General features: G+C 47.0%; 1 protein-coding gene across 2 annotated transcripts; it reads right to left on the bottom strand.

Moving 5' to 3' along the window:
- Window positions 1–2,965: 2,965 nt before the first annotated feature.
- XIRP1 (xin actin binding repeat containing 1) lies at window positions 2,966–35,961 on the bottom strand. Of its 2 annotated transcripts, XM_053263621.1 has the most exons (5): window positions 35,822–35,961; window positions 14,151–14,314; window positions 13,281–13,335; window positions 6,967–11,541; window positions 6,338–6,473 (listed from the first exon to the last, which is right to left on the bottom strand). In XM_053263621.1, the coding sequence occupies exons 4-5, from the start codon at window positions 11,539–11,541 to the stop codon at window positions 6,465–6,467; spliced, it is 4,584 nt and encodes a 1,527-aa protein (XP_053119596.1). In that variant the 5' UTR covers window positions 13,281–13,335; window positions 14,151–14,314; window positions 35,822–35,961; the 3' UTR covers window positions 6,338–6,464. The 2 variants fall into 2 exon arrangements, with proteins under 2 accessions (XP_053119595.1, XP_053119596.1); XM_053263620.1 differs by having other exon boundaries at window positions 2,966–11,541.
- Between the last annotated feature and the right edge of the window lie 24,987 nt (window positions 35,962–60,948).

Raw genomic sequence — 60,948 nt, 5'->3', positions numbered from 1 at the left:
TCTACAGAAGTGGCTGCTGATTTTTATTTTGTGGTTTTAATGTGAATTTTTGTTAAAATTGGTTTATATTGATTGTAAATACTGAGCACATTTGATGGAAAGGTGAAATTCAAATGTTCTAAATGCTCAGAAAGCTTTAAAAAAGTCTTTAGGGATACATTTGTTCACCCAAGCTTTTGATCTAGAATTGTGGTTTTAAATTGTTTTAATGTGTTAATTTTTGTCTTAATTTGTTTTATGTTATTGCAAACTGCTCAAGGATGTAAGTTTGGGGTGGTATACAAATATAATAAATAAATAAAATACATGATATGAATGAATCAAATACAATTTTCTCACTGGAGCCCCCACAGATGAAGTGAATAATTGTGACGCATATAGGAAAAAGAGAGAGAGAGTCCTGTTTTGTTTTATGCAACTGTATTATTCCCTCATTTCAAATGGCTTTTGGTAGCCCAGGTGAGTAAGCAATGAGGCACTTGATTCTGCTTCAATGTGCAAAACCAGATGCGTTCCCCTCTGCCTTCATATTTGGAAGGCTTTCCACAGAGAACATGGACGGTGCCTGCAGATCTATAGTTTATGAACATCCACCTCCCGCAAACAAAAACAACCTGACAAGACCCCAACTTTGCGATGCCATTTGCAAAAGAATGGGAGCCCAACCCTTTGCCTTACTTGTGTTGTGGACCACCTCAGAGTAGAGCAGGACATTTTCTTGCTCAGCAGAGGGTCTGAATCATGCCTTTTCCATGATGACAGGAATGTGGGGTGGGGAAGGGCTCAGCATGTGCAGGGGAGGACTGAAGAGTGGGTTTGGGGGTTCTTAAACCTCCCTGCACCAGCTAATTTCCCCCCTCAAGTGCCCCTCATGTTTCATTATTTGTGGTTGCAGAGCCTGTCTGGAAGAAGAGATAATTAAAAATGACCCTGGGGGAGGGGTGTCTTGGCAGAAGTTTATCACTGTGTACGTGTGGGGTATGTGTGTAAGCACCTCCTCTTGCTCACCAGGGATCCCTCACAAGTGCCCCCATTCCCTGCAACAGAATTATGAGAGAAATACAGGGTTGATAACCCCTTCATTCCCTCATAAGCTCCAGTTTGATCTTGACATCCACCATCTGGCCATTTTAAAAAAATCCAGCTTCTCCTGGCAGCTCAGTAATTGTGAACTTCCTTTCCTTCACCCACCTGCTAAAACAGGAGTTCGTCCCAACCTTGGATTCCCAGATATGTTTGGAATACAACTTCCACCATCTGGGGCCTCCTGCCTTACAATGCCGTGTACTGACCTGGGCTTTGCCTGTGCTGTTTTCCTGCTAAAAATACCCACCACGGATGGTTGTCTGCTGGATTACAAAAGTTGGGTTTTGCTGAACCCGGTGTGGCCAAACAGTTGACTAAAACCAGATATTTTCAAGTTATGGGGGCCTTTACATGATCAGCAGAATGAGAGTAGGTGGTAACAAACACAGCTTGCTCTTACTGCTCGTGAGAACCCGAGAGAACCCCCCAGCCTAGCTCACTCAAATATGGGTATTTACTCACTCAAATGTGGGTAGCCTGACTTTTAAACCTTGGTGTTTTTTTACTGAGACAGGACAAAAAAAAGGAGTCATCCTACCTCGGAGGTTGATCATGTGTTGGCATTTCCCCTTTTCAGCAGCTCCCAGTAGCCAGCCACCATGTTTACAATAGAGAGCTGCAGCTACAGGGGTTGCTGTCTGTGAATATGCCACTCTGCACAGCACATTCTTTGGTCCATTCCTCGCAATGGTTTGACTAGGGTTGGGTCTGCATCCTCCCCGTCATGGTCAATCAGAGGGCGACTACTGACGTCATGGGGTTTCCCTCCTCCTGGCAGCACAATTCAATGCTGGGCAGCACAATTCAATGCTGGGAAGGTTTTCCGGATCCTGTGAGGACCAACTATGTTTCATTGTCACAGTTGTCATGCTTCTCTTGGGTGCTGGGTTCGCAGAGCCAAAACAGAGAGGCTCTACTTGTCTGTGGTGGACAGGGTAAGAGCTCCCTTCACCCCCGCCACAAAAACGAATCCCATGTGATCATGTGAAAGGGTTCACTGCGTTACTGAATGATAGCTTTTAGGAAAACCTTATGACGAAAACCTGACCCACAGAAGTGAGTCAAGGCTTGTTCTCTGCTGCCTCAGAGGACAGGAATTTCTCCAGTGGCCTTGTGGAGGGTAGACCGTTGCTGAACATTATGAGGAACGTCTTAATGGTAAGAGAGTGTGACAATGGAACCAGTTTCCTGGGAGTGTGAGCTCTCCCTCACTGGAACTTCAAGCAGAGCCTGTGTATCACCAGTTGGGGATGTCCTAGCTCTGAATTTCCTGCACTGAGCAGGAGATTGGACTGGATGGGCCTTGGGTCCCCTTCCTAAAGAAATCAACTCTTATGATCCACGGACCAACACATAAGGACACCAAGTCTTAAGAAACTTGTTTGAGGATTACAAAATGGCTGCTATGAACCAGGCTAGGCATGGGTTGGATTTTTATTTTTATTTTTAAAATTAGCCGTGCTCATGGGTAGCTGGCATGCTAGAATTTATGGGCTGAAGTTTTTTGCTGGCATGGAAACAGAGTGAAGGGAAAAGGTCACCTTAATTTCTGTATATCAGGCTGTGGTTAAAAGGCACAGAAATGAAGGGGGCTGCTTAGTACATGTGAGTGGGTCGGTTTTGTTGAAAAACAAGTCTCTGATTCCTCTAAAAACCCAAGCAAAAGTGTGTGTGTTTATTGCAAACATTCTCACGAGTATGCATGAAAATTTCAAATGCATACTGTCACCTGAATGTTTCATTTGACAAAAGTCATGGAAAGTTATGTTTGTTTCAACTTGGTGTGTGAAGAAATAGAGATGATTCTTCAAATAATGCTTTTTTCAAGGCATGAAATGTTCAGGCGGAATGGAACAAAAAAAACCAAATCAAGTCACGCTATTTTTCAAAGTCAAATTTACCTCCAGAATGCAAATTTTTAAAAAACAACAAACCACAAAAAATATCTAAAAATCTACACTTGAGAATGTACAAAAGTTCATAATAAAATTGCTTTACATGGTTTCATAATTGATTTAAGCACAACATGTAAGAAAGCAAGGAATCTCTAATAAAATATTTGTTAACAATGAATAATAAATTACAGTTCTAAAAGAAAGAAAAGCAATACCCATCAAGAGGTCTAAAAACTATCCCTGTCTTAACTAGAATATTTATCCACTTTTTCCTTAGGTGGAAAGGCAATGCCAGGAATCCATAAAATGTGGATGTATTTACACAGTATGTGGCCTTTACTAAATATGGGTCGCGCTAAATATCTCCTCCCTGATGGAAGCACAATAAAGTAGCAGGTGGTGGGTTGAAAGCTAAAAGAGAAACTATTTCAACCTCATTGATTGATATTTCTGTATGAGATAAGGTGTCTGTGGGTATGTGACTGGGTGAGAGAGCAGAAGAGAGAGGTGGGGAGATCTCTGCTGATGGCAAGAAGAGATGAAAAAGCAAGAGTAGATTAAATCCACAAATATTTGGTTCACTGTTTCTTCTGTTGTGTTTGATACCAATCTGTGTGGCCTCTTTTGAGCATCTGACTGTCCACAGTTGGAGACAGTACACTGGACTTGGGTCTGATACAGTAAGGCAATTTTATGAGAAGTCCTAAAAACATATAGAAAGCTCTGGAAAGGAGCTTTTTCATTTCTTTCTGCTTTTGTTCATCTGGATTTCGGACCCCACAGGTCGGCATTGCAATGGCAAAATGGTGGCCACGTCTTCAAATGTGTCTGTTATACTTGTATACAAATACGAAGACTGTATTCCAAGAGTTTTTCAGAGTTTAGAGTTCTTCATATTATGTAAGAAAAAAATTAACCATCCAGGTCAACCCACAAACGGCAAATTATTGAATATGCTGAACTGAAGTCAACTCAGTTCTGTTAAAACCAGGAACTCCCAGTACTTTGGGTTAACTAGTTTGTAGATCGCAGCCATGGTTTGCTGCCCTCTGTCAAGAAAATACAATTATTTCTTTGCTGGTTTGGAGTTGCCGAAAGTGACGAAGACCACTCCTGTTTCCTGGTGGCCACCATTTGAGTGAAAATCTTCTGCTGGGCTGTTCAGGTATCTGCGAAGGATCGGGGAGGCGGTGACCTCGTATCTGGTAGGGCAGGAAACCATGCCGCATGTGGTGGAGGTTTGTGTCTCTGACTGTTTCGTGACAGTAGTGGATGATGTGATTATTTTGTTTCCAAACTCATCTACCTCTTCATACTGCTCGGTCACTGTTCTCGTAGCTCCATAGAGCTTTGACCCATCATGGCTGGTCTGAAGTTCTAGTATGCTTTTCTGCCTCCTTGAATTTGATGGGCTGAAAGCACTCAGCGGAGTCTTGGAAGGAGACACGCCTCCTTGGATCAAGCTTTGGGGTGCGTCCTGTCCCTTATCAGCGTTGCTGCTCAGTTGATGCTGGAGATGTTCAGGAGTGCTGAGATGCTGTTGCTTAATTAAACTTGCCCCTTTCTTCATCTGAATGAGATCTTGCTCACCTTCACAGAAAGCCAAGTCGTAGCCATCAGACCTCACTGATTTACGTGGCAATGAGCTAAATATGTCCTGGGCGGATGTTTCCTTTTCCATTGCTGCAGGGGATGAAGCGGAATGCACCATTTTGGGTGATTCTGCAGGCTTCCGTGCAGCAGACTGAATGGAGATGTAGGAAGGGGAAGATGCACGTGGCTGAACGATGGAGGGAACCTCTAGCTCTGCCTTGGTCATCTCTTGCTTTTCTGCTGCCTTCTCACCTCCCCAAGATGAGTTCTGCATCCCTCTATCTTGCTTTGCTTTGCTGGAGATGATGTTGATCTTACGGACATTGTTGCTAGCTGCTGCACTTTGAGGATCCTCAAGAGACTCCTTGAGAAGTCCTGAGAGCCCAGCTATGTCTGATTCAGATTTCAGGCTAGAAATGGAAGAGAGGGCTTTCCTGATGGCATCTTCAATGTCCAGCAACCTGCTCAGTGTCTGCTCCTTTAAGTGAATAATTTCCGCACTTGCTCTCTCTAGATCTTCAAAAGCCAGCTCCACAGAGGAAACACTGTCAGCATCTTCCTTGACTTCCTTCATCTGCTCAGGCTTTTCTGTCTTGGGCTGTTTCATTTGGCAAGTCTTGTGATGCACCACCCACTCGGGGACGTTCTCAAAGAAGCTTCTCAGGACTTTCACGTCCACCTTTGACGTCTCCTCCTCAAACTCCTTCACTCGGGTTAGAATTTCCTGCAGCTCCTCTTGCCTTCTCAGGTTCTCAAATATCTCCAAGGCCTCCTTGACGTTGCCTTTCATGATCTCCTCCTTGTGGACAGACAGTCTCTTGAGACGCTCATCTTCCGTTTCTCTGCTCGCTTTCCCCCTCATGACCACGGCTGGCTTTTCCTTCTCTGGGTGAGGCTTGGTCCTCATTTCTGACTCCCCGAGCCCCCTGCTATTCACAAACTGATGCCCCTTAAAGAACTGCTGTGGTTGTAGAGATGGAGGTGCTGAAACGGCAGATCCTGAGGCCTCAGCTTGCACTGTTGGACTTGTTTGCTGGTGGCTATCCCTTGAACCTGAGGTTCCAGGTGTGCTGGTGCTTTCTCCTTTCAATGATGTGACGGTTCCCTTCCTCAGAATATTGGCATGACACTTTGCAGAGAGATATGGCTTCCTCTGACCTTCTAGGTTATCGAGACCTGCTTGGCATCCCAGAGACAAGTCTTGTCCAGTAGGCAATGCACACCTCTTTTCTTGATGGCACGACTCTAGGAATCCTTCCAGTTCTTTAGCTGGAGAGCAGTCCCCTTGGCCAACCAGCCCATTTTTCATTGTCCCTGATGAAGCTGGCTTGTGAATAGCCACTTCTCGCTTGCTCTGCTCTTCCTTCCTTGCCTTCCATGTTTCTTCTGCTACTTGCAGAGGCGTCTTGACAGCATCTTGTGTTGCCTTTCCCCCAGAATTCACGTCCTCGGCAGCTGACGACGGAGATGCCGGGCAGCTTGTTGAATCCTGTCGGTATGTGGATTGCTCCCAGGCCTTGACCCCACAAGAGGCCTTTGCTTGGTTCATGGGTAATTTATTTGGTTTATTCTGTTCACTCACGCCTGGAGGTTTGGGTGGGGAAGGTGGGGAGACGGCCTTTCCCGATCGGCTTTTGTTGATGCCAGCAGGGTGAGAAAGTGCTTCCTGTAAAAGGAACTCTGGTTTTGGAGGTGGAACAGGTTTCTTCCTTGGCGGGATAGGAATCTCTGGCTTGGGGGGAAGTTGTGGCTTCTCTACGGACCTCTGATCACTTGGTTTGGCAGAGGCAGGAGGGAGGGTCTTAGGAAAAGTTGGTTGCATGGGTGGGGGACACCCTAGAGTTTCTGCTTCTCCCAGTTTGGTTGCAGGTGAGTGGCACTCACTTCTCATCACTGAAGCTGGAGGAGGAGGAGGAAAGTCATTAGCCGCATGTGAGCCTGAAGCCACTACTGTTTCCTGGTTACTAACAGCCTGTACCTCATTTTTCTTTTTACAAAGGGCATAGGACTGTCCTGCATTCCTGTATATCATAGCTGCTTTAAAATCTCCTTTGGAGACATTAATGTTAGATTTCTCCAGGGACTCAAGTGTGGCCTTTAAGTTGCCACGGACCACATCCTCTCTTTCTATTGGCCGCTGTTCTGTGGCAGCGCTCTGCAGGGCTCTGAGAGCTGTCTTTACATCCCCTCTGATTATGACATCTGGCTCTCGTTCTTCTGGAACGGAGTGCTCTTTGAAATCGGACTCAAGGAATGGATTTACATAGGATTTCACTGGCGTGGCAGTGTAAAGGCCGTCCTTAATACTACGGTCTGCACTAGGCCCAACTTGGTCGATGTGGCAGGCTGCACAGGGCAGTGTACCGCTCTGGCCTTCCACAGAAGCACTGACCTGTCCGTGTGATGCCGTGCTCTCCGGAGACACGTTGGCATGGCACTTGGGTGTTTCCTGCACTCGGATGAGGGTGACATTGCTGGCCTGCTGCTGCTGCTGCTGCTGCTTGACTGTTACGCAGCCCTCCTTGTGGGCTGTTGCTTGCAGGCTGCCTGCCTGAGACTGCTTGGTGGTGAGACAAACGTCTCCAGAAGTCTTCTGCATCTTGCTTTGGACTTGGTGCTGGAGGCTCTTTGCCTCTGCTGTGGCAAGCCGTAAGCTTTGCATGGCTACTTGAAGATCACTCCCGGAAGTCTGTGTTGTTGGCTCTGCAGCTGTCTGGCTGGCTTCCCTTCCTGGGGAACAGCCCTTTTGTACTGATTGGATGGGTGGCTGAACCTTCCCAGCAAAGACCTTTTCGCTTGCTATCACTGGGGGTTGCACACGACAATGGGTGGGAGAGCCTAGGTCACTTGCATGCACTGCCTCCCTTTCTAAAGCACCTTCTTTGTTCTTGCACGTGAATATCTGCTTAGCCCCATTGCAGTCCCCTAACACCACATCTGCCGTCCCTTCTGTTCCCTCATGCAACTGGGCAGGCACCTGGACCTCTTCCACAGTTTTTGATGCCTCCTCTTTGGCTTGAGAGGAAACGAGGGATTCTATCTCTGACTCCCTTTGGAGGTTCTTTAGGTAGTCGAGATCTCCCTTCTCAATGCAGCTGGTATACAACTGAACATTTCCTCGCTCGTTGTCCTCTCGTCTGATGGTTGTGGCTGCCCTTTGCTCTTGTGAAGATGCCAGCAGATTCCCAATTGTAGACTTTACATCACCCTTGGCACATTCTTGATGTTGGGCAATGCAGTGTAAGAGAGAATAGATCGTCATCCTCACTGACCCGGTCTCCGTCTCTTGCATAATGATTCCTTTCTTGGCTGAGCTATCCTGACCAAGAAGTCCTTGGAGAGCTTTGGCCACATCAACCCTCAAGTCCTCTTTGCTTTTCTCAACTTTGCATGGATCTAGCAGCTGCACTGGGTTGATTTTGAGATTCCCGTTCTCTTCCTCCTCCACCAACACTCCCTGGGCCTCCACATTGGTACTCTGAAGTAGCCGCAACAAGATTCTTTGCAAATTGCCTCCTATGACATCTTCCTTCTGGATTTCTGGGGCTCCTTGACTGCCCAGCTGATATTTTGCCATCGTGACACTCTCAGTGTCATTGGCTTCAATAAGGATACCATCATGTTGGAGCACTTGAGAGGAAAAGAGAACTTCTAGGTTGTCTCTTATGGTTCTCTCCTTTCCTTCAATTTCTGCGTAGTGTTCAGAAGTGCTGAATTTATCCAGCGGAGTGCTCTCAAACAACCATGTAGTGCTCTTGACATTGGCCTGAGGAACTACCTCTGTGGGTCCAGAACTGGCAGGCCCTTCAGTGTCTTTGAGACTGTCCATGGGTTGAGTCTCAAACAGCCAGGTGCAGCGTTTCACATCTCCTTTATGGAGGTCTTCTCTCTGCACAGTGGTCAGGCTGGTGGTGCTTTCAGGCTCTCCTTTCAGAGTGTCAATTGGCTGGTTCTCAAAAAGCCAAGTGGATGTCCTTACATCTCCTTGCTGGACATCACTGACACTGACCATTCTCACATACTTTTTCTGACTGAATTGTTCTGACTCAAAGAGTTGCTTGTTAGACTGGACATCTCCCTTCTGCACATCATCGACGCTCCTCAAAACAGGCCTCTTTTCTTCAGCTATGGAATCCAGAGGCTCTGTTTCGAACTTCCACCTGGCCGCCTGGACATCACCCTTCTTAAAATCCTCTTGGGTAACAGCTCTGATCACAAACACCTCTTCACCTTTGTTGATCTGATCCAAAGGTTTGGTCTCAAACTGCCATCGGGCACCTTTGACATCACCTTTCATGATTTCTTCCTTCTTCACAGATGTGACTTCATGGTATCCTCCATCTTTGTCCTGGATGGCGTAGAGAGGCTGAGTTTCAAAGAGCATGGTGCAAGATTTGACGTTGGCTTTGCTCATCGTCTCTTCCTGGATCTTCATTATTTGCACCTCGTTCTCTTTGTCATGGATCTGGTCGAGGGAGTAGGTTTCAAAAACGAACCTCTTGCCTCCGACATCTCCACCTTGAATGTCCTTCTCTGGGGGCATCTCTTGAATACCTTCCATGCTGTTCTTCAAAGTGTCCATGGGGCAGTTCTCAAAGAGCCATGTAAACTTGTGCACGGCGCCTGGTTCAATGTTCCCATCTGCCGGGATATCTATTGCTTTTGTGGCCGTGTTTGATTTACCTGCTGAATCCAAGGGCTTGGTTTCAAAAAATTCCTTCACCCGGGACACTTCTCCAGATTGTATCTCTACACGGCTGGAGTATCTGATAATTTTCTTTGAATTAATGTCACTGGCAGCATTATTGGTTAGGGGCTCCATCTCAAACAGGTGCTTGACAGTTTTCACATCAACCCCTTGCAAGTCATCTTGGCAGTAGGCTTTGCTGACCTGCAGATATTGCTCCTCTTGGCCTTTCAGAGAGTCCAGAGGCTGTGTTTCAAACAGCCAAGTGCATGACTTAACATCACCTTGTGGCAGAGGCTCTTCTCTCTCCTGCTTCTTCTCCTCCTTGTTGTAGAGGGCATCAACTGGATGGGTCTCAAACAACCACCTGCAGGTCTTGACGTCCCCCCCTTGGGAAACCTCTCCTTTCTCTGAGGCATTCTGCTCTGTTGGGTTCATTTGGTTGTGAATGACATCAATGGGTTGTGTCTCAAAGAGCCACTTGGCTGTTGTAACATCCCCAGCCACCACCTCCTGCTTGGTGATCCCCTTGATGATATCCACTTTTTGGATACTCTCATCAAACTGATCCAAAGGCTTGGTTTCAAACATCCATTTGTAGTTCTTCACATCTCCTCCAGTCACTTCCTCTTCTCGGCTCACGGAAGTGACTTTGTGGAAATTGCCCAAAGAATCTTTGATGGCATACAACGGCGTTGTCTCGAACAGGAACTGATTGGCTTTGACGTTCCCATGGAGTATTGCCTCCCCTTCTTGGACAACTGCTTCAGTGCTTACCTGCCTAATGCTGTCTAGAGGGAGTGTCTCAAAGAGGCTTTTGAAGGCTTTGACATCGCCTTTCTCCACTTCTTGTATGCTGGTGCCTGTGAAGTCTTCAGTGGGTGACTTGGAGATGCTGCCTAGAGGACAGGTCTCAAAAACATGCTTCCTTTGCTTCACGGCTCCTTTTTCCTCTTCTAAAAGTTCTACTTTCTTTAACTGGCCAACTTCAAAATTGTCCTTCAGTGTTTCCATCGGCTGGGTTTCAAACAACCAGAGGGTTGATCTTACATCCCCTTTGACCACCTCTTCTTTGGCGGGGACGCTGTCAGAAGCATCTCCTTTGAGTGAATCCAGAGGCTGAGTCTCAAAAAGCAGGCACTGCTTGCTGACATCAGCCCCCTGGATAAGATCCGGGGAAGCCTGGAAGTCTGCTTCCTCCATCGTAAGTTCTTTGATGGCATCAAGGGGCTGAGTTTCAAACATCCATCTTGCTCCGCTGACATTCCCCTTTGCCGCCTCCTCTAGTGATATCCCCCGAATGACCTGCACTTTGGACGGGTCCTTGTTGATCATGTCCAGGGGCTGGGTCTCAAAGAGCCAGCGGGCTGTCTTCACCGCATGGCTCTGGATTTCTTCTCTGCAAACTGATTTGATCTCATGGATGTGTCCCATTTTGTCTCTGATGGCACAGAGGGGCTCGGTTTGGAAGAGCTTGATGGTTTTCCTGACGTCGCCTTTCAGCTCTTGAATTTCTGACTTGAGTTGCAGGATACTTTGCTCCTCCACTGAACTGCAGCGGCCCAAGGTATCTAAGGAGTGGGTTTCGAACAGCTGGGTGGCCCCTTTCACGTCCCCTTTTTGCACAGGCTCTTTGAGGACTGCCTCTTGCAAATCTGTCTCATTCAAATACATTTTGTTCAACGAGTCTAACGGCTGGGTTTCAAACAACCACCGAGCCGTATGTACGTCCCCTTTGGTGTGTTCTTTCTCAGACGTCTTGGCTGAGGGGATCAACCCATCTCCATTGGTCTGCTGGCTCTCAAACTTCATGGATCTATTTTTCACATCACCACTTGGAATAGCTTCCTCCTCCGCAAGCTTCTTGGCAGCTTGGCGTTCTCCAATGGAGTCCAGCGTCCAGTTCTCAAAGATCCAACGCATGGATTGAACTTCCCCTGGAAGCACAGCATCTTGGGTTGCTGAGGTCTGTGCACTAGGTTCATCGGTGCTCAGCATCTCTGCCAGATCCTCTGTCACGGCCTCTTCCAAATTCTTTCTTAGTTCAGGATGCATGTGACGGTAGAGTCGCTTCAACTCATTCACTTGACGCTGCTGGTAGAATTTGGAGAAGGATTCCTTGGGAGGAGGCAGGGGCAGTGGGCTGGGGTCCTGATTCTCAGGGGCTGGAGCTGGAGCTGAGGCAGACTCCTGGGGGGGAGGAGGAGGGGGCGGAGGCAAGTCATTGTCGGCCTTCTTGGGGTTTGCTTTAGGCGGCTTTCCAGTCTGAGCCTCCGCCATCTTTAAGGAAACAGTTTTTGAATGTCAGTATAATCTCTCCTTAATTGTGTCTGCAGTTAGTGAGACAAGCCAAACCCATGCAGCAGCTTTGGTTAATATGTAGACGCGCGTGCTTATTCCGTACCTCCGAAGTGCACTAAGCATCACACCACTGCAAACTTCCCACCACTACCACCACCAGTCTGCGATTAAGGGTGTTAAGGAATCTCTAATCACAGCAAGATGCTTCAAAACAAACTCAGCCCAGACACACGTAATTGCAATGATTTTGTCTCCTGCTTGCGGGGTTAGGGAATTGCCCCTTTCATGAGGCAAGGCGAGACAGGTGCCTCAGGCGGCAGATTATAGGGGTGCCAGCAGGACAGCAAAATGCCCCTCGCCGTTGCAGTCGGAGCAGCTCTCTGGTACTGATCTGATCCTTGCAAACTTTGCAAGGTGCACTCCTCCTTACATTCCTTGCAAAGCTCTGAAGAATCACAAGGAGTGGAGAAGAGGCTGATCACGATCCCTCCTCTCTGCCCTCCCATGCACTTTCAAAGCTTGCAAGGTTTGGTTTTGAAAGGGGGCTGGTCTCTGTCAGCGGCAGAAGGCAAGGCAGCATTGTGCACCTTGCTTCAGGCACTGCAGGACCTTGAGCCTCCCCTGCCTCTTTGTATATTTAGCTGGGGAGTAACAAAGGCATCTAATTTGGTCATTGTCAAGCTATTGGACACAAGAGACCTGGGAAAAGAATGGAAGGGGGTAAGGAGGGGCAGGAGAAATTGATTGATTAAATGCCATCAAGTCGGTGTCGATTCTTATCAACTACATAGATAGATTCTCTCCTGGATGATCTGTCTGATACCACCTCCATTATGCATCACTGCATAACTTGACCCCTGGCACTCTTGAAGACATGCCCTCCCCTCTCCAATCTCCTAGTGAGTATACGCACTGGGTGTGCGTATGCTCAGGGGATCCATGGGCATTTCTGGTCCCAGCTCTACAGCCACATTGCTGACAAGACTTGGAACACCGATCAAACAGGAAGAGCTTGGATGAAGATCGCTGTCCCTCCAGTTCTCATGACCATGTATGCTCCTAAACAATGCTCCAATAAATTCCTCCAATAAATGCACACTGAAATCCTATTCATAATGTCTGAATAGGGCTTGAGAGTCTGAAAAGATGTTAGAAAAGGGGGAAGAGGATGTGTAAGGTGGGGTGGACAGCCTGATATGTGCACAGACAGTTTGTGATGGTTCGATCCCAATTCGGACTGAACTGTCACTCCGCGAACCGGTTAGTTTGGACCGACCAGCTGGGCTCGTCGAACCGACGAACCAGCTTGAAGAGGTTCAAAGCAGTTCACGAGTGAACCTGCCTGCTTTGCGGCGGAATGGTTCAGCCGTGAACTGGTCCGTGCGCACCCCTAGCCTGATGTTCTCCAGCTGTTGCTGGACTCCAGCTCCCATCAAATATTTCCAGTAAACAAGATCTGGACTATGTATTAGTAAACAAACAAGAATAAAATAAGCAATAAATAAATAAATCTGTATATTGTAAATCAAACTGCAAAGTACTTCAGTTTCAAACCACTTTCTGTGCTTATGGGAAGTTGTGCATTAGTAGAGTTTTAAACAGGGGTTATTTTGAAGCTCAGTGTCAGGTGCTAACCCTTCTTTAATTGTCCATTTGAACCACACAACTGACTGCAGGAATTAGGTTAGGCAACCACACACATTTGCAGAATTTCCTACCTTTATTTGCTTTCTGGTTATCAAGAGAATTAAAATGGATCTTGTGAATGAAATTCTGAATGAAACAGAATAACAAAGAATGTTTATGTTTATATACATACATTCCTATGTAGACGTCTATATTTGCAGACACATCTAGGTAAATATCAGATTAAATATGTATGTGTAAATACCATTCTGTAACCACTATTTTATCCTATTTTTCTTATCTTATTGTTCTTGGTTTAACAGTAGTTTGCATCTTCCATGGAAGCATGGGGACTGTGAGTCTTTCTGAGAGTAGGGGTAGAGTGGTTGGGTTAGGGATTTCTGGACCCTGATCAAACTATAAATATCTAGATCAGGGATTCTCAACCTTGGGCCCTCAGATGTTGTTGGACTACAACTCCCATGATCCTCAGCCACAAAGGCCATGTCCGGGGATGATGAGAGTTGTAGTCCAACAACATCTGGGGGCCCAAGCTTAAGCAAACCTGATCTAGATTATTTGGGGACAGTTATGAAACTGCCATAAAACTGATGATATTGCTGTGCAGTAGACATATTCTACTACACAGCAGCAGCAGAATACATAGTAGCAGTAGAAAGAGAGAGATATTGTTTGCCATGATGCCAACATGAACACAACTCTTCTATTTCTCGGAAACAGATGATTTTCTGGATGTTTTCAATGATCCAGCCACTGAGATGAATGGAATCACAGTATTTATAACTGTGTGTACAAAAGAACCGCCCTGGAAACACCCCCCCCCCCGAAACAGCATAAAACAAAAATTCTTTCCAACAAGACCATTTGCTGGAGAAAAGCATTACTTGAATATTTGGGGTAGCTCAGCAAAATGAGAGAAATGTGAAGCATGAGAAATTTACCCGTTCGGTCAGGCCACCGGGGCGAGTACCAGCTGCTGCTGCCGCCTGTGACAAATACAGAGCACCGCGCTCCTTCACGGAGGGCAGAGAGCTTGTCCCTCGTCCTTGGTGAGGGCTGTGGCTTCTGTCCTCTGTGCCGCTTACAACACCCAGTGTCCTCTCATCTGAAAAAGAGACAGATAACGATGTTACGATATGTGCCTGTGAGCCAGCAACAGGATGCAATATTTCTCCCTACGTGAAGTGAAGGCCTAGAGGCCTCCTGGATGGCTTGCGATTTCAGGGCACTGTTCATGTATGTCCTAATGGAAGGATATTGGGAACTGGTGGCCTCATAGCCGAACCTGCCCACTGTGACCCCACAACTACCAATCTCGGAGGCAAAAATGAGGATGAGCAGCAAATCTGACCCACAGATTCGGCACCAGTGTTCCCTGTAACAGGGAATTCCCAGATTTTGTTGACTACAGCTCCCATCAGCCACAGCCAAAGGACTGATTTCAGTTGGAGATGATGGAAGCTGTAGTCAACAACATCTGGGAATTTCCCTGTTACAAGAAACAGAGCTTGGCATGATAACATTTTGGGTATATATAAAGGCTGTAAAGTGCAACTGATTAATTGTTTAGAGATCGAGGTTTTCAGCTTTGGGAGACACTGATAGGGCCAGAGAACAAGCTGAGAAGCAGGACAGAACCACTGGAAAGCAAGCAAACCCCCAGCCTGAAAGGAAATACTTTATAGCCCTTCCTGCTGAAGAGAGAGCCAATAGCTGGGGTGACTCCAGAGAGCTATTGGGCATGTGTGGCAGCCTCCAAAATGGCTTCTCTGAGGCCACAGGGGGCGGTCTCCAGAAGTTCCCCCTCCCCCTGGTAAATTGCCAGTTTGGTGTGGTCTTCAGCCTGTTCCAGATTTCCACTGGCCTGGTACTGGCCTTCCTCCAAACCCCACTCTTTCGGTCTTGGACAGGAAGAGGAAGCTAGCCTGGGAAGCAAACTGGAAGGTTTGGCCCAATCCAAAAAGGCAGGGTTTCTTAAGAATCTGGCCCATTTTCTGACCCACATAACAAATGGCTGATGATTAAGAGACTTTGCTGTCATGGGTACTGGAAAAAAACTGTCAACCTCTCTTGACTGGAATAAAGCTGTAGATAGATTTGCTTCTTGTCACAGTGGTCATATTCCTCTTCCTCTAAAGGTAAACAAGCTAAGAACATCATTCGCCTTACCTCTATAGCAAAAACCTCACTCTACTAGTAGTGTTCTTTGCCACCCCTTTGCTCCCCCAAACTAGTTGTTCTAGAATCAGCCCAGCCAATAGTCAGTCTGGGTGGCTTACTCCTGTACATGGGAAGCTGTCACTGTCTAGCAAGATTGTCTAACCATGGCTCATTGCGTAAGGCAGCCATTTGGAGAAGGTAAGGGTGGGTGTGAGGGGGTTCTTGGTTTTCACACCAGCAGCTCCTGATGCCATCTGATTCCCTATCCCAGTTCAGTCCTGCTTAATGTTGGCTCCCTGTTCCTCCCACAAACACTGGTGAGTGTGACATTCCAAGGGCTGGAGAGAGAGTTCCATTTAAAGATCATCAGGCTCTTCAGTTTACCATCAGGGTGCCAGGTCATACAAAAGCATGCTTTCGGTCCCATTCATAATAATTGAACTAGACAACCAAATTCATAACAATGCTACTGATTTCAGTCCCATTGCAGCTTTGCAAGACCAGGAGTACCCTCAAGATAATCCCTTGAAAATGAAGGTTGGTTCTTGGCCAATCTTGGATATGTCACCCTGCAAGTACCCTAAGGTAGTCTTTCTCACTGCTCAAATAGCTTCATGAGTTCCCCACTGAAAAAAGTCACGCAAGGCCTGTTCTTATGAGTTGCTGGGCTGCAATGCAGTTGAAAAGGGGAAAGGGGAATAGAAAAGGCCATAAATATAATGGAGAAGCACAAGCTCAGTCTGTAACAGATGCTCACATCCTGAGCAATGCAACATAGGCAGGAGGAGCTCTTGCCCGCGTGGCTGCGTCTGCTGTTGTGCCCCAGGTTTGCAATAACTTCTAGTGGGCGTCCTGTTGTGCAACAGCATTTGCACAACTCTGTGCCAGAGCAGAGCTGCGTTGGGGTGCAACAGCATCAGCAGTGCTTAGACGGATGCAGCAAGAGGGGCGGGAGCTCCTCCTGCTTATGTTGCATTGTGCAGTATGTGCATGTGAGCTATTGTTAAGAGAGCACCAGGCGAGCACAACTGCTGTGTGTCATACTGGTGTTTCCTGCAGCAGACACGTCAAGCGTGGATGGCATGGCTTTGAAGAACCACACAAATGTGTTTGGGAGCCCCGGCCCAATCCATGGCATCAACAGCGCAGCCACAACACTCAAAGTCGGAAACACGGAAACACTAAGGTCTTGATTCTTTGGGAATCAAGATCTTGTTTGAGGGTGGCTTCTTCGGCAAGGTTTGACTGTTAATGCTTATTATGGACCATAATAACCAACAGAAAATACACAACAAAGCAGCAAACACAGCATCATAAAGTTTGGTACCACAACTTGGAACATAGTAAGCTGCCATATACTGAGTCAGACCATAGGTCCATCTGGCTCAGTATTGTCCACACAGACTGGCAGCGGCTTCTCTACGGCTACAGGCAGGAGTCTCTCTCAGTTCTATCTTGGAGATGCTGCCAGGGAGGAAACTTGGAACCTAGATGCTCTTCCCAGAGTGGCTCCATCCCCTGAGGGGAGTATCTTACAGTGCTCACACATCAAGTCTCCCATTCATATGCAACCAGGGTGGACCCTGCTTAGCTAAGGGGAGAAGTCATGCTTGCTACCACAAGACCAGTACAGAATGTGCACTGATGTCATCCTTATATTGTTCACCCCGTGTTCCTCTTAAGATGCTTGGGAATGGGGACCAGTGATTGCCTTCTGCAGATCTGAACGGAAGAAGCTGTGCATACTACACCCATGTGCCTTTCACTATTGATGTAGTCAATGCATTGTTTTTTTTTAGACTGTGAGCCCTTTTGGCAGGGAACCCTCTTATTTATTTATTGTGGCCATTCCCACAACCAGCCATGCCTGGTTAGGGCAGTGCTAGCCTGAGTAGGACTGGCTGTGAGAACAGCCAGGTGTGGTCCTCAGCCGGGTAACTCCTCACTCCCTGGTCATGTCCAGCTCCTCCCAGACTCCTGGCAGCCATTTAAATCATAGAGCCCAGGGAAAGGAGTGACTCAGACTCAGGAATTTCCACAAGGCACCGCACTGCCCACATGGCGCATTGTGGGATTCCTGGAGGTCAGGTGTCCTCCTCCTGGTGTCTGGATTGGCACGCCACTTGCCACAGCGCCCATCATGTGGGTGAGTGAGCAGTTTTGCCCAGAACAAAATGGAAGGTGTTGGAGGAAGGGAGGTAGGTAGGCTCTTCCCTTTCCCACAACCCTTTCCAAGCCCAGCCTGCCCAAACAGTCGTGTGAATATTATTATTTGTTTTCCTGTGTAAACCACTTTGAGAACATTTTGTCGAAACGCAGTATATAAATATTTGCAGGAGCAGCAGTCATAGTCTGCAGGTATTTAGTACTTGAGTATCTGAACTTGAGCAGACAGCATTGGGAGAGGAAGCATCCCTAAGCGATGAGGGATCTTGACAATGACAAATTTCAAGCAGCTGAACATACCAAACTGACCCGTGGGAATGTCTCGCCTTTATTATTCCAAAGTGTGGTACATCTACCATGTGCAGCACTGACGCAACTCTCTAGCCAGCCATGGCCCCAATGAATCTCGGTATTTAGAGTCTGAGGTACCCTAAATTCAAAGCTGTCACCTTTGGTTTTCCACTGAGAAACATACTTCTTTGAGATGCTGTCTTATAACCTCTCTCCTCCTGCCCAGACTATGCTGCTAGGGTGTCACTGCATATTTTTGCTTAGTATATCAGTGTTTCCCTTTGATTCCAAGGGAGGAGGCTCAGACCATGACATCTACAGGTTAAAATGGACCAAGGAACCTGTTGTGGTATTTATATCACAACAGACAGCAGTAGATTGTTATCCCTTTGCTTGGATCAGATAGCAGCTAGGAAGGGGGGATATTTTTAGGCATGTAGGAATCGGAGGCCATGTTCTCAAACTTGGTTCCGCAGATGTTTTTGGACTACAATGCCCATGGTCTTTGGCCATTGTGGATGGGGATGATGGGAGTTGTAGTCCAACAATATCTGGAGACCCAAGTTTGAGGATCCCTGGATTAGCTGGAGAATGTTTCTGGAAGGAAACTATGAGTAGGAAATAACTTGTGCTGTGCTTATATAAAGCAAGTATCATTTGTGGTGCTCACAGATGTTCAGCCCAGGCTCCATCTCAGACATACTAACCTAATTGCAGATTTTCAGAATGGCTTTGACCTCAAATCTAAATTTCAGACAGAGGACTGTGTCTGTCCTGGGAGAAAAAGCAGGAAGTGTGATAAAATTGGGCTCCCTCCCAAGGAAGCAGCCTCCCTACTTTGCTGGAGAGAAGAAACCAATCAGGTAAGACAAGCTATCCGGTAATTAGATGGGGTGACAGCAGGGGGAAATGAGCAGGAATCCAGAGTTGTGACCACAGCCCACAAGGGCAAAAAATGAAAAGTGTAACCTGGCATTATTTGTTGGTAACCATAGTCTGCTGAAATCAAGGAGGAAAAGGCTGAGTGGAGGTCAGTAGGGAGCATTCAGAAGAGAGCAGGTCTTCTTCCATGAGAGACTCATGGTGCTGATTCATGACCTGCGAGTGCAATTGAGCTCAGTGGGGCTTACTTCTGAGCAAATATGCACAGGAGGATTAGGCTGCAAATTAGCAGGCCATGGAGAATGGGCTTCTGTCCAAAAACAGCTTAAATGGAGAACTGGACACGTCTATAGAGGCTACTAGATAATACTGGAATGAAGCACAACAAATGTGAACTGTAATGCCACTACATTTTTTGACGATTCTGGACGTTTTGTGTCCAAAGGCCTATTTCCAGATACTCCAGATAGTTGGCATCAAATGATCTTGCAGACTCTTGCTAGAGGTGGATTGTTGCTCTGAGGCGGCCATAAGTCTGAACTTGAAAGTTTCACGCCATGCCTCCTTTGGCAACCATTAAGTATAGTAACAATAACAGTTAATTTCTTTTATAGAGTCTCCTCCTGCATACAAGAATTGGAGCTCAGAATTCCTTACCTAAACATAACACAGTCAATCTGTTTACATGAAACTCATTTTGTAAATGGGGAAACAGAAGGAGGGAAAGGATGCCCTTAGGGGAACCGCCAGTGGACCCTCTGAAAGCAGCTTGGAGAATACTTGCTCATTCCTATCCTAATACTTCTGTAACCAGAAAGCAGATTTGCTCTACATTAAAATAGTCATTTGGGGGGTATTTACTTCTTCATCTCTTAGTTATTTAGATTACTGCTGCATCACAACTATTAGATCATGTAATCATGGATCACAGAGTTGGAAAAGACCTGACGGTCATCTCCATCAACCCCTTAAAGAAAGGCCAATCCTCTGTCTTTGAGGACTGGGGATTTTAGACTAATCATTTATTCTACTTCTAGGCCACCTTTGCCCAATAAAGATGCAAAGCAGGCAACAATTCAAAAATGACAACATCATTAATGCAAAGAAATAAAGTGTAAAATGGAACAATCGCCAATTAAAATCAATCTCAACTCTAAGGCTTTTGACAGAAGATTATCTTCAAGTTTCTCCTGAGTGTGTGCAAGAATTGACTCAAATGCACTTCCCAAGAGGGAATGAGATTCTCTGTTGTGGTGCCACATCGAGAAGGCCCTGCTTGTTGAGGTTAGGCCTGAGGTGGGGAGCTCAGCCTGAAGGGACAAAGATGCATCCGATTGGAGGTGCAAGCTATGTTGAGTAAAGTATGTCCAAATAGCCGGGCAGGGGGAGTGAGAGCGAGCGAGCGAGAGAGAGAGAACACTGTCCAGTGATTAGAGATCTAGTAAACCTGAATTCAAGTCCAGCCTCTGCAATGAACTCCCTGTATAGCTTGGGGCATGATGATGAAGAATAACTAGATAGATAGATAGATAGATAGATAGATAGATAGATAGATAGATACACATACACACACACACACCATTTCAGTTTTTAAAAGTTCACAAAGCATCTTACATAGGGCATGCCACTGCCTCTAAATCACCGACCCTTTTCTGGAAAATATAAATTGTGGAATGTACTTGACAGAGTTATTCTGAGCTCAGAGCAATAAAGACTGTCAAACATTGTGTATAGGTGTGTGAATGAACACTTAATGGGGAAAGCTGAAAATATCCACACAAGTACCAGCTAGTTTGGCCTGGACAAAAATCTCTCCCTAGCCTTAAATACTCAAAAGCCGGAACTGTCAGCAATTCACATCTTCCGATATTCCTGGCACCCTGAGATTTCTTTCCCCTCAGCAACTGCCTTCATTCCTCAGAACACGGCAGCAATGACCACATTACATCCGACAGCTGGTCCCCCACCCAGAGGAAGGCAAGTCTATCAGCCAAAACTCCTTTCTCTCTTGCACAGAATCTCCCTTCTTAAGACCCCCCTTCTTTCTCCTCCCCCCACCCCGTTTCACAGCCATGTACAGCCCCATTGTGATGCCGCCGTCCAACAATGGCACCCACCTGTCCACATGAATCATCTCCTTCCCCAGACGGGCCGAGCACCACCATTTGCCTTGTGCTGCCGACGCTGGACAGAATCCCTGATCAAAAAAAGAAGCTGCAAGCTCAGCCTCTCTGCCAGAGGTGGCCACGAGCGTGTCGTCAGCTTTGCTACTGACACCATCTGCCCTGAACAAACAAGCACAACTCTATTGTGTCACCCTGGAGGCCTGGCTTTGGCCACTGCTCATGCCAGTCTTGCTGAATTTCTCGTCCTGCTTCTGGGAATGCTCAGCAGCACCCAGTCTATTGATTGACTAGATGTTATCCTGCTCTTCCTCCAAGGAGCACATGGCTCCCACACCATTTAGCCTCACAACGACCCTGTAAGGGATGCTTGGCGAAGAGATGGTGACTGACCCAAGGTTACCCAGAACGCTTCATCGTGGTTGAGTGGAGATTTGAACTCAGGTCTTCCAAATCTTAGGCTGACACTCTAACCACTATGATTCAAGAACGATTCAACAACAACAACAGGGGCATAACTATAATACGGCAAGGGGAGACAGTTGTCTGCGGGCCCACTGCCTTGGGGGGCCCCCCAGAGACAAGTCACATGACTCCCCCAGCCACACACCCGCCCAGACTTCCTTCAGTTGTATTCATCCTCCAAAACTGATGTGAGTGTTAAGACCTGGAGCTACCAGAACAGCATGTCTTTCTCTAGGACCATTAAATGACTTGCATCGTCCACAATTTATAGAAACTTTTTTTAAAAATTAGGATGATCTGTTGTGGCACATAGAGAAGATATATATAAATTTTACTTCAGTGAGGGGAGGCATTTTAATATCTTGTCTCTGGGCTCACTCCAACCTTGCTACGCCCCTGAACAAAAATATTTATATACTGCTTTTCAACAAAAGTTTCCAAAGTGGTTTACATAGAGAAACAACAAACAAACAAAGATAGCTCCCTGTCCCCAAAGGGCTCACAATCTAAAAAGAAACACAAGATATACACCAGCAACAGTTTCTGGAGGTATTGTGCTGGGGGTGGATAGGGCCAGTTGCTCTCCCCCAACTAAATAAACAGAATTGCCACGTTAAAAAGGTGCCTCTTTGCTCAGTTAGCAGCAGTACAAGCACCTGCCTTTTAGTTTTCATTTTATATCACACTTTCCCCCCATCATGGTACACAAGGTGGTATCCATGGGCTTCTCAGGTGATTTCTCATCCAGGCACTGACCCAACCCAGACCTGCTTAAGGCCTCATGTACCTTCAGACTGTGCCCTATGACCATGTTAGTAGAGATCTAAGGATCTGTTTTTTAAAAAACCCAAAACCCTTGGGAAATTTCATTGGCCTCAATGAAACTATTTTGGTGGAAATTGGATGTTTCCCCTGAAGAGGAGCCACCAAATTAGTTCTGAATATACCTGCAGGCAAAGTTGAATTCTTGTATGGCAAGCCAAGGCTGCATGGAAACCACCCTGGTACATTTCTCAAATCTCACTGAAACTCTATGGACATATGAAGCCACCTTCAGCTTGGTTCATCTAGCCCGGTATCATCTACACCAGGGATTCACAGCGTTGAGCCCCCAGATGTTATTGGACTTCAGCTTCCATAATCCCCAGCCTCAGTGAACTTTGATTGGGGATTATGGGAATTGAAGTCCAATAACACCTGGGGGCCCAAAGTTGAGAATTCCTACACTGTCCGATTGGGACTTCTAAGATTTTAGGCAGAGGTTTTTCCCAGTCTTTCATGGAGATGCCAGGAACCAAATCTGGAACTTTCTGCATGCAGCTTGAGCTACGGCCCCTCTGAATTCTGACCGCTTCCTTCCAAATTCCTCAAATATGATTTTGGAATTCACGTGATACACAAATGAAGAATTCCCAAATAGTTTCAAATGCCCCTTGAGTAAGATTCATGCAGCAACTGACCATATGTGACTGAATGTTTGTCTTAAACCAGAGAGACGTAGCTTCCATGAATGAATCAAGGCCATGATAATATAGGAACATAGGAACATAGGAAGCTGCCATATACTGAGTCAGACCATTGGTCCATCTAGCTCAGGATTGTCTACCCAGACTGGCAGCAGCTTTTTCAGGGTTGCAGGCAGGAATCTCTCTCAGCCCTATCTTGGAGATGCTGCCAGGGAGGGAACTTGGAACCTTCTGCTCTTCCCAGAGCGGCTCCATCCCCTGAGAGGAAGATCTTGCAGAGCTCGCACATCAAGTCTCCCATTCATATGCAACCAGGGCAACCCTGCTTAGCTAAGGGGACAAGTCACGCTTGCTACCACCTCTCCTCTGGGACCCTACCCAGATGTTGGACTATCAGTCTGGAGTTACAAGAAAGTTGCATGCAAAAGAGCGAGGCGTCCTGCTCCTATCACATTGTTTATATTTCTAGAACTCTGAAATTCTGCTGATAATAACAGCCACCAGGCAATTTCAAATACTCCAGTATTGATACTTTTGTACGATGCTGGAAATACGAGAGCTGGGACAAAGCAGGAATCTTTTCTGATGAGTACATGGTGGGTGGCCAGCCTGGGGATGATGGGAGTTGTAGTCTGACAACAGCAGGGGAGTCTCACCTTTGAGCTGTATTGTCTCCATCTGCAATGGAAACAGAGGGAGGACTGGCACCAGCTGAGACCCCCGGTTAAGTGTGAATTGAAGGGGTGGATGGATGGGGATTCAGTTCCACCCGGCAGTCCTGCCCTGTTGGAATATGCAAGAGCCTTCTTTGATGTGATTTGTGTGACAGTCTGCATTGAGTGTCACGGCATCTTAGGCATCCCAAACATGCTTCCCTGCAAGGGAAGAGGCAAGAGGCCAATCGGGGGAATTGTTCCGAATGAGACCAAACTGACCTAGAGAGCTGCTTCTGGCCCCCCATGATTTGATGCATGTTATGACCACATTCACATGAGAGGCTATAAATCGATATGTGTACTAATAGCAAACTCGGGTGACTGGAAGCAAGATGGGGCCACCCCCAAATCAGGGGGTGGTTTATATGTACTCACTGCAGATATGCAGAATTGGATATGCTTGTAAAAACTAATCGATGCCTCCCCACTCCCTCCCAGCCAAAACCAGCCTGTTGAGAACTGAGCATGCTCAGGGGTCCCTGGAGCCATGGAATGTTGAAGTGTCAACAGGAAAAACAATGGTAAAATTCCGGGTCCGGGAGGGAGAGGAGAGGAGGGGAGGGGAGGGAATCGACTTGTTTGAGCCTTGAACAGTTTATCGTATCCTGGAGATGGGCATTAGGGTTGGACAGATGTGTTGCAGGTTCCGCTTGTTTGGGGTGTTAGGGAAATCGTTCCATGGAACCAAACATAATTCTAGAACAATTACAGTCACTTCAGAAGGCTTTTCCCTCTTCAGATCCTGAGGTGTGTGTGTGTGGGGGGGGGGATTCCTGCAAGTTTCCAGCATAGTTTAGCTTACACTGAAGAAAAGCTGATTGTGGGGTGTATCAATTGACCAGCATCCATGCTGTCACCAACACACCTATTTCCCCAATTCCTGGAGCAGTTTTTTCATAGGTTTTTAAAAAAAAGGAATTGAATTTTTGTTGATTTTTAAATTCAGTAAAAAACTTAAGTCAACTAATCATATCAATTACATCTGTAACTTATCAACTCTCAACAAAAAGACCCTTTGTTGTGCAAAAAGAAAAACTATAAGTTGGTATACAAAAGACGTTTCATTATAACACACCATCCTCAATTAAGCACACAAGCACGGATAAAAACCTCCTCCGTTCCCCAGCTTTTAAGTTCCTTAGACGTGATAACACTGTTCCATGACAGGCAGAGAGATAATGAGCAGGACGGGAGGGGGCGAAAAGGAGAACCACCTGATTCTTCTCAGAGACTAATAAACTTTATGGCATCGGCCAATACCTCCTGAGAATTAATATCAGGTCTCAATTCATCAATTACATCTGCATCACAAACTTGCACATGAATAGGATGTGTGTTTTGAAGATGAAAGCATAGATTTATTTTTTTTAGATGGTGCATAGGTAGGTCATCGCAAGTGTCCAAGCAGAAGTGGGATTCCTTCCGGTGTGAGACTGGATTGGAAAGCCTCTTCTCTGCAATTTGTGAAAGTACAAACTGATATGTATATACCTATACACAAGGTGGTAGGCAACCCTGGCTCTTCAGCGATTGATGAACTACAATTCCCATCCTCCCCAGCCACGACTGCAGCCGGGCATGATGGGAGTTGTAGTTCAGCAACAATTGGGGAGCCAAGGTTGCCTAACCCTAGAGGTGCACCTAGGTAATTCTGGAGCCGGGACTTAAAGGCCTTTGGAGGGCCCCCTCCCTGCAAATTAAGCACCATCACGCTCCGCCAGGCGACCCCACCACTTGGGACAGACTAAAGAGAATGGGGGGGGCAAGGGCTGTGGAGGCCCCGGACTTCAGCCCACAAGTCCAGGAGCAAGAGCGCCTCTGCCTATCCCGGCATAATGCATCTCAGGTAGGTGGTGAAGACAGACACAAAGCTTGGGTGTGAAGACTGCTTTTTCTTCAATATCACGTCCGCCTTCCCCCTGGCCAGCCCAGCCCAGCCCAGCCCAGCCCAGCCCAGCCGCCCCCCCACCTTCAAGAGCCACGCCAGCCGCTCTCCATGACACCAGCAGCATTCCAGCCCCTCCTGTCAACAGCTCGCGTCTCTGGTGCTGGGAGTCCAGGAATCCACTTGCGTGGCCCTCCCCCCCCCCCCCCGGCCATCCTCTCCCATTTGATTTGCTGCACGATAATTTGGGCTCTGACAAAAGGCTCCCTAAGCGCCGGCGCCACTCATGTGCCGGGCCTGTGTGGGATTCTCATAGATGGCTAAGCAGTAATAATAGCTGGAGGAGAAGCCAATGTGGCAGCTTAATCAGGCCGGGGGGTGGGGACGGGCTGGAGGCTGCTGGCCCCTTTCTCTCTATGGCGGCCCACTCCGGCCTCGGCCCCTCCCTGCCCCTCCTGCCTGCTGCTGGGAGTCTTTGTTCCATTGTCAGCCCCCTGATCCTCTCTGTCCAGGCCTGCTGGAGGGGTCTACATTCCTCGCCCAGTCATCCAGTGGGAGGCAGTTCCCTGCCGGAGCCCTTTTGAGTGGTTGCAGCAGGGAACAGAAATGAGAAACGGAAGAAGAGGTGAACAGAGATAGAGGGAGGCCACTTAAAAGACCAAGCACACCGGATCTGGGAAGCTCTCCGTGTGGCTGCAGTCACTGCTGGATGAGAGGCAAAGTTAGGGAGCTGCCAAATTCCGAGTCTGGCCGTCGGTCCCTCTGTTTCAGTATTGTCCACACTGACTGGCAGCAGCTTTCCAGGGATCTTTCTCTGCCCCGTGTGGAGACGCCAGGGATTGAACCTGGGCCCTTCTGCATGCGAAGCAGATATTTCTCCACTGAGCTACAGTCCTCCTTCCCCTGCACCTATTCTTCTGAGTGAAGATATATTTATTTTATTTTATTTTTTACATTTATATCCCACTCTTCCTCCAAAGAGCTCAGAGCGGTGTACATTGTTAAGTTTCTCCTGACAACAACCCTGTGAAGTAGGTTGGGCTGAGAGAGAAGTGACTGGCCCAGAGTCACCCAGCAAGTATCAGGGCTGAATGGGGATTGGAACTCGGGTCTCCCCGGTTCTAGCCCAGCACTCTAACCACTACACCATGCTGGCTCTCTCTATATCAGCATAAATGAAAATTCTGCACCAAGCAAGGTGGGATTCTGTGACTTGTGCAAATTATGCTGCTTAAGCTTATGTTCACCATTTGTTTCTGTTCTGCATAGCTTGTTCTGATTTGTCTCATCCTGGGGATGGATGTGCAGAAAATCTGCTGAGAAATTTCACTTGCTTGATAGGAATTGAACCCAGGTCTCCCCAGCTGTAGTCCAACTCTCCAGTCACTGGCTCTGTATTGTCCATAGCCCTTTTCAGACATCCTGTGAACACGTGGGAAAGCGGAATGGGATTGTGCCCACTGTCTCTGCTCTCGGCCTCTGTGTGAATGCAGGGAGATCAGGAACGGGGAAAGTGGGCACCACACACACACACACACACCCTTTGCAAAGACCATACATGTGCATTCACATGTATTCAAAGACCGGTGTGCATTCACCACATGTCTGCAAAGACCGCACATGAGTATTATTTTGAATCATCATCTCTAATACTTGGAACTGGCAAATTTTCCCTTTGGATCTGTGCAGACAATCAAAGCTTTTGAATCTCTGGTCCTGCATAGTTGCTCTGCAAATGTAAAGGGGATGTGGAGGTGGGTGTGTGGACCCTCTCACAGCCAGACTCTTCAGAGAAAAATTAAAATTGGGTAAGCATACGAACTTTTCCATAAGGTCAATCCAGAAATGACAGGGGGGAAACATGAGAGGGAATAAAGGGTTTTCAAGGGGTGGTACAGGTGGGGCCTTGGTCTCAAGGCAAGTAGTAGCCTTTCTTTCCCCTCCTTCTTTTTAGAAGTGTATGAGGGGAAACATTTATGTTGATTTTATTCACTCACTCATTCATTCGTTCGTTCAATTTATAGACCACCCTTTCTAAGGTGACCCAGGGTGGTTTACATTTAAATCAAAAACACATAACAAAACAATTAATTTTTTTAAACACACACACACACACACACACACACACACACACACACACACTTACTTAAACCAGACTAAAATTAAAATTAAAACTAGATATCATTAAAAACCAGGCAAAAAGATGGGTCTTTAAGGCTCTCCTGAAGGCCTCCAAGGAAGACAATCCTCTTATATCCACAGGGAGGACATTCCACAACTCAGGGGTGACAACTGAGAAGACCCAATCCCACCAGATTAACTGGTGGCACCTGAAGACGGACCCCCCCCCAGCTCTTCCAAGTTTTTGCAAACTTTCGTTTACGAGGATTTTTGTGTTAAAGCATGTAAGCATTTATCTTTTAATGAAAGCTTTATTAGATTTATTACACACCCCTTTTAAAATGCCCAAACTGCTTATATATGAGGGGGATTGTGTGTCTTCCTCCTCAGTGGCGTCACAGACACTATCCAATAGATGCTTATGACAGTCATGGAAACATAAACAATTACATTACAGGAGCACTGTTTAGGCTTATACTTAAGCCTTTTCCATTTTAACTAGTATCTTCTGAAGTATCTTGAAAATCTGGAACAAATGATTTTGCCCCTGAGGGTTGCTCAAAGGGGGTGGGTGGTGGGTGGGGCGCAATGTGTGCATCAGTAGATGAGGATGAGGATGCATTCACCTCTCTGCAAACATATTACCATTGCATTTTAGTTCAGCAGAGGGGGACACAGGCTTATGGGTATCACCAAGACTTTTAGGTACAGCCAAGACTGAATTGCACAGAATCAGGGAGGGGCTGATTGGGGGGCAAGAGAAACCCCAGTCACGACAGAAGATTCGGGAGCATGCATGAAGGATAAAATTGACATATTTTCCAAAAAAGTTCCTATAAGAATCACTCAGATAAATTTGTTTTAAAAAATAGTTGCTTTTTATCTTTTTTGGAATGACAAAGTCAGGATGGCGTCTAACCATATGAATGGTTTTTCAGCTGATGTAGGTATTAAGGGGGCTGATGTTATTAGTTTGTCCTAAGCACTTTGCTTGATATAATTAGAATTAAAAAATCAGTGTGGGTTTGTTGCTGCCACTTTTGCATATCTCATAACTACAGCACTGTGATTAACACAGGTCAAATAGTCTTTTCTGTTGACGTGCATACCTAGTATATAAACCCATGGAACTGATTATAACAATAGCATATAGAATCAGTATGTTGGCCAGTGGCCAGAAATAGAAGTCCTTCTGATGAAGTATCACCTGTAGTTTTACACTCAGAGTGAACAAATTCCCCGTGTCTACCGAAAGGGCACCTTTGTGCAAGATACTTTGAGATGCTGTTATTGTGCCTGTAATATTTGTTCCAGGGTGGAGGGAGAGTGTGTGTGTGTCATGGCTGCAAGAATGTAGGGGTTCTATTCCTGGCTCAAAAATGCAAAGATGTTTCCCCCAGTGACAACTGCAAGTCACATTTTGGGACAGCGGGGAAGGGGCTTGCCTTTTGGCAGGCAACTGGTGGTTGAAGTCTGGCCTTGAGGGTTTCATTCCTGCCCAGAAGCCAGAGGGGACTAGCAACCATTTGGAATGTTAAATAGCCAGCTCAGGTGCAAGGACCGGGGGGGGGCCTTCCGCGGGGGGCTCAAGCCACTATTGTTTGGAATGGTCCTAGAGTTATAGGCTGTGTAGAGGGTGAGGTTTTTAGATGAATAGGAAACACTGTGCACTAAGGGAAGCGCAGTAACTCTATGAATAAGTAGTGTGAGAATGGTTGCTTTTGGAAAAAGAACACATCTGTTCAGGTTTTAATTGTTTTAATTGTGTTTTAATAGTTTTAACTTTTCACTTTTAATTGTTGAAATGTTTTAATCTTTTATTTATTGGCTGTTTTTATTGTTTTGTAAACCGCCCAGAGAACTTGCTGTTTGGGTGGTATAGAAATGTATTAAATGAATCAATAAATGAATGAATGAATGAATGAATAAATAAATAAATCTGCTTTTGCAGACATGGGCTGGGGGTGTTTGTGTCACCTTTTTGCGGATGCAGAAATATTCACAAAAATAAAGGCGGGGGGATGTTTGCACATCCTTATTGGGTAGTGCCCATGCCATCACTGGTGAGGGGTCACAGAGGCCGTGTATGCAGGTAACACAAACTGGAGGTGAAGGGACCTCTTGTTTCGTAAATTGTAGGTCCAAATTCGGGCAACCGCAGTTTCGTTAAAAATGGACCTGTGGTTTCCCTCCCTGAACTGCGTTTTGGACCTCTGATTTGTAGTGAGGTCTGCTGCCTGGATCTCTGGTCCTGCAGTGCCAGTGTTACGTCTGAATGCTGGGACTGCAGTCTGGTAGCTCTGCAACCGGAGTTGAGAGAGGAAGTTCCTCCCTTGCTCCAGCTTCTATTGGCTGACGGGGCTGTACTTCAGTCAAGAAAGAAGCCCCGACAACCAGTTCCCCCTCCTCTCTGCAGTCAGCCAGACTGCAGAGAAAGAGCTCTATGTTTCATCCGAATTTAGACGGGAGGGGGATGCACATGGATCCGTGGGTCCATTGGACCCACGGCTCTGCGTTACATCTGAAGGTGGCCATTTTCTGTCTTCCTGCTTGGAACAGGTTTTTTTTTAAAAAAAAATAAAAAATACAAGCATTCATATGCTCCAGGGCTGCTCAGCTTTGGCCTTCCTGCAGATGTTGGCCCACAACTCCCATAATCCCTCACTAGAGTCCTCTTCCTTTGGGGTAAATACAGGTATAACGTCTATTTAACCTGTGGTTTTTTTTAAGGGGATTGTTTAAATTCAGGCTTCTGTACAGGTAAATATGGTAATCCTCTTCAAAGAACAAAGAGAACAAAAGATGCAAATCTACTGCAGCCTTCTCTGATCACCTTTAGAACACTTTCTTATTTTCTAAAATGAGAGGCAGTATGGTATAGAAATTAGAGTGTTGGACTAGGACTAAGAGGACCTGGGTTCATAACTCCCACTCAGCCATAAAACTCACTGGATGACCTTGGGCCAGTTACACTCTATCAGCCTAACCAACCTCACAGGGTTGTTGAGAGGATAAATGGGGGAGGTGAACCACATACTGTATGTCACCCTGACCTCCTTGGAAGTAGAGTGGGGTAAAACTGTAGTAAATGAAACTTTCTCTCCCAGCATGGAGAGAGAACAATGGGGAAAGCTTCACCCATCAATTTCTAGGTGTCGTGAATTCCCTCTAACAGGGATTCCCAGATGTTGTTGACTACAACTCCCATAATCCCCAGCCAAAGGCCATTGCAGCGGGGGATGCTAGGAGTTGTATTGAACAACAGTTGTATTGAACAACAATCCCCATTAGAGGAAACACTGGTCGTGATGCTTTTATGGGCACTGGCCATTACAAAATGGCCTACTCCCAAGAAAACAGTTTTTTGTGTGAATGGGCCACAGTGTTTCTGTGTAAGCCCTCTTGAAGTAAATGGAATCAGTTACCTTTTGGAGCCCACCCACCCCCACCCCAAATTTCCTAGTAACTGTTCTATTACTTTGGAAGTGGGGCTCATCCATGTATAGAAACTACTTCCACAAACACACACAGGATTGGGGCAAAGGAATATTGTGTGAGCTGGCAAGCAAGTTGACGTCTGTGGCAGTTTCTTTCCTGGGGCAAAGAGCCATTGTGGAGGCCCTGATCTGGATTGGGACCGTGGTGGGGATAAAGCGTTAAATCCCCATGTTGCAGTTGGGATCAGGACCCCCATGACTGCTATCCCCATCCCCCACCCAAAAACCCCACCCCAATACACAGGACGAAATGACATGTTTTAAAGTGACGTCTCATTTGGGCTGAGTTTTGTTAGTGATAATGAACAGTAACACAGGCGTATCTCTTTATGAATCTCTGGAAGAGTCTAGTTCAGTGCATGATCGTTTCACATGGCTGAAACGAAGCAAGTTACCCCACCAACAAGCCCTGGTCTTTCCTTTCCACTCTAATGGTTAAAAAAATCAAAACCAATGAGCAAGCCAACCCCAAACCCGATAAAGAAAAGAGGCCTATTAGACAACAAGGAGTTGGGTAAGGTCCATTTCCAGAACATTTGATTTCTTCTGAGGGCAGGAACATCAGCCACCAGCTGCACGAGAGCTTCCTTTAGGGTGGCTCCCAGGCTTGCAAACCATGGATCGGGACCACCCAAGTGCACACACAAGAGATCTGCAGGACAGTCACGAATGCTGGGAGGCATTGACTATAGCTGGAAGGTAAGCATCAGCTAGGGAGTAGGGATGTGCACGGAACTAGTTCAGTGCTCCTTTTCTGGAGTGCTGAACTGGTCCAAAGGCCCTGCATTCAAGCTGGTTCGGAGTGCTGGGGGGTCACTTTAGGGACAGGGATGGTGCTTCCTACCTGCCCATCCTTGCCCTGCTGCTTGCCCCACACTGTTGCTCTCTTAAACAGTATGGGCACTGAACTTGAATTGAATAACTTCCAATTTGTTTTGGGTCTGAATCTGCCCCCCCGCCCCGCCAATCACCTCAGATTCAATTTGTATCCAAATTTTCCAAATCTGAATCTGAATAGATTCAGATTTTTAAAAAGGACCCGAGGGCCAAAAGAGTGGGGTGGGTGGTAGTGCCCAGTGGGTGGAAACTACTACCCAAATTTCAAAGAAATTTGGCAAAGGGGTGTTTTTTAAATGATCTTTGAAGTTGATGTGTCTTTAAGCGTTTTCCCATAGGGAATAATGGGGATTTCAGCAACCTTATAGCTCCATGTGGGGGACACCAGGGTGGCCCAGAGCAGGTTGTGGTGGGTGGTAGTACCCAATGGGTGCAAGGAAGCTACCACTCAGATTTCAAAGGAATTGGGCAAAGGGGTGATTTTTAAAAGAATTTTTAAAATTGGCATGTCTTTGGGGCAGATTCAGGGCAGAAAAGGGGTTTGGAGGGCAGAAGAGTGGGTCAGGTGATAGTGCCCCAATGGGTGCCTGCTACCACCCAGATTTCAAATATGTTGGTGAAAGGGGTGATTTTTAAAGAATTTCTGGATTTTGCGTGTCTTTAAGCTTTCCCCCCGTAGGGAATAATGGGGATTTCAGCAGCCGCATAACTCCACTTAGGGGGCACACTGGGTACACTTATCCTATTCCTCCATGCTAACAATAATTCAATGTTTGTCACTGAATCCACTCTCATTTCCTACCAGAGAATCTACTCTTAGAACACCTCAGAAACAACAAAACCCAGGGCTCCATGGGCTTGTGGGTTTGGGGGTGGTTGGCACCCTATGTGCACTACACCACCACTTTCTCTGGGCCACTCTGGTGCCCCCCAAGTTGAAGGAAGGAAGAGAACTGGAGGTGGGGAGGGCCAAGGGTTCATGAGGCTCCTGGTAAACTGTCCTGCATGGGCCACCTCAGGCCTGCATAAGGCTGCCAACTCTTATGCTCTTCACAAGTTATGTTTGCCACTTATATAAGCCCTATTCTAGGGTTGCCAGGTGCAGATGGTGAAACAAGTTGGTATCTGTCACCAAAAAAGTGGAAATAGAGGATGCTTTTCACACACACACACACACCCCTCCACTTTGCATAACATTTGCAAATGCTTATAGATATTATATATGCATATTTTGATAAAAATGGGAGAATTGGAGAATAAACTCAGCTCACCACTGTGAAGCGGATGACCAGGTGAGCTGCATGTCTGCCCAGTCTGCTAGGTGCAGAGTTCTTTCTCAGGGCTCCTGCTTCGGAACCGTAAATTCATCTCCAGGTTAGGCTTCCCACATACCCAGTCCTCTCTCCTCCTCCCCCAGGGGTCACCCAGCCTGCTCTCCGCATCCAGGCCAGCAACTTCACCTCTTGGCTCGAGGCAGGGCAGCCAGCCAGCTACCAAGCCAGCCTCTTGCTATACTGGCCCAGTGGTGCATGCACGGTCTCCCACTGGCTTGCTGTTCTCTACGACTACAAACATTTATAGACTGCTTTTCAACAGGAAGTTTCACAGTGGTTATCCAAGAAAAATAAATAATAAGATGTTCCCCTATCCCCAAAGGATTCACAATCTGTAAAGAAATGCAAGGTAACACCATCAGAGATCTGGTTGGCGGGGACTAGAGACAGGGCCTTTTTCGTTGTGGCCCCTCGGTTTGGAACGCAATCTCTGAAGAGCTTTGCCACGATCCCTCCCTCAGTGTTTTTTTAAAAAAATCTTAAAACACACCTTTTAAAGGCAGCTTTTTAATGCTCCATTTTCTGTTATATCTGATAGTTTCTTTAGCTTTTTATAATTTTCCGTTTTTAGCTTTTAAAACGACTTTTAATTTGAACCGAATAATGATTGTGGTTTTTAATCTGACTTTTAACTTGTCTGTTTAATTTGGTTAATTTTATTACTTTTATTGTTTCTTGCATTTATTTTATTGTTGTGAGGCGCCCCAAGCAGTAGTGCACTGGAGGGGCAGGGTACAAATATTATAAATAAATAAATAAGCCACTGAAGGGATGTTGTTCTGGGGTTGGATAGGGCCAGTTGCTCTCCCCATGCTAAATAGAAGAGATTCACCACTTTAAAGGGTGCCTTTTTACTCAGTCAGCAGGGGGTAGCTGCCAGTTGAGCAAAGTTAGTTCGGCAACTGCTAACTTCTCACTGCCGCCGCCACCATCACATGAAGGAAGCAAACTGTACCTGCCAGCCCCACCTATCTGTGTTCCTGCATCATCTGGCTCTGCAACGTGCCACTGAAGCAGAAACTCCCCTCTGGCTTCCCCACTGGATGGATGGTCAGTAGGATGGAAGGAGATACAGGAAGAGAAGCTGCTCATGAGAGCAAAGTGTTCGGAGTGCACAAAATGTCCCAGAACTCCTCCCCAGAACTTCGGGCACCATAACACATGCAAAAAAGTCCTTTGGTCCCCCAAATAGTCACATGTCCTCTGTAAAAGTCCCTACTTGGCAACCTGACCCTATTCAGACATTATGTTGTACATGTGTACAGATTTCAGTACACTGGTATATGTGTTTGTGTGAATGAGTATACCTGCATTCATTTTAAAAGTGAACCTGGGTACAGGTCCCTCAAATGCAGCATGCAGATAGACAGTGTACTGCTGTACCTGCATTCAGCATAACACGTGAATAGCTGTACCTGCACACAGATTTGTACTTGCGTACACTGCGTGCTTGCACGAATGCTCAACATTTTTCTTAATAGGGCTTCTGGGTACGGTATACACAGGGACAGATCTGTACACAGGTATAGTTATTCAATTATTCTGTTGAACACAATATAGAAATAAACTTGCTGTCTGGATTTTGCCTTTCAGGAGGCCTGTGTCCAGATTCACTTTTAAAATGAATGTAGCTACGGCTGTTTGCACAAAAACATGTACGTGCGTACAGACATTTGAACACAGGTAAAACATCACATTGGGTCAGAAGGTCTTAGGATATGGCTGCAAGCCCTTCTGTGGGTCCTGGGCCCTTGGCACCCCCCCACTGATGCCATCCCTAGAAAAAGGGGTGCATTGGTTCTGAAATTAATCTTCCATCTCCATCGACCTGCAGGTTGTGCTAGGGATTTGTGCCACTGAACTGCCCACAAAAATCTCCCACAAAGTCCCCCTCCAAATAGATGGTTAATCTGGGGTGGAGGTTTCCAAAAGGCATGGGGAGCTTAGAAAGAGTGAGCCCAATCCAGAAGTTTGAGAAACTTCAGGCTACTTCGTTTTTCAGCTGATTTGCAAGGGGTCATCATGTGTCGTGACCAAATGGTTGGGAGATGCCACATCCAAAGCTAGGCACTCTTTGAAAACCCACAAATAAATGGACCGGAGCCCTGGAGTTGCCAGCTGGGCAGGGTATGAAGCATCCACTAGACTGGAGGAACACATACACCAGCTCCACTTGGTGGCGGGGGGGATCCAAATGAAGTGTCCCCTCAGCATTGAGAAACTCTTATTCAGTGCATTGAAATGTTGGCTTGAAATATGCAGACCTCATGGGAAGTTGTCTTGTACTGAGTCAGACCCTTGGTCCATCTAGCTCAGGATTGTCTACCCAGACTGGCAGCAGCTTCTCCAAGGTTGCAGGCAGGAGTCTCTCCCAACCCTATCTGGAGATGCCACCAGGGAGCGAACGGAGAACCTTCTGCATGCAGGTGCTCGTCCCAGAGTGGCCCCAACTCCTAAGAGGAATGTCTCACCGCGCTCACACATGTAGTCTCCCACCCAAATACAAGCCAGGGTGGACCCCACTTAGCAAAGAGGAGAGTTCATGCTTGCTACCACCAGACCAGCTCTCTTATGAGTTTGCCCACCATGCTCTACGGACAGATTGAAACAGGGCTGGCTGCAATTAACCTCCCCTCCCCATCCCAATGCCGCTGCAAGCAAGGACTTACGGAGAGTTTCCAGCAATCCCGAATGGTCGTGTCTCTCCTATAAGTCCCAGCGTAGTGGCCTCGCCTTCCGAAAAGCCCCAGTCCTGAGAGAGTCCTGCGGAGGAGACCGGCTCCACTCTCAACACCGCCTCTGAGTCCCTTGCTGGCTCCTCGCAGCTGAGCTGGGATTATATCTGGGACTCCTGAGCTATGTTGGGAGGATGAAAAGGGCGATCTATTTTTAGGGGCTCAGCAAGTTGCTATTCCATCCGGCTGAGTCAATCATAGTTTCCTTGTAACTTGGGTTGGGAGGGGAGAAGGAATGCCAGACCCTAAGAGCACGTCCTGCAAGGCTGCATTGCCAAGGGGCCTGATTCATCCAGCGAAGCTAGGAAGGGAAGGAATGGATGTGGGGGCCAAGCAGCACGTCAGGGAGTTGGGACCGTGCCCCTGAGTCATGCTCCGGGTTGCCGCGTCATGACCCCACCGCGGTTGGCCAATGTCATCACGTCATAAGCTTCTCATGAGGTTAGAAACTAATTTCTGACCCATCTCACTGGCCGCAGCCCAATAAAGCAGAACTACATGGATTTAAATGGACATCATTTCCTGGACAGAAATCAGGTGAACAGGGAAGATGACAAATAGTTTTTGTTTTGAAGGAAAACGTCCAGTTTATGGGCTGTATCGGAAGAAGGTTTGCCATGCCTAACTCCCGTTGACATTAATAGGACATAAGTTCGTGATGACTAACTTGGTGATGATAAAGATGGTGAATGAAGATTATCTCCTTGGATGAGATTCTGACTAAACTCAGTGGAAGTCTTCCTGAAATTCATAGGGCAATTTAGTAATAATTTGTCCTGTTAATTTCAATGGGACTTCCACTGAGTCATTTAGTTAGGATAGGAACATAGGAAGCTGCTGCCTACTGAATCAGACCATTGATCCATCTAGCTCAGTATTGTTTACACTGACTGGCAGCAGCTCTCTCGGGTTTCAGGCAGGAGTCTTTCCTAGCCCAACCTGAAGATGCTGCCAGGGATTGAACCTGGGACTGTCTGCACGCAAAGCAGATGCTCTGTCACTGAGCTACAGCCCCATCATCCCCGGAAGGGAAGACCTTCCTGCAGACAGGGCTCACATGCAGTCACCCATCCCGCTGCAAACCAAAGTGAATCCTGCTGAGTAAGGGGACAAGCCATACTCACTATGGCAAGACTAGATCTCCACCCCAGGATGCCAGCCAATTCTTGCAGTAGCTGACATTTAGACTAAGTTACTTAAAAGTACCTAAGGGAGGAGAGCTGGTCTTGTGGTAGCAAGCATGACTCGTCCCCATAGCTAAGCAGGGTCTGCCCTAGTTGCATATGAATGGGAGACTTGATGTGTGAGCACTGCGAGATATTCCCCTCAGGGGATGGAGCCGCTCTGGGAAGAGCAGAAGGTTCCAAGTTCCCTCCCTGGCAGCATCTCCAAGAGAGGGCTGAGAGAGACTCCTGCCTGCAACCTTGGAGAAGCCGCTGCCTGTCTGTGAAGACAATACTGAACTAGACGGACCATGGGTCTGACTCAGTATATGGCAGTTTCCTATGTTCCTAAATTGTGCCGTCAAGTCAATTTTGTCTCCTGGTGCCCACAGAGCCCTGTGGCTGTCTTTGGTAGAATACAGGAGGGGTTTACCATTGCCTCCTCCTGCACAGTATGAGATGATTTATTTCAGCACCTTCCTATATCGCTTCTGCCCAATATACAGATGTTTCCCACACTCTGGGGATTCAAACCGGCAACTTCTGGCTTGCTAAAGTAAAGTGTGCTGTCGAGTCGGTGTCAACTCCTGGCACCCACAGAGCCCTGTGGTTTTCTTTTGATAGTATACAGATGGGGTTGACCATGGCCTCTTCCCGTGCAGTATGAGATGATGCCTTTCAGCATCTTCCTAGATCGCTGCTGCCCGAGATAGTACCAGCAGGGATTCGAACTGGCAACCCTCTGCTTGTTAGTCAAGCATTTCCCCACTGTGTCACTTAAGGTTAAGTAGCACTTAACAGTACCACTCAGTAGTTACTCCAAAGGACTACTCAATTTCAATGGGACTACTCGGGAATAATTTAATCTGGGTGTCATCCTGTGAAGAAGCTTAGCCACGACTAACTTTATCTGGCTATCCCTGTATCCCTTTTGGGTGCGTTTCCTTACCTTATCCCATGGGATCAGGGCACATTACTATATTTGTTTGTTTGTTTGTTTGTTTAACGTATTTTTATACCACCCAAAATGCAAGTTATCTGGGCGGTTTACAAGACAATAAAAACAGCCAAATAATACAAAGATTAAAAAATTTCAACAATTAAAAATTTAAAAGTTAAAACTATTAAAACACAATTACAACAGTATCAAATTAAAAGCCTGCCCCATTTTATCTTAACAATGGTATGTGAGGAAAGATAGGTTACACAGGGGTTCCCACCCGGGCCCCCCCCCAGATGTTACTGGACTACAACTCCCATCATCCCCAGCCACAATGGCCAAAGGTGAGGAGGTCCATTGATGTCTGCTAGGCGCGCTGGCTTGCTAGATCCTCCATGGTAAGTGACAATCTATTTCTGAATAGGGCTGCTGGGGACAGACCACGAAGTCTTTCTCAGGGCCACATTGCTCGCTGCTTAAAAGGTCCTGAGCCCACAGGCCTCCTCTTGAGAATTAAACTCAATCATACCCCAGAATAATTCATCTCTTGCTCTGGGCAGGTGCCTCCTTTCTGGAAGAGGCCATGGAAGATGGGGGCGGCTGGTGAGATTTGGGGCTCTGAACAATTCATTGGGGGCCTGTGCCCCACGGACCACCCGCTAAAGACAGCTCTTGCTTGCTTCCATGCCCTGCTTGGGGGCTTCCCACTGGGGAGTGATGTGGTCATTGCTCAATGGAAGAGCATCTGCTTAGCATGCAGAAGGTCTCAGCATCAACCCCTGGTGGCATCTCCAGGTAAGGTTGGGAAAGACTCCGGCCTGGAATCTTGGACAGCTGCTGCCAGTAAGAGCAGACAAGACTGACCTAGACAGACCAAAGGTCTGACCCAGTAGACAGGAGTTTCCTGTGTTCCATGGCTGGTAACAGAATGCTAGAGGAGTTAGACTTCATGCACATATGTGCGCTTGCGCAAATGCACGCGCCTGCACACACACACACACACACAATGGATTTCTGAAAATGCCTTCCCTGCAATGGCATTCCTAGAGGCTCAATGGTGATAACACATCATCCTGCCATTTTTAATTGAAAAGGTTGGAGTTCTCTATAAAGAGAAATACTACAGCTTTGCCACTAGATGGCACACTAAGCCTTCCCAAGTTCACTGATGAGGCTCATCATGTTCCCTACAGATATTTTAAGGACTTGTTCAATGAACGGCTCAGTGAATGCTACATTTATTTATTTTTTTGAAATGCTGTTATCTCTTATATCAAAGAAGGGAGATGGTTACATGCGGGGGGGGGCAAGCTTCCCCACCCCTCTGCTCTTCCCCTGCATTTCTGATGTGTTTGAAGACCCTACACAAGCTCTCATAATTGCACAGAAGTATAGATGGAAAGGGGGAAGATATTTTGAGTGCTGAATGATGATTGTATGGGGGGTGGGAAATCATGATGCCCAGCACCCATTTGAATGCTGTTGTGTGGCCCTGACTGTGGTGCAAGATGCAGCTGGGAAACAGCGATTGGTTTGCAATAAGGCTGAAGCAAATATTCCCTAATGGCTAATGGGGAAGAGAGCTGGTCTTGTGGTAGCAAGTGTGACTTGTCCCCTTAGCTAAGCAGGGTCTGCCCTGGCTGCATATGAATGGGAGACTAGAAGTGTGTGCACTGTAAGATATACCCCTCAGGGGATGGAGCTGCTCTGGGAAGAGCAGAAGGTTCCAAGTTCCCTCCCTGGCAGCATCTCCCAAGATAGGGCTGAGAGAGATTCTTGCCTGCAGCTTTGGAGAAGCCGCTGCCAGTCTGTGAAGACCAGCAGGGATTCTCAACGCTGAGTCCCCAGATGTTATTGGACTTAAACTCCCATAATCCCCAGCCCCAGTACCTTTGGTTGGTGATGATGGGAATTGAAGTCCAATAACATCTGGAGACCCAACATTGAGAATTCTTGTAGACAATCCTGAGCTAGATGGAGCTAAGTTCTGACTCAGTATGTGGTAGCTTCCTATGTCCCTATGTTTCTTGCTGGTGTCTGCCTTATGCTTAGATTGTGAGTCCTTTTGGGACAGGGAACCCTCAGGGGATGGAGCTGCTCTGGGAAGAGCATCTAGGTTCCAAGTTCCCTCCCTGGCAGCATCTCCAAGATAGGGCTGAAAGAGATTCCTGCCTGCAACCTTGGAGGAGCTGCTGCCAGTCTGTGAAGACAATACTGGGCGAGATGGACCAAGGGTCTGACTCAGTATATGGCAGCTTCCTCTGTTCCTCTGTTCCAAAGGGAAAAATTCATAAGGAGAGGAGAGCTGGTGTTGTGGTAGCAAACATGACTTGTCCCCATAGCTAAGCATAGTCTGCCCTGGTTGCATCTGAATGGGAGACTTGATGTGTGAGCACTGCAAGATATACCCCTCAGGGGATGAAGCCGCTCTGGGAAGAGCAGGAGGTTTCAAGTTCCCTCCCTGGCTTCTCCAAGATAGGACTTTTTTAAAAAAAATAGGACAAGATTTTTTAAAATGGAACCAACAAACTACCAAAGCATACCGTACGTTGCCAAAGCACAGTTATATACAAAGTAGTTGTTTGCACATCATATATCTGCAAAGATTTACACACAAGGATTTGGAGACCCAAAGGGTTATAAAGTATATGCAGGCAGTACTGTAACTCGGGGATGGGGGATTACAAGGCACATCAGGTAATCGGGTGGAGGGGGGGGTTTACATCCAACATCCATTTCCACAATTTGTCCCATTGCTGTTTAGAAGAGATACTCTTGTCCTTTTGCACATAACCATACAAACTTTTCCAGAAGAGATTTTCTGTCTCATCCACGTGAACCTCTCGGTCGCGTCTTCCCTCCCTGTTCCTATGCAGGAGCATTGCATAAATAACATACAGGTTTACTAACCTGATTACGAGAAGGGGAATGTTCCAATTCCCCAGTATGAGGGCACCTGTTCCGTCCCGTTTCCAGGGCTGAGAGAGACTCCTGCCTGCAACCTTGGAGAAGCCGCTGCCAGTCTGTGAAGACAATACTGAGCTAGAGAGACCAATGGCCTGACTCAGTATATGGTGGTTTCCTATGTTCCTATGTTCCATTTGCCAAAATCCCCATGTGGCTCCTGGTGTTTTGAATGGGGAATCTGAAATTGTATTTTGGATTGTGAAATTTCACTTCAGAATTCAAACGGTTAGACTTGTGGTTGCTTTGATTCTAGCAGACAGGTCGCTAAGTGGTTCACAGTGGAATACTGTCAAATATTACTTACTTATTTATTTATTTATTCAGTTTTCATACCACCTTTCATAAGGCATCCCAAGGCAGTTTGTGAAAGTTAAAATACAATAAAATTCCATAAAAATCTCATCTAAACCCTTACACTCAGTTAAATGGTAAAAACCAAAAAACACCAAAAAACCCATCAACCATGAAAACATAAACAGAAGCGGGAAACCTGACAGCCTCTAAGAAGCAAAAGCCTGAACAAATAAAAATGTCTTTAGTTGTTCTTTTAAAAGCAGCCACAGATGTCAAAGAGCAGACATTCACTGGGAGAGCATTGCAGAGCCTGGGGGCAATGACAGAGAAGGCCCTTTTCCGCACGCACGGCAATTTAGCCTCTCTCAACATCAGCACACAGAACAAAGGCCCCTCTGATAATCTTGTTGGGTGGGCAGAAATCTTTGGGGGCAGGCAGTCCTTCAGGTATCCAGAAATGATAAATTCTATTGCATGCCAGCCACTGGCATGAACTGAATGCTAAATACCATTACTTGTCAGCTATTCAGGCTGGTCAAATGCGAAATAAGATTGCATGTCAGCCACCACTGGTGCCAGTCAAATTCTCAGTACTACTGCATGCCGGCTATCAGGGCTTGCCAAGTCGAAAGACTATTGCATATCAGCCACGGGTGCCAGTCAAATGTGAAATACTATTGCATGTCAGCCATTGGGGCCAGTCAAATACTGTTGCATGTCAGCCATTTAATACTGTCAACTTGTGTTCAGTTTCTCTGGCAGTGGGATGCAGTTCCTGGACTACCTGAAGTGAGAGATTTGCTTTTGATTCTGTGTAAATAGGGCTGGCTTCACAGGGCAAATTGCGGGCACCATCAGTTAATGTATCTATTATGGAGCTGGCATTTGGATTTTAAAAATAAATAGAATCTCTCCCCCCCCCCCCACTTTGGGCACCAACATGTCTTAAATTGGCCCCATTTGCAAAATAGAAAGATTTCTTGCATGCCCATTTATTGATTGATTGATTGCTCTCTCTCTCTCTCTCTCTCTCTCTCTCTCTCTCTCTCTCTCTCTCTCTCTCTCCTCCCACCTTCTCCCCTTCCAATCAATCAGTCTCATTGATAGCAAAGCCTTGACGGTTCTGGATGGGCAGAGAGGGGAAGGGTCACTCAAGGGACCAAAATAGATCACTTCACTTCACTCACAGCTCTGGACCTTTCTCGAAGTGCTGCTGGCTGAATCGAGTCGGGCTGTGGAAGAAGTTGCCCTGTTTCTCCTTGCGACTGGCGCCTCCTGCAGGTGACAGGATGACAGGACAAGGGGGGTCAGTGGGGGATGTGGTGGCTTACGGGTGGGTGAGCTGCAAGCGAAGAAGTATTTGCAGCACAGCCTTAACATCTGGAAATGACCTCAGTTAAACAGGGTTGAGTCTGGTTTAAACCTACAGCGTTTAAATGTGTGAGACAAGATGCATTGCAAAAATTAGCCTTGTATTACAGTGTACATGTAAGCCAGGGGTGGTCAAACGTGGCCCTCCAGCAGCTGTTGAACTACAACTCCCACCATCCCCAGCCACAAAAAGCAAACCTACCTTCCGGATGGAGTCATTTTCATGGGAATGGCTGGCGCAATTCTCTTGTTCTCTTTCCCTGATGCTTTTGGACAGGCATGAAGGAAGAGGGCGGCCTGCCTGAGGCTGGAACCTAGACATGGGATGCTGGCCGGCTGCTATTTTGCTGGACTCCGTTTGCTTCTTCCCATGGAGGCTGCTTGCAGATGTTTCGGCCAGGAGGAAACCGTGTGAGGAGGTGGCGGCTCTTCTGGAGTCTAAGCGGGCCTGGAAAAAACTGTTGTTGTTCATTGCAGAGTTGCGAAGGGCAAGATTCTCTGTAGATTTGCTCCTGGAAATCCTGTGAGTGTGAGCATCTCTTTGGGAAATGACAACTTTGGGGCCCGATACATTCACCCCTGTCTTCTGCAGAAAGGGTCTCTCCAGGATCTGAAAGTGCACCAGAAGAACAGGCTTACTTGCTCCTCTGCAAAAATCTCAATGGATGCTAATCTTGCAATGTTTAACTTTGTGCCACTTGATCAAAAGTCAGCTGACCATTTACCCGTGTAGGGCTCCTCATGATTATTCATGTTAAGGCCAGGTATATAAATGCTGCACAGCCTATTTTCCAAATTCTTTAACAAAAGTTCCCAGGATTCTGCCGCAGGGATACTTAATTTATCTGTGTAATCTTCCAGCGGTGGACAAGGAAGTTGGTTTTCAATTTATATGCTTTGAACGACAGTGAACTAGCAGTGGATAACAAGAGATCCCAGGGTTGTGGTAGATCACTCCATGAGGGGGAAATCAATTCCGTGTGTGGCAGCTGTGTACAGCTGTGGCAAAGGCAGTGAGTATTAGGAAAGGGCTTGAAGAAAAAACATAGGGGCTAGTAGCTTGATATTTCTTTCTTTTTAAAAGAAACAGAATTACCATGATTCAGTGCCAGTTGTCTTCTTCTGACCAATTATAAACACACAGTCTTCTGTGCACACATGGAAAACTACAGTATCCTGTTCATGATTCACCATTCATTGCCTTGATCTGAGCTTTTGGATTAAAAAAAAAAATCACATGACCTGAATGAGACCCCATGGTCTGGCTGCAGTCTGAATCAAACTTGACTCAGACTGCAGGGTGATACACCCCAAATCGGGGCACCTTTTGAAGTTCTTATATAGAACTTCAGTGTCCTTTCTTAGCACATTAGTCAGATGGAGCTGGTCGCTTGACAGCTATGGATGTTTTAGACAGAGAAATACTCCATTTGAAAATGGAAGCTCTTACTATTTTTCTACTGGGCATTCAGATGACGTCCTTGGCCATTGTGCAATTCTGCAGCGCCATCTCCTGGCTATCTGGGGGCAATTCGTGATGAGAATAAAGTCTTTTGAGTTTGTTTCCAAAGACTCGATTCTCATCATGGATTGCCAGCAAATGTCCAGCAGATGGTGCTGAGAAATTGCACAATAGCCAAGGACTTCATCTAAACATCCAGTAGAAAAGTAGTGAGAACTTCCCTTTTCAAATGGAGTATATCTGTCTGTAAACACCCCAAACATTGCTTAATGTTTCCTCTATTCATTAAGAGAATGAAGACTGTTTCCTTCTCTCTACTCCCTTTACTTCCTCCTCACCTTTGGCTTCTCATCTGTTGAGGAAGTGTTTTCACCATCAAGAATATTCTGATACCTACACAAAGGAAATTACCTTAAATGAACTGAATATATGACGTGGTACCCATTTGCCCTGTACAGACCCAGACGCGGGACAGCACTTTAGCTGCTAGACACCACACAGACTTGGTGCCTCTAAAATTTATTCTGTATCTGTAGGACTAGACAGTGAATTTACTCATAGTGAATTCAAAGTGTTCTCAGATGCGGGGAGGAGAATTGGTCCTGTGGTAGTGAACAGGTGCAGAGGCCTCCAAAATGGCCTCCGCCACGCAGGCCAGGCTCAGAACGGGTCAAAAACTGCCTGAACCGGGCGATTTTTACCATAACAGAGGCCAGCGGAGGGGGAGGGGAAACTCCAGAGACCTCGCATGGATGTGGCAGCACCCTCTGGAGGGGGTATGTTAATTAAAAAAAATTTCACTTAGAACCCCCAAAAGGTCACTTAGAACCCCACCCCCCAGGTCGGGCGGGGGGTGGGGTTCAGCTCGATATGGAGCCATCAGACTGAACCTGTTCAATGCTGAACAGGTTGTTTGCACATCCCTACTGACATGTCCAGGCAGGGCTGGAAGAGACTCCTGCCTGAAACCTCAGAGAGCTGCTGCCAGTCTGTGTAGCCAGTACTCAGCTAGATGGACCAAGAGTCTGACTCGATATACGGTAGCTTGCTACATTCCCGTGTACTGTCTTCAAGAAACTCTTTACATATTGACTTATCTGCCAAGGGACCCATGTGCATGATCTGTCATGGACCACTGAACTGTTGTAGGGGATCCTGGGACATGTTCTAGGGTGCACACTCTGCTCACGTCGGCCCTGCCCTTGTGGGGGACCTGCCCTTTTAGGGGGCGATCTTTCTCTCCAGCCCTAGTGTTCATTTCCTGTATTATAGCTCCTTGCTTATATATTTTGATTTATCTTATAATTGCAAGTTGCCCTGGGAATGGTAATTGAACAGAAATGGGGGGAAAGTGAAATGTTATAAAATTAAAAGTTGCAGTATCGTGGAGGATAACTTTCCCCGAGAATCCAGCTTGCTTACCACCCATATATTTGGGATGTTACTGTTCAAGGTCTCAATCTTCGTCTGGGTTGCCATCATTACAAATCTGGACAGAGATTGGGACCTTGAACTGGATGGGGATTAAGAAATAAATAAATCATCTCCTGCTTTACTGCATCACTAATTCAGAGACGGAGTTCCTTCCCAGAGGCCGTTTCCTTCCTGAAGACTCCCGCGTGTGAGGAAAGCACTGGCCAGCCTGGGGTCTCATACTGGAGCTTCTTTCCATTTGGGCCGAGGCGGAATCACGTCCTGTTCACCTGCTGGCACAGAAAATGGGGGGCAAGAATAAACTCTTGGCGAGACCAGACCAGGAAGTTCTGCTGGAAATCCAGATGTTTGGATGGGATGGGATGTGTAGTAGCCAGTGCGGGGTACTAGTTAGAGTGTTTCACTAGGACCCGGGTTCAAATCCCTGTTCAGTCATGAAACTCACTGGGTGACTCACGTATCTCTCAGCCTAACCTACCCCACAGGGCTGTTGTGAGGATAAACGTAACGATGTAAACTGCTCTGGGCTGCTTGGAGGAAGGGCGGGATATAAATGTAGCAAATACATATTAGACCCAGTCTTTTGGATGCTTCTTCTCCCCTCTCTTATTCCTCCACCCCTTGCGGAATTGGACAGGGACACACGACCAGCCGCTACTGGTACAGTTTCATCAAGTGATGAGACTGTACGTGTGAACTTGTTCGGAATGGTGAGTCCAGGCTCTAGGACCTCAAACAGAAATGCGGAGTCTTAGCAAGACCCGTTTTAGACTCCCTCGGAACTCCTCCCTTCGCCCCTGCACTGCCCCTGTCCCTGGTAAGCTCCGGTATTTTTTTCCTCCTGCCATTTTACAATGAATTATGTGCTACGCTGACTGGCAGAAACTCCCTGGGTTTCAGACAGGAGCTCTTCTGAGCCCTGCCTGGAGTTGCAAGCAAGGCTGAACCCGGGAGGGACCTTCTGGCTGCAAAGCGGGTGCTCAGTCACGGAGCTGCAGCCCCTCTACTCTCAATCTAACTTACATGCCTACCAGAGGTGTAGCTGTCATTGAGCAAATGGGTTCAAAGAAGCTCCTGAGGGCCCCCCCCGGTCCACCCCTCCCTATTTTCATCACTATCTCCCTCACTCCGAGGGGCTGCCGGGGAGAGGGGCGAACCTGGGCTCCCTCTCCCCTAGCTATGCTCCTGAGGCCTACCTCACCAGGTTGTTGTGAAGATGAAATGGAATCAGGAGTGTAGCTACAATTGAGCGGATGGGTTCAAAGAACCCGGGGTCCCCAGATCCTGAGGGCCCCCCTGCTCCACCCCTCCCTATCTTCTTCATTATCTCTCTCCCTCCGATGGGCCACTGGGGAGAGGGGCGAACCCGGGCTCCCTCTCCCCTAGCTATGTTCCTGAGGCCTACCTCACCAGGCTGTTGTGAAGATGAAATGGAATAACCCTGTGTACGCTGCTCCGAGTTCTTTGGAAGGTTGGGATGTAAACAGATTCATATTATTGTATATATATTTCAATGCCATTGGTTCACAAAACATAAAGCTACTTACTTGTCGGGGGTTGTTTCTCAGCCCACGTTAGGACGGTCCATGTGCACCGAAGACTTGTTGTGTCTTGCCCTCTCCTCTTTCCTTCAGCTCCAGCAGCCAGGTGGGCAAAGTCCCCTGGCAGCCCCAAAAATTAAATATTAAAAGCTAGTCTTGAAAACAGAAATGGCAGGGCTGGACAGGCCAGGGGGCCCTTAACAATACACACACACAGCAAGATCCCGTTATTGAGCCATGGGTTCCAACTCCCCAACCTTCAGGCTCCAGATGCTGTTGGACTACAACTCCCATTGTCCATTGCTGCTGGGGATAATGGGAGATGTAGTCCAACGACATCTGGGGACCCAAGGCTGAGAACCCCTGTATTAAGTAATCAGGACATGTGAGAATGCAAAGACAGCAGCAAATTCTTACAATGCTTTTGGTGGATATGGATGACATCAGTGTGGCCATATATACATTGGTGATATCATGGTTTGCTCAGGCTGTTGTCTAGGGGAAGGATGATTAAAGAAGGAATGAACGGACTGTGGAGTGTATTCACAAGCTGCTTCTATGACAGGACTGCCATCCTTTGTCCTGGCCTCACTCCCATGCTTTTAGCAATATTCATTTAGCAGGTGAAGCTTTTCCCAACACGGAGATTAAAAAGGCTTCACCTGCTAAGAACATAAGAACAGCCCTGCTGGATCAGGCCCAAGGCCCATCTAGTCCAGCATCCTGTTTCACACAGTGGCCCACCAGATGCCGCTGGAAGCCACAGACAGGAGTTGAGGGTGTGCCCTCTCTCCTGCTGTTACTCCCCTGCTAATAACTGTTATTAAATTTACAGGCCGGAAAAACAGGTGACAACCCTATCTTGAAACAACGGAGGGACCACAGAGTATTGTTAGGGTAAGCAAGTTTTTATTGGCATATCTCAACTCTTTCAAAGCTGTGTGGCAAGCAGAAATTCAACAGGTGGCTGTTCTTCCCTTCTCTGCCGCAGCATGCTGTGAATAACGTCACCTGCTGAATATTGTGTTGGTCACATCGTTGTTAAGGGCACAAGAAGCCTGCCGAGAAATGAATGTTGGCAACTTTCTATGTTGATCCCCCAAATACCTCATAATTTTGAAACGTATGAACATGTGGGGAGAAGGATGTGCAGATAATGATTTATACCACCTCTTCTAAATCGTTTGCATCATAAGGCATATTGCTAGGTTGCCAACTTTTTAATGAGCCTTCTACCTCCTCTGCTTTTAACAGCACCCTGACATGCTGAAATTTATCCAGCGCATATTTATCTCCTGGCATGAAGTCAGACTGAGTCAGAATGCTATTACATAGGGTTACCACCTTAAAACACACACACACACACCCCAAGCCCCATACCTTTTAACAGCTGCTTCATATGCAGAATAGGGTTGAATACACTCATCATTCTCCTTAGGATTTTGGCAAGGAAGTATCTCTTCCACGCAGACCAGTGAGAGTAAGGATTGAAATTTCATATATTTTATTAGTAGATATTTTAGGTTCATTATAATTGAGTATTATAGATTAATTTTTTGGCGTATTTAATTGTTCGCCTCCTCAGGTTTTATAGTTGAAATATGGAGATCTTCTGTTAAGGGTAGTGTCCCTTGATATACTGTTTATATAATTCTGTAGATTTTAAAACTTGCATGTATGTGCACATATTTTATGATGTGCATATTTTATTGCTTATAGACGTTCCTTGAGAGAGATGATTTATCAAAATACATGGGAATGAATCTTCCATTCTGCAGTTCCTTTTATTTTTGTGGCTATTTGCAGATGAGGTGTTTTTGATCTCCATGCAGGAAAAACTTCACCTGCAAAATTTCTGCTTTAAAAAAAACTAACAGTTCCACACAGTCCTTCAATTTCTCCATGTCTTAGAAACTAAAGAATATGCATCTATTGTATCTTGCTTGCTTTCTGGGGAATCAGGGGGTCTCAGCCTTGAGTCCCCAGAAGCTGTTGGACTACAACTCCCATCATCCTTAGCCTTTGGTCATTGTGACTGGAGATGATGGGAGTTGTAGTCTACCAACATCTGGGGACCCAAGGCTGAGAACCTCTGTAAGATAACATTTGAACACCCTTGTTTATCAGGGAACCTCCTAAAGCCACAGATTCTATTCTACTGTGGGAAGGTTACTCTTAAGTAAGATTCACTTGAATTGTCTTGTGTGGTTTGCTCTGCAAGTAGATCTGCCCTTGGTTTCTGGATTGTGTGGTTCAAACTCCATGTGCATAAGTGCATGGATGTGTTTTGCTGGAGTTTAATTTCTTCCCCCCCTGTTTCTTCCTGCTTTATGATTCTAGGGACCGGACAGCAAAACTTTGGCTTCCCAGCTGCTGTAGGACTACAACTTCCATCACCCCCAGACACCATGCCAATAGTCAGGGATGATGGGAGTTGTAGTTCAGCAGCAGCTGGAGGACTGGAGTTGTGCAGCCCTGTTCTGGGAGCTTCCAGGTGTGATACAAAGGGATAAGTTAATATGTTAATGGTGGGCAGTTGATAAAGAGCAGAAGTTGGACATTAACTGGGGATTCATTACCTAGAAACGTCACTGGTTTGGAAGAATAGGAGAGTGATCTTTGACACCAGGATTCTGCCAGTAAACATAAACTAGAAACTTAAAACTGGACTTTGGACAAATATTTACTTGACTTGGGAAGACTCACTACAGTGTGAAGTGCCCAGAGATGCAGAACTTCTCTTTCAGGCTCAACTGCTGGCAATCCCAGACTATAAGACTGTTGCACAAGACCTTGACATTAAAAGGACAGACACACCAGTGTAAGGGAGCAAAAACTCCGAGGGTGGAACTGGAACCAGTCCAAGAGGTGGTACCAGCCTGACATATAGACACGGATACAGTTGCCATGGCCCCCGGAATTCCGAATTTCACCCGGATTTCAAGCATCTTACCCAGATTGCATAGCCCAACTGGATTTGCCCGGATTTCAGCTTTCATTTATGATAATGATGATGCATTATTGTTATGCATATTATTATTTTGCATTTATATCCCGCTCTTCCTCTAAGGAGCCCAGAGCGGCGTACTACATACTTAAGTTTCTCCTCACAACAACCCTGTGAAGTAGGTTAGGCTGAGAGAGAAGTGACTGGCCCAGAGTCACCCAGCTAGTCTCATGGCTGAATGGGGATTTGAACTCGGGTCTCCCCGGTCCTAGTCCGGCACTCTAACCACTACACCACGCTAATCTCTAGTCCTTGTAGAAGCGGAGTTATGGAGCAAAAAGTGCAGTCATTATTCTGCTCAACCGCTGGACTTGGATTAAGAGAGGAAGAGCACAAGATGCTAGCAGGAAGGGTTTCACTTTTACAAGTACAGTAAAGTAATCCTCTGATGAATGTTGCCTTGTTTGTTATCAGCTGTCATGGCCCCGACCTCTGAGTCAGAGGAGGAGCAGGAGGATTTGGTTGGGAGATCAGGCTCAGAAGCACAGCAGGAGGATTTGACTGTGAGAACAGACTCTGAAGCTGAGGTGGAACAGCAGCAGACAGGGGAATCTGAACAGCTGGCAGAGATGAGGGCCGAGGAGATTGATCAGGAGGAAGCTGGAATTTCACCTGTGTTAAGAAGACGTCTCCAGAGAAAGGCTCAGTGGGAGACACGCAGGCGCAAGATCTCACCGGAGAGGGAATAGACGTGCTGAGTCAGGAAAGCCTGATTAGCTGCGGGTTATCTCAAGCCCTATATCAAGCCGACGCTGTTCCTGAGATGGTACTGTGAGCAACGTTGCCTACCGCAGACAGTGTTCCTCATGCTTATAATTGTTCAACCTTTCTTGTTTCAGCCTGTCCTTGTTCTGTTCCTTCCTTGCTCCTTTATTTCAGTTATTGCTCAGATATTGTAGAGGGGGGGTACCTAGTTTAGTTTCAAGGGGACTTTATTTTTGTTTCTACTACTTTATCTTTGAGAGTCATCCTTCACTTTTGTCCGTGCAGCTAAGCTGCTACTTTCTTATCTACAGAATTTCGATCTTGACTCACAGAAGTGGAGCTGGAGGGATCATAAATCCTGTCGGGTCAGCCGTGCCAACAGATTTACAATATCAGCAGGGGATCTCTTTCTGGCAGTTGAGAGGCTTTTGATGTGAATCACTGCCTGCATGCTAGGCTGTATATTGTAATATTTAAGGACTTTCTTGGCTTTACATTCAATGCATGCCTACTTAGAAGTAAGCACCATTGGTTTCAATCAGATCTCTCAAATAAGTGTGTACAGAATTGCAGCCTTAATTAAAAAGTTGTGCCTTTTGTGGGGCGGCAGTGTTCTATTGCTGCTGTTACTATGTCAAGGAAAATGGTCAGGCAAAGATGTCTTCCCCAACTATTGTTGGTAGATATCGAGAGCAAATACAAATCAACTGTAAAGTGCAGTTGCTAATTGCATATGCAAAATTATGTTCAAGCCAATTTACATAATATGCAAATAATTAGGCATCCAGATTTGGAAAGCCAGAATATGGCAACCCTAGACACAGAGAGCCAGGCAAAACCCACCAGTATACAGAATGTGATAGGATCGTATTTTGACAGTAGCATTTCAGTTTAGGAACTCTTGGTGGGGATCCAGATTTTTGCTTTTGTATTTCTATTTATTTTAAAAAATTGGATCTAACAGTTCATAAAAACATCTCTCAAGGTGGCTTATGGAATTCAAAGAATAAAAATACAAATAGCAAAATGCAGCTCAAAATAAAAACAAATTATAAATAAAACACCAGTCAAAGCAAGCCAGTTGCAGGGGAGTAGTGTCAGGAGAGAGGGCACGCCCTCAACTCCTGCCTGTGGCTTCCAGCGGCATCTGGTGGGCCACTGTGCGAAACAGGATGCTGGACTAGATGGGCCTTGGGCCTGATCCAGCAGGGCTGTTCTTATGTTCTTATGGTGGTGGTGCTATTTTTCTTTGGCTTCCCCTAAAGTTTTTACAAACAAACAATGTTTAAACTTCTATACTGGAATGTGATGGAAAGCATGTAAGGTGGCAAAACCTCTGCACCCCACTTTTTTTGGCAACCCCCTAAACATTTAGGCTGTCTATGGGCTTGTGGCCACCAGATGATCCCTGTACAGGCAACACATGCAGAAGGCCTGTTGCCAGGTTGGCTCTGAATGGTGGTAGTTACCACCCTTTGTGAGTGACTATGGCTAAAGCGAAGGAATTAACTCACTTTTTGGTGCAAATACAGCCAAATTAATAACTAAAGCACCAGGAAAGTTGATTGTGGGTAGGCTACCCCAGATTTAGGATGCGCAGGCAGGGAACAACGGAGTTGAGATGGGTTCCTTGCAGTATTCCCTGTAACAGGGATTCCCAGATGTTGTTGAGTCCAACTCCCATAACCCCCAAGCAAAGGCCATTGCAGCTGGGGATGCTGGGAGTTGTAGTCAGAAATATCCGGGAATTTCTGTTACAGGGAACCCTTACAAGGAACACTGGTTCCTTGATAGCAGAGACTAAATTGTGTTGAAGAACGGAAATTTTCAAGTTCAAAGTGTTAGTTAGTTAATGCTCCTGGCAATGGCCTCACTTAAGGAGTTAATGCTCTGAGAATAACACCAAATAGCCTCCAATGAGCATTCAGGAATAGCGAATAGAGTCATGGACAGCAGATTGAGAAAGAAAGGGTGCAGGGAGAGAGAGAGACGCTGGTCTATATCTACCTATCCTAGATCAAGGCTTGAGTTTTAGGGTTACGAGGATGCTGGCTTCCTCCTGGAAGCTGAGGACGAGAAGCTCCAGGCTGCGGAGGGAGGCTGTATGCCCACTGATGGCCGAGCTGTGAGATGTCTTTGGAGTGATGGCAAAAGCAAGAAGAACAAACCTTTGTGTCGAGAACTGCCTTGTGCCTTCCTTTCCGCAGAGGCGAAGGAGCAAGGTGGTTCTATAGTCCTTGGGCCAGGGTGCGTCCATTGTACGGGGGATGGATGATAGCCTTGATGGCCATGTCATGGCGCTGTTGAGAGCGAGTTCTTTTCAGGTGTCCCAGGCGTTTCTCTTAAGACAAAAGAAGTGCAAGGGCGATTTTTATACAGGCAGTTTGGGTGACAGGAGATATCTTCAGTAGGACTCACCCTGATTAACTCTGGGCTCCTTTTCTATAGGAGGCAAACACTGACCTTGTATTTCTTGGGGATCCTGCCTATTCTGATAAACTCTGTATATGCCCAGAGACAGCAACCAGCCGGAGTAATATTTCCTAGTCTGCTGCAATCATACTAACAATCTAGGACACTGGTAATATACCCAGATCAGAATGACTAATCTCCTCTCTGTTGACTGGGGGAACGTTTCTATGCGGGGTCTGAACTAGCAGCAGAGGCGACAATAGCCCAATTCAGACATTATGCTGTACTAGTAAATAGATGTCCGTACCCTTGTTCACACGTTTGTGTGAATGACTGTACCGGTGTTCATTTTAAAAGTGAGCCTGCATACACGCCCTTCAAATGCATAGAAGTGTAATTCGGTACCTGCGTCCAGCATATCATGTGGATGGCTGTGCCTGCTTACAGATCCGTACTTGTGTACACGAGAGAAGTGTGAGCTGGCTTGCTTTGAGCCGGACTCGACATTGACCCAGCCTGGTTCGGGCAGTCTGGGTTCGAACCAGCCCGGCCCCTCAAAGGTGGGTGCCAGTCCGAGTTCAAACTGGACTGGCTCCTGGTTTGGAAAACCAGCTTGCGGACTGGCTGGGAGGGGGGTAAACTTTTAAAGGGGAAACCAGTGAGGTATAAATATTTTAAATAAATAAATAATAAATAAGTATAAGCCCTGAGCCGGCCAGCAAGCCGGCTTGGCCTGGCTTGATGGCCGAATCGGACTGGAGCCAATTCGGCTGAGCCCGAGCCCAGATTGGGCCGGTTTGAATCAGTTCCGGATTTGAACCGCACTGGTCTAATGGCCAGCTCACACATCCCTAGTGTAAATTGCACACTCCCATGCTACCGATTTCCTTAACTGTTAGCTACAGTCTTTAGCTTCTCTGCCCAGTTAGATCCAGATTTTAACATGTCTGCTCAGTTCTTTTATACATATTCTGTTTTTAACCCACATACTGATTTTTACACTTATTTTATAAACTGTATGTCCTTAATCCTTGATAACCTGTTTTCATATACCCCATTTCACATTTATTTTGTTTGCCTTGTCCTTAACTGATCATGTGATTTTTGGCCTTTTAGCCTTTTAACCTTTTCTTGAGATGCTTCTGATGGTGCTTCTCTCATTGCATAAGACAGAGTGGCTTTATAAGCTATGTAGTGTGTAGTTTTATTGTACCAGTATTTTATAAATATATAACATGATTTTATTTTAGAGCAGTAATTGGCTAATAATGATATTTTAATTGTGATGTATTTTTAGCATTTGATGTTTTTTCCATGCCCTTGTATGCTTTTATTCTTGTCCTGGTCTGGGACTGTAATAAAGACTGATTGAAACTGCACACTCGTTGTACAAGCGTTGACCATAACGTGTGAATGGGCCAAATGTAGCTATGGTGGAACACCAACAATGAGGTCACAGAGGCAGGGGTTGCAACCAAGCCAGGTAGCAAGGGCAGAAGGCCCTCTCTGCAAGTTCTTAATGGGTGGATACAGGGCAGACTTGAGTAGTGGCCAATAACTCTGAGCCAACCTAACCCTAACTGGTATGATCCCAAACTGCTTATAGCTTCAAAAGTCAAGGAGGAGGAGAGCTTGTCTTGTGGTAACAAGCATGCATGATCCTCTTTGCTAAGCAGGGTCCACCCTGATTTGCATTTGAATGGGAGACCACATGTGTGAGCACTGTAGGATATTCCCCTTTGGGGATGGAGCCACTCTGGGAAGAAGAGCACCTTCATGCTTACATGTGCAGAAGGTTCCAAGTCCCCTCCTTGGCAGCATCTCCAAAATAGGTCTGAGAGAGACTCCTGCCTGCAACCTTGGAGAAGCTGCTGCCAGTCTGGGTAGACAATACTGAGCTAGATGGACCAAGGGTCTGACTCGGTATATGGCAGCTTCCTATGTTCCTGTAATGTGTCAGCACCTTGAATGTGTGCCTAGCAGACTGCTAACCAGTGCTGCTCATGGAGGCTTGGCTCGGCTGCCCTCTATGAAGAGTGATTTTTTCCCTGGCACCCGCCTCAGACCACTATCGTCTTCATTTGAACTGAACGGATCGAGCAAGTTTTTATAAAGTGCCTCCCAAACTGGCAGAGTCTGTTTGACCAAAGGCAAGAATAGGACCAGTCCCAGGGCCGTGTGCACCGCAGGCAACGATGCCACTCTCTTGTGCCACTCTGCAGACCATGGTCTGCCTCCAGCCCAAGACCTCAAAGTCCTCGCTGCCCCCACCGGGTCGAAGACATCCTGGCTTACAGGTGGCTGCTGTGGGAGGATGGTGGAGAGCGCCACCTTCTGGCCTTGTTCTGTAATACGCTGTTTCTTATTTGAGGAGAGGGGAAAAAAGAGACAGGGTGGAATTGGCAGGTGCTGAAGAACCCTGCCAGGTAAGAAGAGAAGCACTGCTTTGCTAGCAATGACCAATGGTCCTCTAGCCCAGCATTTTCTGTTTCCAGCAGAGGACAGCCAACGATTCATTGCTGTGCCGGTACTTCTCCATAGCTCAGTGGCAGAGCATCTGCTTTGCATGCAGAAGGCCCCAGATTCAGTTCCTGATCTCTCCAGATAGGGCTGGGAGAGACTCCTGTCTGAAACCTTGGAGAGAGCTGCTGCCGGCATTGCTGAGCTTGATGGACCAATAGTCTGACTCGGTAGAAGGCACCTTCCTATGACCAGCCTGGAAACTGCATTGTTTTGTCATATGATGGCTCTGCGTGCTTTGTTTACTCTTTCCCTGGAAGGGCCAGTACCTTTTTGTTTAAGAAGCATATTTTAATTTTTTTAGTTTGGAAAAGAGGCAACTACAGAGAGACACGATTGAGATGTTTAAAATGAAGCATGGAGTAGAGAGAGTGGACAGAGATAAATTTTTCTCCCTCGCTCACAACACTAGAACCAGGCGTCATCCCATGAAACTGGAGGCTGGGAAATTTAGGACTGAGAAAAGGAAGTACTTAAAACAAAACAAAACAAAACACTGTGCATAATTAGTCTACGGCACTCTCTGCCACAGGATGTGGCAATGGCCACTTTCTTGGGAGGCTTTAAAATCAGCTTAGACAAATTCACGGAGGACAGGTCTGTCAGTGGCTACTAGTTTGGTGGCTGTGGGCCACCTCCAGCCTCTGAGGCACAATGCCTCTCAATACCAGTTGCAGGGGAGCCACAGCAGGAGAGAGGGCATGCCCTCACCTCTTGCCTGCAGGCTTCTCAGAGGCATCTTGTGGGCCACTGTGGGAAACAGGATTCTGGGCTAGATGGGCCTTGGGCCTGATCCAGCAGGGCTGTTCTTAAGTTCTTCCGTTCATGTGTGCAGCTTCCACAGAGCGGCATTGGTGTTTCCTACCCAGAAGGCAGCAATAGGTGTTAAAGGGCCAGGATGGTGTATCAGCATGAGGGTTGGACCAGTGGGGCACTAGAGTCTTGCTTGGGATAAGAGAAGCCCTTCTACTGGGAGGAATCCCTTTGTGGCTGGAACAGCAGACGTCTTAGGCAGGAAGTTTGAACAAGGGGGTTAGATCAGGGCCGTCACCAGGGCGGCTGCCAAGGGCTCAGGGTCCCTGGAAAAACCATGGATGCTCCCCAAGTCCACCTCTGTGCCCCAACCTTCAAGTGGTAGGGAAGGTGCAGTGGTGGAGCCAGACCGCCAGTGACCCATGTGCGGCCGCAGTTATGGCCCCGCTCACCCCGCCCCCCACATCTGATGTGGCTCCATTGGGGACTTAGGACTAGGCCGGCGCTGTGTTAATGGCAGAGCTCCTGGCTACGCCACCAATGCAGCACCAGCCATTTAACTCACGAACAGGGCCCTGCGACCCCGCTCAGGAGCTAAACCAGCATCCCCGCGTCTGATGTCAGACTCGGGGGGCGTGTCTGGGGCCCCTGATTGGCGGCGGCCCGGGTTCTTTGAACCCATTCGCCCAATGGTGGCTCTGCTCCTGGGGAGGTGGAGTGACACCCTCAGGGCCCACCTGGGTAGTATGGGGCCCATAGGGGGCAGCTGGCCCAGCGACCCCTGAATCCTGGAGCCCATCAAGAGACAATTATGTGATTTTTTTTTTTTTAAGCATGATGATGATATAGTGGCTGACAGCCAGACTCAGTGACTTATGAGTACTCCCACTGAAATCAATGGGACAAGTTAGTCACGTCCCATTAACTTCAGTGGAACAAGTCAGTTTATTATTCCAGGATTTTTTATTTTAGGAGAGATGCTTCTCCTTTCTCTCCGCACGAGTTACTCAGCTTTGTTCTGCCTTACCCCCTTTGGGTCCTTCCCCCCCCCCCGCCCTGTGTGCAGCTACAGATGTGCAAGTAAGTACATAGATGAACGCAAATCACTCCTTACTGCTATGACTGCCTAACAGTAATCAGCAAACCCTTAGCGAGAGAGAGAGCGGAATTGCTCCTTTGGAGGGAAAGCTCCTCTGGGTGAGCTCCTGTTGGAAAGCTCTTCCCTGCTGTTAGAGCTCAAGGTTGCTTGGCAGGGCACAGAAGGTCACTTTGCATGGTGCACCAGGAGGGAGAGAGAGAGTCTGGCAGCCCTTCTGCCTGCCAGGAAGGATAAATCTCAAGTACAGGAGGAAACCTATTAACGCCCTCCTGGGAGCAGAGAAGCCTAAGTGCACGTCTAGGAAGAAGGCAGCTGCAAAGGTACTTACATGCCCGCAGAAGTGGGCTGGAGCCCAAGGATGAGACCCACAAGAGGCATCTGGCTGTTGTGAGGGTCCCTCTGGCAGCAGCAGGGTGGGAGAGCTGGAATGGCTTGGATCGGCCTTCCTATCCCTTCTTAAGAACATAAGAACAGCCCTGCTGGATCAAGCCCAAGGAGGCCCATCTAGTCCAGCAACCTGTTTCACACAGTGGCCCACCAGATGCCGCCGGAAGCCACAGGCAGGAGTTGAGGGCAGGCCCTCTCTCCTGCTGTTATTCCCCTGCAACTGGTACTCAGAAGCATCCTGCCTTTGAGGCTGGAGGTGGCCCACAGCCCTCTGACTAGTAGCCCTTGATAGCCCTCTCCTCCATGAAATTATCCAAACCCTTCTTAAAGCCATCCAGGTCGTTTGGCTGTCACCACATCTTGTGGCAGAGAATTCCACAAGTGGATTATGCGTTGTGTGAAAAAATACTTCCATTTGTTGGTCCTAGATTTCCTGGCAATCAATTTCATGGGATGACCCCTGGTTCTAGTGTTACGGGAGAGGGAGAAGAATTTCTCTCTCTCCACTTTCTCCACACCGTGCATGATTTTATAGACCTCTATCATGTCTCCCCACAGACGTCTTTTTTCTAAACTAAAAAGCCCCTGGTGTTGTAGTCTTAACTCATAAGAAAGGTGCTCTAGGCCCCTGATCATCTGGTTTGCCCTCTTCTGCACCTTTTCCAGTTCTACAATGTCCTTTTTTTAGATGTGGTGACCAGAATTGTACGCAGTACTCCAAGTGTGGTCGCACCATAGTTTTGTATAAGGGCATTATAATGTCAGCCTTTTTATTTTCAGTCCCCTTCCTAATGATCCCTAGCGTGGAATTTGCCTTTTTCACAGCTGCCGCACATTGAGTCGACATTTTCAAGGAGCTTGCTTCTTCAGGGTCCAGCTTTCGCATCCATAGAGTGTCATGGGGAAAACCATGGTCCGAACGATTCTAATCTTTGTAGGTGTAGACACCTACAAGTGTCTTATATTGTGGCTTACATAGATGTAAATAAATAAAAGTGGCTTTTATTTAAATAAAAACAAAAACAAATAAAAGTGGCTTACATAGATATAAATAGATAAAACGGCTCCCTCTCCCCGAAGGGCTCACAGTCTACAATAAGAAACATAAGATGCATTCCGCGTCTCCCAAGCCAGGCCTGCACAACTTTGGCCCTCCAGCTGTTGGACTACAACTCCCATCACCCCCAGCCACACAGCCAGGCATGATGGGAGTTGTAGTCCAGCTTCTGTGGGAGGACCAGAGTTGTGCAGCCCTGTTCTGAACCCACCACCACTGAAATCTGCTGCAAGCAACACTTTGCCCCTTCTTCCCCCAGGCATCAGAGTTTGTTTCTTGCATCTGTGGCTCTGGGGAAGATGCCAGTTCCACCGAGCCAGGCCTTCACGGCTCGGAGAGCCAGCTGTCCACCATCGCTCTCTTCCTCTGGGGGGAGGCAGGGCTGGCAAAGCCCCACAGGCCATGGGCTTCCTTCCTGTTGGTCTCGGGCTTTGCAGCTGGAGCTGCCAAGAGATGGCTTGGCTGCTGGATGGTATTTCCTCTGCTGCTTTCTCTTATTGAGAGGGACCGGCGCATTTCAGCCAGAGCTTCCTGCCAACTGGCGGGTGGACACTGAAACAAGCTAATCCAGTTAGCCTCTTCCAGCCTCTGCATTGCTTCTGGCCTCTTTCACTGTGTATTTGTGGGACACACTTTGAATCCAAACAAAGGTAATCCCTGAAACAGAAGATTTATCTGGTTTGCGGGTTGGCACTGCCTTCTTTCCCCCTACCTCTGAAACAGACCTATCCTCTACTAGGGCAGGGGTTCCCAACCTTGGGTGCTCAGATGTTGTTGGACTACAACTCCCAGAATCCCCAGTCGCACGGGCTTTGGGCCAATAACTGGGCAAAGAGGCACCTTTCAAAGTGTTGATTCTCTTTTTATTAAGCCGGGGGAGAACAATGGGACCGATTCAGCCCCAGCACAGCATCCCCTCCAGGGACTCTTGCTGAGGTCCACCTTGTATTGCTTTTTAGACTGTGAGCCCTTTTGAGGACAGGGAACCAGCTTCTCCTTATTATTCTTTTTCTGTGTAAACCACTTTGAGAACCTTCTTGTTGAAAAGTGGTATATAAAGAGTAATAGCAGTGGGATGATGGTAGTTGTAGCTCTACAACGTCTGGGTCCCAAGGCTGACAGCTGTTAAGAGATCTATCCTAGGAACATAGGAGGCTGCCTTATACTGAGTCAGACCCTTGGTCCATCTAGCTCAGTATTGTCCACACAGACTGGCAGCGGCTTCTCCAAGGTTGCAGGCAGGAGTTTCTCTCAGCCCTGTCTGGAGATGCTGCCAGGGAGGGAACTTGGCACCTTCTGCACGCAAACAAACAGATGCTCTTCCCAAAGTGGCCCTGTCATCCCCTAAGGGGGAATACCTCACAGTGCTCACATGCAGTCTCCCATTCAAATGCAGACCAGGGCAGACCCTGCTTGGCAAAGGGGAACAATGCATGCTTGCTACCGCAAGACCAGCTCTCCTCCCTCCTTGCTCGGCTGTAATAGCTGAATCGAGACTACATCTTCTGTATACTTCAGCTAGCAAGATTGATTGATTGATTTGATTACGTGCTAGCAAGATGCCAGAGTCAAAAACAGGGTCGAGCTGTTCCCAGCTTGCACTACTTGTTAGCTTCCTAGAGGCATCTGCCTCCCCGCCCCCTTAATTTTTTAAAATGTTGTGTCCTCTTCTTTTCAGGCAAAATTATCTCCCAAAGCAGCTTACAATTAACATCTTCCAGAGACCTCATGGCTGACCCAACAGTATGTCAGCCTAGTAATGCTGCCTGTGCACAAGCTGTGCAAATGCAAAATTTGTGCAGATGATGTTACAGGAGAGTGAGCGCATAGGAAATGATGGGCTTACATATGCCTAGCAACATTGCTAGGTTGATGCACCACTGGGCAGTTTGTGAGCCCATATGGCTTGTGTAGTCAGCCTCCTCTAGCCCATGGTGGCTGATTACGGT

This window comes from Hemicordylus capensis, chromosome 6, assembly GCF_027244095.1.
Source record: "Hemicordylus capensis ecotype Gifberg chromosome 6, rHemCap1.1.pri, whole genome shotgun sequence".
NCBI classification, from domain to species: domain Eukaryota; kingdom Metazoa; phylum Chordata; class Lepidosauria; order Squamata; family Cordylidae; genus Hemicordylus; species Hemicordylus capensis.
The sequence above is the reverse complement of the archived record's forward strand: the minus strand, read 5'-3'. Positions and strand labels throughout refer to the sequence as shown.

Excerpts from the sequence above, each read along its gene's own strand:
- XIRP1 (XM_053263620.1), bottom strand. The coding sequence starts at position 11,541 with ATGGCGGAGGCTCAGACTGGAAAGCCGCCTAAAGCAAACCCCAAGAAG.